Below are 70,031 nucleotides of genomic sequence, written 5' to 3'. Positions count from 1 at the left end.
CCCCACAGTCAGGACAGCAAAGTGAGGATTGGTGCTGCCAGGCAGCTGCTCTGCTGTGTGAGCAGTGTGAGTGTGCTCTCATTTGATGATGCAGGAGGTTCCTCGTTGTGGCAATTCAGCAGCAATCAGAACCTCGTTCAGGTAATGCTACCAGCAGTGCCACTTTGCCAAGTTTCTACAGGGTGAGAGTGGTGCCCGTGGGGCAGCATGATCAGAACATCCCCTCTGGACTTGCAGGCCCCACACTGACCAAGCAAGGAAGAGATTATGTGCACACAAATGGCCACTCTTGCTTCCTCTGGTGGGAACTGCAAGAAGTGAGTGTTCCAGTGGACCAGTGGCTCAGCTGCAGGTCAGTGCTGTGCAGGTGCTTCCAACCAGCAGAAAATTAGCTGTTTTAACCTGTTCTTTTCCTCCAAAGCTCAGCTACCTCTGCCCAGTTTGTGCCACTGCCCAGTGTGACAAAGCAGCTTTGTTTGTGTCACATCCAGATGGCTGAATGACAGTTGATGCTTTTCCCAAGCCAGACTGCTTGGTGGCTTGTATTTCAATATTCCTTTTTTTGTTCATAGATTCATGGATTCATAGAATACCAGGTTGGGAGTGACCTCAAGGCTCATCCAGTCCAACCTTTCAGGTTGAATAAGAATAAGAAAGGAACTGGCCCAGCACCCTGGCAAGATGAGCCTTGGAACTGTCTCATGCAGGGGAACCCAGCACCTTCCTTGGAGTTTATTCCAATGTTTCATAGTACAAATGGTGATTATTTTTCCCTGGCATCCAGCTGGAATCTCCCTGGCAACAATCTGTGCCCATCAGGCCTGGTCTTTGCTGTGGGACTCTGTTCAAATGGAGTCTCCCTCCTCTATGTGTTGTCATGGTTAAGAGGTGTCCCCTGACCCTTCTCCTCTCCAGGCTCAACAAGCCCAGCGTTCTCAGCCTTCCCTCACTGGCAGGGCTGCCAGGCCTCCAGTCACTCCTGTGGCCCTGATCTAGACCCTCTCCAGCCTGTCCCCATCCTTCTTATACAGCAGAGACCAAACCTGTGCACAGTGCTCCAGGTGCAGCCTGCCCAGTGCTGAGCAGAGTGCTGCTGGTGGTGCCCTTATCAATGCACCCCAGCATCCTGGTGGCTTTCTTTGCCCCTACAGCTTACTCTTCACTCATCTTGAGCCTTTTGCCCACCAAGACCCCCAGATCCGTCACCACAGTGCTGTTTTCCAGCCAGGTGGAACATGTTTAGATGGAACTTCTGATGTTCAAGTTTATGCTCTTGTGGTGAAGGCACATAATGCCCAGATACTGGATCTGGTCCCAGCATGTGAACAAGTTCCCCCTCCTTCAGGAGGAAGACAAAAGCCAAGGCATTAGCCAGGTCAGCAGGCACCCAGCGCATGCAGTGCTTGTGCAAACACCAAGCATGGCATAATCCTAGCTTCAGGCTTTCTATAGGCTGAAGCCAGTTGTTTATGAGAGTGCCCACTGGTCAAGCCCAGCCTCGAGGAATCTATAAGTATCACCTCAGTTGGTAAACAAGTTGCCCCCCTCTTTCACTTTGTCTCTGTGCTTGCTCAAGAGAGCAACTCTTGAGCTGCAGCCTTTGCCATTGAGCTTATTGTTGTTAGCTTCTGTCATACCTGCACCATACTGAAAGCCTCTGCATTGTGAGAAGCAATTGTGAGGATCATCTCCAGAGGAAGGACCTTCACTGCACCCGAGGAGCCCAGCGTCACTACAGCCAGTCGTACCGACCGGGAGAGCCCACCGTGCCACCGGAGGACTGGACCAGCCCCCGAGGGTAAGATCTGCCCAGCTGCCGCGGAGAAAGGACTTGATTGAGACCAAGTCCACGTATGCCTAGCCCCACCATAGCGGGAGAGGAGCCGCCGAGTGCTGCTCTGAGCCCTGTGAACCTCAGGGAAGACTGAAGCACTGCTCGTGCCTATACTGCACCGAATCCGGGACCACTCCAAGCGTCCCTCTATTCCTTTAAGCTCAGTAAATGATAAGTCGCCACCTAACACAGCCGCATTCTCTCCTCAAGGCCATTTACATCAGCCCCAAGATTCGCCGTAGCTGGGCCGACCCTGTAGTCTTTGTCTGCTGTCGTTGTCCGATTGGAAACCTCCAAGCTGCCTATCGGCAATTGTCACCCTGCCCTGCCGTGCAAGCCGACTCTGAGAGCTGACTCTGAGGGCTGACCCCAGCTAGGACCAATCCCTATTGTCTGGAGGGAATCGACCAAGTCCTGAAGGGAACCTGCTTCCATGCTAAGCCCAGGTTCCATTATTCCCTCTCCACTGCTGTGGAGAGAGGAGACAGTAACCCAACACCGCCGTCCAACTCGACTCCAGCAGCAGCAGTCAACCGGACCCCCACCCTGCTACAAACAACAGCTACAGAGTATCTTCCATGTGCTTTCCATCCACTAGCACTCAGTTCAAAGTATCTGCGCCTAGCAGAGTAACCTCTGACACATAGAAATACTGGGATAGTGCTGTATATAGCCAGAAGTCACCCGCGTCCCGCAGCGTTGCCCTCTAGTGGCCAGGCGGCGGAACTGCACCCTTCGTTATATAAATAGAGAAACCGTCTGTAGATAGTTCAATTAAGTTCTACTCATAACACTAAGCCACTTATGGAATGTATTTCACGAACATGCACTAGAACATGTATATAAGTTAGTGATTCATCGGTTATCAATAATTTGTATAATTAATAAAATAATGATTTCATAATTCATATTTCATATTCTGTAATAACCTCTTCGTCACAGCTCTCTACCCCTTGTCCTATCTCTGGGCACTATTGAACAAAGCCTGGCCTCATCCTCCTGACACCCACCCTTGAATTATTGATCAGCATTGATGATTTCCCCCCTCAGTCCCCTCCCTTTCTTGACTACATGGCCCCAATTCTCTCAGCTTTTCCTCACCACAGAGATGTTCCAGTCCCCTCAGCACCCTCTCCAGCAAGTCCCTGTTCTTCTTGAACTGGGGAGCCCAGAACTCCAGACTTCAGTGTTCCAGGCTGCCTTTAACAACCTTTGACAACTGTTACTGATGAATTCTGCTGCAGAGAACTCCTGAACCAGAGCATGCTACAGTCAGCCTCTCCCTCTCTGTATTTTCCTTCCATCTTGTCTTTTGAAATTCCTCTGATGTATCAATAAACACCAAATTCTCTTAAAAGCTGCACTTTGAGGCTGCATTCAGCAAAATGTTTGGGCAGAAAACAAAATTGAGATGGAATGTTTTGAAAATTACAAACTATTGGGATTTTTATCTTTATTGTGATATGAATTATTTCATATTTGACATAAAGGGGGGTAAAGGAGACAGTAAAAGTATAACAAGATCAATAAACTGAAATAAACTGATCAATTAATTGATATAATATTGATAAGTTTATATGTAACATGAATGGGGGGGCGGGGAGAGGAGGCAATAAAAGGATAATGAGATCTCTAAACTGAAAAGTATTTTATTGGGGGTTAGGACAGTGCTAACCAGAGACAAATCTATGAGCTGTGCATTTTAAAGACAGCAGATACAATTTTTTAATTTAGTCCTTATTTTATTCACTTCCTGACCTCCATCTTATGAATTTGATGCCCATGGAGCAGCACTGAACCAGAACATCCCCTCCAGTCCTGCAGGCCCCACACTGACACAGCAAGGAAGAAACTGTCTGCAACTATAGTGGCCATTTCTGCTTCTTTCGCTGGAAACTGCTGAGTGACATCTGCCTCGTCTGGCACAAGTGGTCTAGCTGAGGTCTTCTCTGTCTGTCTTCATTTCCTCTTTTTGTAGCTGCCACAGTTAAATCCAAGAGGAGCTGCTTCTAAAATGCTCAGCTAGGAGTGTCCTAAATAAGCAGCTGAATGGACACAAGGCAGAGCAAAAGAACAAAGAGCAAGGAAAGAAGCCAGCAGAAGTTCCATAAAACCAGGAGGCTGTGGTGAGAATTCTCCATGGTGACAGAACTGAAGGCCAAATGCTGATGTTTCTCCAGGAAATAGGAAGAAAACAAAATGCATTCCAGATCCTATGGAGAGCCCCTGTCTGCAGTGGGCACTTTAGTGCACTGCACCTGGCAGAATTTCAAGCAGGATTGGCTATTTACTCTCTAACCATCTGCACCACCTTGCAGTAGGGACAAAACAGCCATACAGGGCTTCCTTAGAGATGGTGGCTGCCCACTGCTACAAGGGAGACCAGGAGGCTGCACTGTAGGCTGTATGGTTGTAACGTAGAGTCATAGAATCACAGAACTCTTTTGGCTGGAAAAGCCCTCTCAGATCACCCAGTCCAACCAGCAACCACCATCATGGCCACTAAACCACCTCCCCAAGTGCCATGGCCACAGGTTTCTGGAACACCTCCAGGGATGGGAACTCCACCATCTCCCTGGGCAGCCTGTGCCAATCCCTGACCACTCTTGCAGCAAAGAAATGTTTCCTAATCTCCAACCTAAACCTCCCCGGCCATTGCATCTCCTTCTATCTCCTGAGACTAGGGAGAAGAGGCCAACCCCCACCTCACTGCAGCCTCCCCTCAGGGAGCTGTACAGAGCAATGAGGTCTTCCCTCAACCTCCTCTTCTCCACACTAAACACTCCCAGGTTCCTCAGCTGCTCCTCACCAGCTCTGTTCTCCAGACCCTTCCCCAGCTCTGTTCTCCAGACCCTTCCCCAGCTCTGTTGCCCTTCTGTGGACCTGCTCCAGCCCCTCAATGTCCTTCTTGGAGTGAGGGGAACAAAACTGAAGCTAGAATATAAGCTGTGGCCTCACCAGTGCCTGGTAGAGGTGCATTATCGCTTCCCTACCCCTGCTGGCCACACCATTGCTGATCACACATCACCAGGGTGCGTGATGGAAGATTTGAAATTCAGGTTCACCATCTTAGTGCAGGTCATCTTGGTAAACCCACAGCCTTCCCATAATATAATGTTCTATTTAAAGACTCCAGACTTACTCTTTTGAAAGGTGTGAGAAGAAAACTCACAGCAGAGGGGCACTAATGATGGCCCAAAAGGGCAAAAAGACAGTCCATAATGCTCTGAAACCCTCGGGTCTGTTTTAAGAGGCTCAGACTCAAAGGTCATTTAGTGGAATTTAAATCTTACCTTGTCCTAGTTCAGAGCAGGACAGATTGCTCTGCTGCTCCCAAAGGGGCAGCAGAATAACACTCACACAACTGGATTGGGTAGTGGTGGAAAGGTGAAATGGAAAAGCAATTCTTATACAACAAAAACTATTACGCATAGCAAAGTCCCTTTACACTAGACCAAAACCCCAGCACTTCCCTTTTCTCCACCTGGGGTTCACCCAAAGCCCCAGGGATCTTCCTTCCCACCACCCACCCTCCCATTGCTAGTCTGGTTTCAGGCTGCCCAGGCCTGAACTGCTCCCCCTGACACACACACTCCTTTTTACCCTGGCACCTTTTTACCCTTGCACCTTTTTTCCCTTGGCCTAAACAGGCCAAGATTGCTCAGGGAAAGAAAAAGTGGCCAAAGAGGCCTGGGATACTCCTCCATCATTACATCATTTCCAGATAAGAGAGCATCTCTCCACCACAGGAGCAGAGAGGGAAGAAAGAGGGAAAATAACTTTGCAGCCAGATTTATAAGGGTGCAGGATTTATGGGTAGCAATCCACTATTTCCTGTGCCCACCCCCTGGGCTGGACACTCTGTACACTGGAGGTCTCAACTCTGTGACTTCTTTTTTGGAGGCACCCAGCCTAAACAACCACAGGGGTTATGAACAGCAGTTCCAATACAAGAAAATATTGGCTCTGTCTGTCTTCACTTCAGATCAAACCCCATCAGATACCACACCTGTCCTTCTGGGCTGGTGGGTGAGTGGACTTCAGAGTACTCTCAGCAAAAGCTCAGTCTGACACTGTGTGCAGTAGCTTAGCCTGAAGAAGGAAGGATAAAGAGAAGGAAGTTCTTGAGCACAGATGGCATTTCTTATGTGATGACAGCATTCCTACTTCCCAAGCTGATACACAACCTCTCCTTGTTCCAAAGCACACAGACCTACATTGGCACCAGTTGAGCCTTCTGTTTATGGTGAATTGAGCTCTTTTCCCAGGCCCAGAAGACAAGAGAAGGAAAAAATGCAAAGTGATTCCAAGGAGTAATGTGTGCAGGAAGGGCAATGGGAGATTGGTTTATCTTTGTAGGGGTGGTGATAATGGATCAGGATCACAGAATCACAGAAACATTTGGGTTGGAAAAGACCTAACCCTCTACTGGCACAACTTGAGCCCATTTCCTCTCCTTCTGTGTCCTGAGACTAGAAGAAGAGACCAACAGCCTTCAGAGATAAACTCTATATGCGCCTCAGCAGCGAGTTGCAGAAGCCAACAGGAAGTGAAACTACTCCTGCAGCCTGCAGGTGCTCCACGACTGTTGGCTTTGTTTAAATCCTGGCACGTGCTGCGGGGTGCCAGGAACTGTGGGTTATAAACCTTGCAGCTGAGCGTACTGTGCTGCAGTGACTGGCAGTGAGTGATGTAGGAGATTTGATTTTAATAAGCAACTGTTAAAGGTCTGTTGTCCTCGAGAATTCAGAGCTCCCACCCACTGTGGGCACAGCCAGCATGGCGCCGATGTGCTTCTCTTTTTGCTTTACGGTTTAAGTTTCTGTTTGTTGTTTCTGGGTTTTTGCTCATACTGTTTAAATTGTTCCTGCTGGTGAGATATCTGTTCCACAACCAAATATTTTGAACCAGTAAATATGTTTTATTCATATTTTCCACAGCATTTTTTTATTACTAAAGTTATTAATATTTTTGTTAATCATTTCACTATATTAAATATTAATAACAACCACACATTAATCACAGTCCCATGGCCTTGAACACTTTCAGGTTCTTCAGATGATCATGAACCTGATCTTCACTCACCATGGACAGTTCCTTTTTCCAGTCCCTGCCATTATCTTCCATTGTTCTGGGAGTGTGGCTGGAGCCCTTGCCAGTGAAGACTGAGGTAAGGGAAGTCACTGAGAACCTCAGCCTTCTCCATGTCACTTGTCACCAGCTCACCTGTTTCCTTTCTGAGTGATAAGAGTGGATGATCTGAGCACCAGGAAAACTTCCACTGAGTACTAAAAAGATCATTTGAAAAAGTTGAGTCCTGCCCAGAGAGTAAACCCCAGGGCTTTGCTGAAGGATATTTGCCTTGGTGACATCCACGCTGAAAGAGACTATTCCACTGCATCAGCAAAGTGCCACCAGGCCATCAAGGAATGAGGGCTGCTGTACCATCCCTTCTGCCAGCTTGTCCTGCAGGATAGAAATAGGCACTGCTATGGGAAAGTCCAGAGGTGCCTGCTGGAGTGAAAGATGTGGTTTGGGGGTGACCAAGGCAGGGGAGGCCTCCATGGGTGAAGGTCAGTAATGTCCCAGGAGGCATTAGCTGCATCTTCTTACATGAGCACCTGAGGTGCAGATGATGTAAATCTCCAGAGATTCAACAGCAGCTGAGCCTGTGCACTGCAGCTTCTCAGAAAACAGCTATTAGGCCAAACACACAGCAGAGCCCCTGAGGTGGATTAGTCAACCAGAGGGACACCTCCTCATCTGCTTCATCTAACATCTCACACTTTCAACGCAGGCAGTAGACCTGTACTCAGAAAAGGATTTCAGAGCACCACAGAACATGGAATCACAGAACAGAGCACCACAGAATTGTCTTGGGTGGAAAAGACCTTTAAGACCATTGAGTTGCTGTCTCTGTTCAGCAGCAAGCTGCATGGTAACACTGTTCCTAAGAAAGTAATTTTCTGTCTCACTCATATGAAGATTTTATCAAAAAAAAACCAACAAAAACCTGCAGTCAGTACTGAGTAGCCCTAACAAGCAGCCAAAGAGCAGCTCTGATGTTTGTCTTTTTTCTGTCCATGGTCTGTAAAACTATACCTGGTTTGGAAGGCTGGTCAGAATTTTGGTGCCTTCTGAAACAAGTCCTTCTGTGCTGTAGTGAGCTTCACATTCTCTGAAGGAATGGACAGCTGCAGAGAGCATGGAGCTAACAGTAAGAGTCCAGCAGGTGTCCCAGAGCCTACTGAACCAAGCAGCAGAGGGCCATGTTCACTGCATGCAGTAGGCAGTCGACTCAGGCCCTACAAGAAAGCCATGGCACAGCAGATCCCCTGCGGGACACCAGTGCCATGCAGTGACTGCCGGCACAGCTCTGGGTTTTAATGCATGCACTGCAGGGTATCTTTTCCCTTTTCTTCATCTCATAGTTGTGGGACTTTTCTGAAAGTCCCTGCTAGTACAACTGAGCTACAGCTTGGGGTCATCTGTGGTGAAGAGGTTATTAATTATGAATTATGACAATGGATTATAAAAAATAAAAATGTTGTCATTGCCATCATTAAACAACGATTGATAACTATTTTATATACAGATTATAGTGCACTATTGTGAAATAAATCCCATCACTGGTTTAGGATGTACAATTTGGACCCAATTAGAATATTTACAGAATTAATGTTAATTAACTGACTGAAGGGTGCAATTCTCCTGCTTGTCCAGCAGATGGCGATTCGACAAGACGCTTGCGGCTGCTCAACTCTTATCCAGAGAGCGTTTGCGTGCACCAGACAGCTCGAGCAGAGACTTCAGCTAGAAGGTGCCACGCGGCTAGGCGCGGGTGCTTCGAGCTGCAAGCTGGCGAGAGCAAAGCACGGAAGGACACACTGTGTCTTTGGTTTGTAGCAAAGCAAGTTGCTAGGTTAGGGCACGCTAGCTGCTTGCCTGCTCAGCTTGCACTGGGGCTGGCTCCCGGGCTGGTCTGTTCAGGGGAGGGGGGAGCTCCAGATGGTGACAGTGGCTTTCCTCCTCCCTCCTGCGGCTGCGGGGAAGGGGGCAAAACGTTGGGTTGGGCCAATGGGTAGTCTCATAAACAACCAGCTTTAGCCTACAGAAAGTGTGAGGCTAGAATGATGTGCTTACTAGGTGGAGTATGAGCATCCCATGTGATGGGGGCATGGTAGAAGGCAGGCTGGGGTTGGTTTTGCTGTCTGTCTGGTGAACTGGGCCTTTGTGCACCTCTGCTCTGGGCTCAGTGCCCACTCTGGAAAGGAGGGTGGAAGGGGGGATGAGGCCAAACATGTTGGAACAAATTTTCAGTATTTGGGGCATAGTTCTGGGCATATGGTGCCCTCACCACATCATCTCAAAACTTTTTTGTCTTAAGACTTCAGTCAGAAAAAATGTCAGTACTTGACCCCAGCGCGTGGCTGAGGAGAGAGGCAGCTTGAGAAGCGCAGCTCTGGGAGTTTGGCTTTTGGCTTTGATTCCCTTGCTTTTCAGGCGGTAAGGGGCTGGTGGCTTGGGACTTTCCAAAGAGAGGAGGAGGAGCAGCGGGCTCGGATTGCCTACCTGCCGGAGGGCAGTGACGTAGCTGGGGGAGGGGTTGCCGCGGAGACCGCGCGCAAACCAAACAGACCCCAGCGCGTGGCTGAGGAGAGAGGAGGCAGCTTGAGAAGCGCAGCTCGGCTGCTCACTGACAGGGAAAAAAAAAAAAAAAAAAAAGCCATGTGGAGAGGGTGGTTACTGCAAGATGGTCACCACTAGAGCAAAGGCTAACAGAAGGACAGTGGGCACCCAAACAGAGACCACACACAAGCATGCAGATGTTCAGGCAGGTGGCTGCAGTGAGTGCTGGAACCTGGCACTCGACATGGAGGCTGGAGGGAGCAGCTCCTGTTTCAGGTGTGAGCAGGTCAGTGATCTGATGAGCATGGTGGTCAAACTAAAAGAAGAGGTGGAAAGGCTAAGAGCTAGAAGAGATGGCGAGCAGAAAATTGACAATTCCCATAATGTAATCTCTTCTAAACCAGAACAGGGGGTAACACTTAGGGGAACAGGGAGTTTGATACCTTCCCAGAAGCAAGATTCTCAACCTCCCTGTAGTAACCCCCATGAGCAGGGCCAATGGGAACAGGTCTCTGCCCGACGGAAGAAATGCAAACGAAGGAAGTCTGCTACTTTGAGCAGCACGCTGCCTCCAGTGCAGTTACAGAACAGGTATGAGGCTCTGCAGGAGGAACAGGTCATTGGTAAGGTCGAGGACCCAAGAAGGTCAGAAGCTGCACCAATGACAGGTTGCCTCAGGCCAGCCATCAAAACTTACCCAGAAAAGAAACCTCGCAGGGTCATCGACATAGGAGACTCCCTACTGAGGGGAACAGAGGGCCCAATATGCAGACCAGACCCATTTTATAGAGCGGTCAGCTGCCTCCCTGGTGCCCAAGTAAAAGATGTTGTAGATAGAATTCCCAACCTCGTGAGTCCTTCGGACTACTACCCACTGCTGGTCTTTCAGGTGGGCAGTGACGATGTAACAATGAGAGGCTCACAATCTATTAAAAAAGACTTCAGAACCTTAGGGCAAATGCTAAAGGGATCAGGGGCTCAAGTCGTGTTCTCTGCCATCCCTCTAACGTCAGCAATGGATGAGGACACACTGAGGAAGGGCCGACAGATCAATTCATGGCTCAGGGGCTGGTGCCATCGACAGGGCTTTGGGTTCCACAATCATGGATTGGTTTTCAAGGCACCTGAGCTGAAAACAACTCATGGGACACACTTGTCCCAGAGTGGGATAAGAATCCTGGGGCAGGAATTGGCAGGGCTCATTGATAGGGCTTTAAACTAGATTTGAAGGGGGAAGGGGTTAATAGTCTCCTGCTGGCTGGTGACAAACAGAGGGGCAGCTCACCAGCAGTAGAGAGAAGAAGAGCTGGTAAGGGCTCTCAACTTGCTACCCTGAGGCAAGCCACGAATGATCCACCAGGACATTCTGTGGAAACCGAGGGGATTTGGCACAAGAGGAGGACAGGGCCAGCCCAGCTGAAGTGCTTCTATGCAAATGCGCGCAGCTTGGGCAACAAACAGGATGAGTTAAGTGCCACTGTGCTGCTGGGATGCCACGACATAGTGGCTGTTACTGAAACTTGGTGGGATGAATCCCATGACTGGGATGTAGGCATAGATGGGTATAAACTCTTTAGGAAGGATAGGCAGGGAAGGAGAGGAGGAGGTGTTGCCCTCTATGTCAATAGCCAGTTGGAATCAGTGGAGCTCCAACTGGGGAGGGATGATAAGCTAGTTGAGAGTGTATGGGTCAAAATTAAAGGCAGGACAGGGGAAGAAGATATTACTGTGGGGGTCTCCTACAGGCCACCTGACCAGCAGATCCAAGCAGATGAGGCCCTCCATAGGCAAATAGAAGCAGCTTCCAGGTCACAAGCCCTGGTCCTCATGGGTGATTTCAACCACCCGGATATCTGCTGGAGGGACAACACAGCAAGGCACCAGCAATCCAGGATGTTCCTGGACTGCATAGAAGACAACTTCCTCCTCCAAATGGTGGAGGAACCAACAAGAAATGGTGCTATGCTGGACCTTGTTCTCACCAACAGGGAAGGGCTGGTAAGCAATGTGAGGCTCATAGACGGCCTTGGCTGCAGTGACCATGAAGCAGTTGAATTTAACATCCTCAGGGCAATCAGGAGGAAGTATTCCAAGCTCACGACCCTAGACTTTAGGCATGCAGATTTTGATCGCTTCAGGGATCTGCTAGCCAAAGTGTCGTGGGACAAAGCCCTGGAGGGAAGAGGGACCCAGGACAGCTGGTCAGTATTCAAGGACCACCTCCTCTGTGTCCAGGAGCTCTGTGTACCAACAAAGAGAAAAGCAGGTAAGAATGCTAGGAGGCCTGCCTGGATGGGCAAGGAGCTACTGGACACACTATTACTTAAAAGGAAACTCTACAGGAAGTGGAGGGAAGGACAGGTAGAACAGGGGGAATACAAGGAAGCTGCCCGAGCAGCAAGAGTCCTGGTTAGGAAAGCCAAAGCAGAGTTTGAGTTGAATCTAGCCAGGGAGATTAAAGGGAATACTAAGAACTTTTACAGGTATATTAATGGGAAGAAGAAGACTAGGGAAGGTGTGGGCCCCCTCAGAAAGGAAAATGGTGACATGGTCACATGTGATGAGGAAAAGGCTGAGGTACTTAATAACTTCTTTACCTCAGTCTTCACTGCAAGGGCCTCTAGCCACACTCCTGATGTTATGGAAGTCAAAGCCAGGGACGGGGAGGAAGAACTGCCCATTGTAAGTGCAGATCAGGTTCGTGATCATCTGAAGAACCTGAAAGTGTTCAAGTCCATGGGACCCGACGGGTTACACCCACGGGTACTGAGAGAACTGGCAGATGAGGTTGCTAAACCCCTCTCTATTATATTTCAAAAGTCCTGGCAGTCTGGTGAAGTCCCCACAGACTGGAAAAGGGGAAACATTGCCCCCATCTTCAAAAAGGGCAAGAAGGAGGAACCAGGGAACTACAGGCCAGTCAGTCTCACCTCTGTGCCTGGAAAGATCATGGTGCAGATCCTCCTGGAGTCACTACTCGCTCAAAAGAATAGTGAAGAGGTGATTGGGAACAGTCAGCATGGCTTTGCCAAGGGCAAATCCTGCCTGACCAACCTGGTGGCCTTCTATGAGCAGGTGACAAAATTAATAGATGAGGGGCGAGCAACTGATGTCGTTTACCTGGACCTGAGCAAAGCCTTCGACACTGTCCCACACCACATCCTGGTCTCCAAACTGGTGACACATGGGTTTGATTGGTGGACCACTAGATGGATAAGGAACTGGCTTGATGGCCGCACCCAAAGAGTGGCTGTCAATGGCTCCATGTCCCAGTGGAGGCCAGTGACAAGTGGAGTCCCTCAGGGATCAGTCCTGGGACCTGTCTTATTCAACATCTTTGTGGGGGACATGGACAGTGGCATTGAGTGCACCCTCAGCAAGTTTGCTGATGACACCAAGCTGTGTGGTGCAGCAGACAGCTGGAGGGAAGGGAGGCCATCCAGAGGGAGCTGGACAGGCTGGAGAGGTGGGCACAGGCCAACCTCATGAAGTTCAATAAGAGCAAGTGCAGGGTCCTGCATCTGGGTCGAGGCAATCCCAGGCACAAATACAGGCTGGGCAGTGACTGGCTGGAGAGTAGCCCTGAGGAGAGAGACTTGGGGGTGCTGGTGGACAAAAAGCTCAACATGAGCTCTCAGTGTGCACTTGCAGCCCGCAAAGCCAATCAGATCCTGGGCTGCATCAGGAGAAGTGTGGCTAGCAGGTCGAGGGAGGTGATCCTCCCCCTCTACTCAGCCCTGGTGAGACCCCACCTGGAGTACTGTGTCCAGTTCTGGAGCCCCTATTACAAGAGGGATGTGGAGGTACTGGAACGTGTCCAGAGAAGGGCCACGAGGATGATCAGAGGGCTGGAGCACCTCTCCTATGAGGACAGACTGAAGGAGTTGGGGCTGTACAGTCTGCAGAAGAGAAGGCTCCGAGGAGACCTAATTGTCGCCTTCCAGTATCTGAAGGGGGCCTACAGGAAGGCTGGGGAAGGACTTCTCAGGATATCAGGTAGTGATAGGACTAGGGGGAATGGAATGAAGCTGGAGGTGGGGAGATTCAGGCTGGATGTGAGGAGGAGGTTCTTCACCATGAGAGTGGTGAAACCCTGGAATGGGTTGTCCAGGGAGGTGGTCGAGGCCCCGTCCCTGGGGGTGTTTAAGAGCAGGCTGGATGAGGCTCTGTCCAGCCTGATCTAGTGTGGGGTGTCCCTGCCCATGGCAGGGGGGCTGGAACTAGATGATCCTCGTGGTCCCTTCCAACCCTGAATGAAACTATGAAACTATGAAAATCTTTAAAGTTAAAGCACTAGTTTGGAAGAAGAAGAGAAAATGAGCTTAGGTGTCCTTTTCAAGGATGTCCTGAATAAAGAGTGTCCATAAAACATTGGTGATATTAAACTGAGATATTTATGAAGCCTGCACATGTCTGCAGTGAGAAGGGAAAGCTGCTACAGCTTGGAGCAGCCAGGATCACTTTCTCTATTTTCTGACATTTTGTTTTCCTCATCTTTAGAACTCCCTTTCTGTCTCCTTGCCTTTGATGTCTGGTTTACCTTGCCAAATTCTGTCACAATTCCTTTATCTGTTCTTTTTCTCCATGGCTACAAAAAACAATAAAGGTAATTGCGAAGTGAGGAGGAGCTGTAGAACAATGAAGAGGTTGCTCAACAATGACCTCATTTTCCAAATGAGGCTCTACTGGGGTCTATCAGAGCCAGCTGCTAACGTCAAAGTCAGTAGATTTCCTTATTTTCCCTCTCTTAGTATTTCTCTGCACACAGTTTTGCCCTTCAGTGGCAGGTACGACTGCCCTGACAAACACAAAAGTCTGACAAAGGGCCAAGACTTGCCAGAGCTGACGAGACCCCAGTCCACCCCTCCTAAACAATTTCATTGGCTGTTCATACTGTCCATGCAATCCAAGACGACATTTACAGTTCGTGAGTAAAGTTCATAGTCCATACCGGCTATGCTCAGATGTAGATGATTCAAAAGTCCAAGAAAATCAGAAAATGAGAAAAATGGAAAACAGTTCATTTCTTCACCGACAAAGCAAAGAAAAGGGAAACAGAGATTCTCAGGGTCTCTTAGTTGACTCAGGGCTCTCAGGGATCTTAGGGTTTGTTCACCGTAGATTCCCTCGTTGACTCTTCCTTTGGACGCGATGTAGCTGTACAACAGTTTGAAATTAACCTCTTTCAGCCAAAGTTAAATTTCTTTTGGTATACACTGAATTTCACCACTTTCTTGCATTACCCAATAAGTGTGACCAGGACCTTCAGCTGAAACCAACCCTCGGACAGGTCTAGCCTCTCCTGAGGGAGAAAACACCCAGACAGTTTTACCTAACAGATTCTTTTCTCTAACAACAGGAACTCTATCACCTTCTACTTTCTGTAGCAGATCTGAATGTGCAGGTCCAGCTCGGTTCACTGAACTTCTACTATTTACCAGCCAGGTTGCTTGTGCTAAATGTTTTTCCCAGTTTTTCAAAGATCCACCCCCCATGGCTTTAAGAGTGGTCTTCAACAAACCGTTGTAGCGTTCAATCTTCCCTGAAGCTGGTGCATAGTAGGGAATGTGGAATATCCACTCAATGCCGTGCTCTTTTGCCCAGTTCTTTACAAGGTTGTTCTTGAAATGAGTTCCGTTGTCTGGCTCAATCCTCTCTGGAGTTCCGTGTCTCCACAGGATCTGTCTCTCCAGACCGAGAATGGTGCTGCATGCAGTTGCATGTGGAACTGGGTAAGTTTCCAACCATCCAGTGTTTGCCTCTACCACAGTAAGCACATATTTACCAGAACGAGAACGTGGTAGAGTGATGCAGTCAATCTGCCAAGCTTCACCATACTTGTACTTGGACCATCTATCACCATACCACAAGGGCTTAAGTCGTTTTGCCTGCTTAATAGCAGCACAAATGTCACAGTCATGGATAACTTGTGTGATAGCATCCATGGAAATGTCTATGGATCTGTCACGAGCCCATTGGTATGTTGCATCTCTGCTCTGATATCCTGACGAATCATGAGCCCACCGAGCTAAGAATATCTCACCTCAGTGTTTCCAGTCAAGATCAAGATTAGAGTCCATGTCTACTTGAGAAACTCTTGCAGCTAGATCTGCCTGATGGTTGTGTTGCTGTTCCTCAGTAGCTTTGCTCTTAGGAATGTGAGCATCAATGTGTCTCACCTTCACTGGAATTCTCTCGACTCAATCAGCAATGTCCTGCCATAGGTTGGCTGCCCAAATGGGTTTTCCTTTCCTCTGCCAACCACTTTTCTTCCAGTTCTTTAGCCAACCCCAGAGAGCATTGGCTACCATCCATGAGTCGGTGTAGAGATAAAGCTTTGGCCATCTCTCACGTTCAGCTACGTCAAGAGCCAGCTGGACAGCTTTTACCTCTGCAAACTGACTGGATTCTCCTTCTCCATCCTTCGCCTCTGCAACTCGGCGTGTTGGACTCCACACTGCAGACTTCCACCTTCGCTTGTTTCCAACAAGATGACAGGAACCGTCTGTGAACAAAGCATATTTCTTTTCATCATCAGAAAGGTCATTGTAAGGAGGAGCTTCCTCAGCACGAGTTACTTTCTCCTCTGGAGGTTTAGTACAGTTGGTACCTTCAGGCCAACTTGAGATCACCTCCACTAGACCAGGCCTCTCAAGATTTCCCATTCGAGCTCTCTGTGTTATCAGAGCCATCTACTTGGACGAGGTTGAGTCTATGGCATGATGTGGTGTGGAGCCTTTGCCTTTGAACATCCAATTCAAAACTGGTAATCTGGGAGCTAAGAGGAGTTTGATTCAGTTCCAATTAGTTCAGAAGATGCTTTTACTCCTTCATAGGCAGCTAAAATTTCTTTCTCTGTTGGAGTACAATTAGCCTCTGAACCTCTGTAACCTCGACTCCAGAAACCAAGAGGTCGTCCACGTGTCTCTCCTGGAGCTTTTTGCCACAAGCACCAGGTTGGACCATTGTCACTTGCAGCCGTACACAAAATGTTCTTAATGTCTGGACCATCTCGGACAGGTCCCAGACCCATTGCTTGGATCACCTCTTGCTTTACCTGGTCAAAGGCTGCTTGTTGTTCAGGTCCCCAGTGGAAATTGTTTCTCTTTCAAGTCACATCATACAGAGGTTTCACAATCTGACTGTATCCAGGAATGTGCAGTCTCCAAAATCCCACTATCCCCAAGAAACTTAGGGTCTCTTGCTTGTTTGTGGGATTTGCCATGGTGGAGACTCTATTTATCACATCCACTGGAATGTGTCGGCGTCCATCCTGCCACCGCACTCCCAGAAACTGAATCTCTGTGGTAGGTCCTTTCACCTTGCCTCATTTGATGGCAAAACCTGCATTCAGAAGAATGTCAATGATTTTGTTACCTTTCTCGAAGACTTCCTCAGCAGTTTTAATCCAGACGATGATAGAAGATCAGACTGATGCTATCATACACTAACTGGCGTCTCTGGACCCAGAAGCTCTCGCCCTGCTTTTATGTTGTTTAGAGGACCCAGAACTCCATCTAATTAGGAACTAACCACAGCAGACCCTCAGTGTAGGGTTTAAGTGGAGGTCCCTATGGAGTCATTTGGAGCTGGTGCCCATACAGCAAGCAGCCTGGCAGTTGGATCCTCTCCCCTTACTGGAACCTTGTCTAAGGAGCCTTCACCCCCTTTGGTGAGTGTCTGTATCCTGGATACTCTAAGTGGGAGGTTGTCCCTTCAGGAGGGAGTGAGCGAGTGCCCTTGTTGGTTCTCTCTGAAACAAGCCTAAGAAACTGTCCAGGCAGGTGATTCAGTCCCCATCTTTGGATATATTTAAAAGTTATCTAGATGTGGTGCTCAAGGATATGATGCTGTGTAAGTCTATGATTCCAAATTGACATCCAAACCTGTGACTTAGCCTGGAAAAGAGCAGGCTGAGAGGGATCTGATCAATGGTTACAAATATCTGAGGGGTGAGTGTCAAGAAGGGGCCAGGCTCTGTTCAGTGGTGTCCTGGGATAGGACAAGGAGCTAGGGACACAAACTGGAACACAGGAAGTTCCACCTCAGCACGAGGAGAAACCTCTGTGGTGAGGGTGCTGGAGCCTGGAGCAGGCTGCCCAGAGAGGTTGTGGAGTCTCCTTCTCTGGAGACTTTCAAGAACCACCTGGATGTGTTCCTGTGTGACGTGCCCTGGGTGACCCTGCTCTGGCAGGGGGTTGGACTGGGTGATCTCCAGAGGTCCCTTCCAACCCCTAACATTCTGTGGTTTTATGATTTAACTGTTGGAAGGAGTGCCAAGTAATTACAATAAATTCTAACTTTTGAGGTGTCTGTTGCTGTCGGGGGGGGGGGGGGGGGGGGGGGGCTCCATGACACCTTTATGAATCTTTATCATTTAAAAAGGTTGTGGTTGAAGTTAGAAAGCTGTTGTATTTGCAGGTACTGCTTAACTGAAATAACAATGTCAGCACTAGTGTGGGTGAAAGCCTGATGTGGGCATTGAAACCTAGACAGAAAAAACAAAGCAAGATTTGTACAGAAGTTGTTATTTTAGAGAACATTATCAGTATTTGGAACAGACTTTTTTCTGTTTGATATATATACCACCATGCTAACTACAGCTGCATGCAGTGAGCAGCAGCCTAAATTGGAGGCAAGGGGTCAGTACAGGTTTTTGTTTCAAACCATCAGGGTCTGCAGCCCTCTGCAGTGCAGGTAACCCAGAAGCTTGTTCAGGCTGGGAACTGCCACCTATCACAAGTGGTGCAGCGCTGTGGGGGAATGGGATCCTGACCTGATTGCAAGGTCTGAAGCAGAGACTTCAGTTAAATTAAGAGCTGCAGCTGATGACAGCCATCACAGGAATGCTTCCTGGTGCTGCACTGCAGCAGCAGCAGCTGCTCGGGAGGCTCTGCCAGGCAGTTTGCCATTCCTACCAAATGCCAGCATGGTGCTTTCCCTATCTGAAGTCAGAGAGGCACAAGCGCAGTGTGGCAGCAGTGAATTGAAACTGTCCACAGGTAAACTGCACAGCACTTAGACAGTGCCCTGGCGACAGAACACTCCTCAGGAACAAAGAGGCCAGGCTAGGCTGCTTCCCCTTTACTCCATCACACAGCACATAGGCAGAGCAAGCTGCAGGGAAATGAGTGCCTCAAACTGTGTCACTGGCATCCATGGTACTTGTGCTATCCACCCTGCTGGGCCTGTGTCCTTGCTGGAGGTGCCAGGGCAGGAGCAAGAGGTGGGTAGCAGGAATGCAGTCAGGAAGGTGGGGCAGAGTCAGAAATGGGGCCAGGAGGAAGGAGTGCTTCTTGCAAATCACACTGTGCTGGGCTGCATTAACATCCAACTCTTGCAGACATCAGAGGATCAGAAAACTGTTTGGGATGGAAAAGCCCTCTGAGATCACCCAGTCCAACCAGCAAACCAACACTACCATGGCCACCAAACCATGGTCCCAAGTGCTATGGCCACACATTTCTTAACACCTCCCTGGGCAGCCTGTTCCAATCCCTGACCACTCCTGCAGCAAAGACATTTTGCCTAATCTCCACCTAAACCTAATATTTCCTAATATTCAACCTAATCTTCAACCTCTGTGTCTTTTAAACACCCCAGGGGATGGGGATTCAACCACCTCCCTGGGCTACCTGTTCAAGTGTTTAATAACCCTTTCAGGGAAGAAGTTTCTACTAATACTCATTCTAAACCTCCCCTGGTGGAGTTGGAGGCCATTTCCTCTCACCCTTTGACTTACTCCTAGGGAGAAGAGACCAACCCCCACATCACTCCAATCTCTTTTCAGGGAGCTGTAGAGAGCAATGAGGTCTTCTCTCAGCCTCCTCTTCTCCACACTAAACACCCCTAGGTCCCTCAGCTGCTCCTCCCCGGCTCTGTTGCCCTTCTCTGGACCTGCTCCAGCTTCTCAATGTCCTTCTTGGACTCAAAGTGTGGCATCAGCAGTGCCCAGTCCAGGGGGACAATCACTGCTCTGCTCCTGCTGGCCACACCATTGCTGATCCAGGCCAGGATGTTTGTGGCCTTCTTGGCCACCTTCTTAGCTGCTGTCACTCAGCATCCCCAGGTCTTTCTCTGCTGGGCAGTTTCCAGCCACTCTGCCCCAAGTCCGAAGTGTTCATGGGGTTGTTGTGAGCCAAGTGGAGGACCCAGCACCTGGCTGTGTTTAATGTCATACAACTGTCCTTAGCTCATCAATCCAGTCTGGCCAGCTCCCTCTGTAGAGCATTCCTGCCCTCAAGCACATATCAATATGCACTTCCCAGTTTCTGCAGCCCTTCCTTGGGCAGGGCTGGCCTGTCTGGAGGAGACAAGGTTCCCAGCAATGGAGGGCTGTGTCCTGCAGGATGTAATGCACACAGGGGTATCCTGCAGTTGCAGCAGCCCAGCCCTGGGGCTCTGGGGCGCACCTGGCCTGTCCTTTCCTCTTGAAGGGTCTGGGAGCAGTGCAGAAGCATTCCAGCTGCTACAGCAGCAGCCTGAGGCTTGCCTGTCGCTGGGTGAGGTGGGGACTGCCTTTGACATGTTCCTGCTGTCATCCCTCCCCAGTGCTCCTGGCCTGGCCTGCTTCTCCATGTGAATGCACCCCTCAGGTCCTGTTGTTCCTGGTGTCACTTGCCCCTCTTTCAGCTACACAGTGTGAGTCACAGAACGGCAGTATGCACTGGGATGGAAGGGACCCTCAAAGAGCATTTCGACCAACACCCCTATAGTCAGCAGGGACACCTCCAACTAGAGCAAATTCTTCTGGGCCACATCAAGCCTGACTTTGAATGTCTCCAGGGATGGGGCCTCAACCACTTCCCTGAGAAACCTGTTCCAGTGTCTCCCCAGCCTCACTGTGCAGAGCTTCCTCCTCATGCCCAACCTAAATCTGCCTTGCCCCAGTTTCAAACCATTGCCTCTTGTCCTATCCCCACAGCCCCTTCTGAACAGTCCCTCTCCAGCCTGCCTGCATCTCCCCTGCAAATATGAAATGCAGCTCTAAGGTTCCCCCAAAGCTTTCTTTTCTCCAGGCTGAACATCCCTAGCTTCCTCAGCCTGTCCCCACAGGGGAAGTTCTTCAGCCTCTGACCATCTTTGTGGCCTCCTCTGGACCCTTTCCATCAGGTCCAGGTGTTTCTTATGCCAGGGTCCCGTATCTGGACACAGCCCTGCAGGTGAGGTCTCCCCAGAGCAGAGCAGAGGGGTAAGATCCTCTCTCTCCATCTCTGGCCACACTGCTTTGGATGCAGCCCAGGCTGCCCTTGGCCCTCTGTGCTGCCAGTGCCCATTGCTGGCTCCTGTCCGGCTTCTTACCCCCCAGCACCCCCAAGTCCTTCCCTGCAGGGCTGCTCTCGATCTCACAGTATCACAGTATTGCCAAGGTTGGAAGAGACCTCGAGGATCATCGAGTGCAACCTGTAATCTCATCACCCCCAGCCTGATTGGTAGTGAGGATTGCCAAGACCCAGGTGCAGGACCTTGCACCTAGCCTTGCTGAACTTCATAAAATTCTCCTGAGGCTGCTTCTCCAACCTAAGTCCCTTCGTTCAAAGGCTGCTCTAAACACGGCACTTGCTTCCGAGTGTCCTTTCTCACTTGGAAACAAAGCGACTGAAGCTGAGGGCAGCGCTTCCAGCGAAGGACGCTGTTGTAGGAACATCACGTTTGGCTCTGCAGCATTGGTCCCTTGTTCATCTTCTCCCGAGGCCATTAACCCTTTACCCTACGCTGCACTCCACACGCCTCTCATCTTCACAGCCGCAGGGCTGCGGCTCCCGGGGCGGCCGGCGGTAGGTGGCCGCCCGCAGGTTCCAGCCCCGCCGGCCCCCAGGGGGCCGCGGATCGCCGGCGCACGGCGTAGCCCTGCCGCCCACCCACGCCGCCGGGTGGGACCGCGGCCGGCTCCGCCGCCCCCACGCCTCCGCCGTCATGGCGCGGGAGCAGGCGGAAGCAGGGGGAGCAGGCGGGAGCAGGGGGGGCGGGCGGGAGCAGGCGGGGCGAGTGGGGGGGGCGGGAGCAGGGGGGCGGGTGGGGGGGACGGGAGCAGGCGGGGCGGGTGGGGGGGGCGGGAGCAGGGGGGGCGGGCGGGGGGGGCGGGAGCGGGCGGAGAGGGTGGGAGCAGGGGGGGGCGGGCGGGAGCAGGCGGGGCGAGTGGGGGGGGGGGGAGCAGGGGGGTCGGGTGGGGGGACGGGAGCAGGCGGGGCGGGCGGGGGGGCGGGGAGCGGGCGGAGAGGGTGGGAGCAGGGGGGGCGGGCGGGAGCAGGCGGGGCGGGCGGGGGGGGCGGGAGCAGGCGGGGCGGGCGGGGGGGCGGGAGCAGGCGGGGCGGGCGGGGGGGCGGGAGCAGGCGGGGCGGGCGGGGGGGCGGGAGCAGGCGGGGCGGGCGGGCTCTTGCTGCCCTTCCCCTGCCCGCCCTGTCTGCCGCTGCCGTCCCTGCCGCGCCCGGGGCAGCAGGATCGCCAGGCCGGGTAAGAGCGGCCGGCGCTCAGCTGGGGAGCTGGGGGGCGTTAGCGCTGCCCGCGGGCAGGGTGGCGTTGGGGGGCAGCGCCGGCTGGAGGGGCTGCAGCCGTGAGCCCCTCCTGGGGTCGGAGCCGCCTCCGCTCCCGGCCCGGTCCTGTGCCTGTCTGGGGCGAGCGGGGCGGCTGCGGCAGGGGCTGGGTGCTGGGCCGTGGGCTAGGGGAGCAGTCGGCTGTGTCACCACCACCCTCATCTCCCGCCGCCCCTCGCCGGGGCACCCCCGACCCCATGGCTGTGGGGTGGGCGCTGGCCCTGATGCCTTAAAGAGAAACTCGGGGCCTGCAGCCGGTGTTCTACAGGAGTTGATGTCGAGCCGCAGGGTCGGATCCTCGCCTTCTGCACAGTAAACGCCCTCCGTGCACCTGCCGAGCCGGGGCGAGCAGGGCCCTTGAGCAGCACGGAGGGAGGTGACAGCCGAGCCCTGGCCCCGCGTTTGCTCTCCTCTCCCGCTGAATCACTTGCTGCTGTTTCAGAAGTGGGCACGTCGGAAACTGTAGAAGGAAATGGAAGGTTTCACTCTGCTTCGGATGAAATGCAAGGCACTGAGTCTTAACATCCAATCTCAATCTGCCCAGCTCTCATTTCAAACCGCTGCCCCTGGTCCTGTCCCTGCAGGATTTTGGAAATAGTCTCTCTCCATCCTTTTTCTCTTCCTGCTTCATTGTCAGGCCCCTGTACGCTCCTGGAAAAGGTAATTCCCTTACTTCAGGCTTTTCCCAAGAACAAAGATGTTCTGTTAGGCTTCTGAAAGCTGTGTGCTTCCTTCAGCTGCAGATGTTCATGAGGATGAATCAAACCATGCCAGGCATATTTTTGAGCCACAGATGCTGAGTGCTGGAGATGCATTAAGGCCTAACAGTATTTCAGGCTTCAGTAATTTATTTGCCACACTGGACAGCTGCAAATGCCACCACTTCAAATTACATCTTTGTCTGACAGAGTTATTCCTAGGGAGAATGGAGAGAACACTGACCTCTAGCACCATCTAATAATGATTTATTTTTTCCTTTACAAGAATTACTTCTGGCTGTTAGGTAATGCAAGTTTCTTTTGGTGTGGTTCAGTGTGACTGATGTGGCAAGACTGGGGCAACTGGGCAGAGTGGAGCAGAAAATTACCATCAGACATCTTTTCTGTTGGCGTTGCTGTGTTCGAGCAAAGATAGCACTGGCAGCCCAGAGCCAGCTGAGTGCTGAGCTGCATCCAGAGCAGGGAGGGCAGCAGCACAGGGTGGGGATTCTGACCCTCTGCTCTGCTGAGACTCCACATACAGCACTGCCTCCAGCTCTGGGGCCCCCAGCACAAGAAGGACCTGGAGCTGTTGGAGAGGGTCTAGAGGAGGCCATGAAAATTATCAGAGTGCTGGAGAATCAGAGGCTGAGAGCGTTGGGATTGTTCAGCTTGGACAAAAGAAGGCTCCAGGGAGACCTTAGAGCAGCCTTCCAGTCCCTTAAGGGGCTCCAGGAGAGCTGGGGAGGGACTTCTGACAAGGGTTGGGAGTGCCAGGACAAGGGACAATGGCTTTGAGCTGTGAGAAGGGAGATTGAGTCTGAAGATGAAGAGGAAATTCTTGAGAGTGAGGCTGGGGAGACTCTGGCACAGGCTGCCCAGGGAGGCTCTGGCTGCCCCCTTCCTGGAGGTGTGCAAGGCCAGGCTGGATGAGGCCTGGAGCAAGTTGGGCTGGTGGGAGGTGTCCCTGCCCATGGCAGGGGGTTGGAACTGAGTGATCCTTAAGGTCCCTTCCAACCCAAACTGTTCTATGAATCTATAAAACCTTGCTTGCTTTTCTGTACCCCATACAGATTTAAATTTGATGTCTACGTGAACCAGATGATAAGGGAAATTCTCAAATCTTTAGTAGTTCCTTTAGGAAAACAGGAAGGATTTAGTTTACTGAGATTTTGTTTGCATGTTTGTTTTGGCTCAGAGTTGCTTTTGTATTATGGAAGACCCCAGCTGCCTTTGTGAACCAGGACTCCAGCACATTAGGAGCCATAAAAGCACAAAGTGACATGACTCACTTGTGTTACTAAGTTGTAGAATCATGCAGTCAACCTAGTGCATCCCAACCTGAAGGGACCTTCAAAGGTCATCCAGTCCAACCACCCCACAGTCAGCAGGGACATCTCCCAGCAGATCAAGCTGCTCAGAGCCCTGTCAGATCTGGCTTCGAATGGTCCAGGGGTCAGGCCTTCATCACCTCTGTGGTGGTTTAATGTATAACTGGGAGTTAAGAGCTCAGATGGGGACAAGGCTGAGAATCTCTCCCCTGCCTCCCCCCCTCCCAGCACAGAGGGGAAAAAACAAAGGAAAGGAGCAAATCCACCAAACAATAATTGGGAGTCAGCCTGGAAGTAGAGAGGTAAAGAGTTCTCTTTAAACAATATATATATATAACAATAACAGGAAAGGTTCACAAGGGCAAGGAACAAGGATGGATGGGAGGGGGACAAAGAGGAAGAATACAAAACCAGTTTTTCTCTGAAGAGGTGCGGAGGCAGCAGGGAGAAGGATCAGGCCCAACCACGTGGCAGAGGAGCAGGAGGGCAGCCGCAGTAGGTCTCATCCAGGAGAGGCAGGAGCCAAAAGGAGAACTAATGACCCCAATGCCTTCCCTTTTATACCCTAGCTGGGCAGGGAGGGGGGAGTGGAACAGACTCAGTTTCCCAGGGGGAAAACGCCCAGCAGGGAGGGCAAAGCACCTGCAAGCCCTCCCCCGCTTTGTTTTCAGCAAGGGTGTTAAGCCATCACAATCCACCCCTCTGTTCCACTTCCACTCTCCTGTTACAGTCCCCTCACGTGGTATTCGAATCCTGAATGCAAGTCCCTTGTTGTCCTGGCTCGCTCTCTCCCAGGGCAGTCTCTCTCTCAGGTGGTGGTCAATGTACGTGGTGCTTGAACTGGGCAGGAATATGGAGAAGAATCAGGAATCAGTCTGTCTTTGAAAGGGAAAGGAAAAAAATTAGGAACAGTTCATTGCTGTAGGGACATCAGGAACAGTCCATCGCTGTAGGGAAGCAGGAACAGGTGCAGGTGAGATGACCCAGGAGCTCTCTGGGTTGATGTGCGGTGTGTATATTGAGTCCTGGACACTAGGCTGGTATTAAGCTAGGAGGGAAAATCTTAGATCAATTTATAACTATTCACACAGTGACTATAATACATTGGTGTGTATTGCCCCCTCTGAGTTCATCCCCTCTTAGCCAAAGTCACGTTCCACTGTGGGATGCACTGAATGTCCCCAGTTTCTAACGACCCAGTACGTGTGACCCGGCCCCTGAGCAGAGACCACCCCTCGGGTTGGTTTGCCCTCACCAGCAGCAGGGAAAACCCACACTGACTTCCCCAGCAGGTTCTTCTCAGCAATCACAGGAACTCCATCTCCATCCACTGTTTGCAGCAGGTCAGACTGGGCAGGACCAGCTCGGTTCACAGATCCTCTGCTGTTCACTAACCAAGTGGCTTGAGCTAGGTGCTTTTCCCAGTTCCTGAAGGTTCCACCCCCCATGGCTTTTAGGGTGGTCTTTAGCAAGCCATTGTAGCGCTTGACCTTCCCTGCAGCTGGTGCATGGTATGGGATGTGGTAAATCCACTCAATCCCATGTTCCTTTGCCCAGTCCCTTAGGAGATGGTTCCTGAAGTGGGTTCCATTGTCTGATTCAATCCTCTCGGGGGTGCCGTGTCTCCACAGGATATGTCTCTCTAGGCCCAGGATGGTGTTGCGAGCAGTGGCATGAGGAACTGGATAGGTCTCCAGCCACCCTGTACTTGCCTCCACCATGGTCAGTACGTACTGCTTGCCACTGTGAGACCGAGGAAAGGTGATGTAGTCGATCTGCCAGGCCTCTCCATATTTATATTTCGACCATCTCCCCCCATACCACAGAGGTTTCATGCGCTTGGCCTGCTTGATGGCAGCACAGATGTCACACTCATGGATGACCTGTGAGATGGCCTCCATAGAGATGTCCACGGATCTGTCCCGAGCCCACCGGTATGTGGCATCTCTCCCTTGGTGGCCAGAAGTGTCATGGGCCCAGCGAGCTAAGAACAGCTCGCCCTTGTGTTCCCAGTCCAAGTCTATTTGGGAGATCTTAGCAGCCAGATCTGCTTGGTGGTTGTGCTTGTGCTCCTCTGTGGCTCTGCTCTTGGGGATGTGTGCATCGACGTGTCGCACCTTTATTGGCAGCCTGTCCAGGTGGGCAGCGATGTCTTGCCACAGGTCAGCAGCCCAAACAGGCTTCCCTTTTCTCTGCCATCCATTCCTCCTCCATTCCTTCAGCAACCCCCACAAGGCATTGGCTACCATCCAGGAGTCAGTGTAGAGGTACAGCACTGGCCAGTTCTCTCGTTCTGCTATATCCAGGGCCAGCTGGACAGCTTTTACCTCTGCGTACTGACTGGATTCACCTTCTCCATCACTTGCTTCTGCCACTTGCCTTGTCGGGCTCCAGACAGCTGCCTTCCATCTCTGCTTGCTTCCTACAAGCTGGCAGGACCCATCTGTAAATAGAGCATAGCCCTTCTCGTTGTCAGGGAGATCGTTATATGGGGAAGCCTCCTCAGCACGGGTCACTGTCTGCTCTGGTGGCATTCCCAAGTCAGCACCCTCTGGCCAGTTGGTGATTACTTCCACTATGCCAGGGCGTTCGAAGTTCCCCATCCGAGCTCGCTGAGTCATCAGGACCATCCACTTACTCCAGGTGGCATCTGTGCCATGATGTGGGGGTGAGCCTCTCCCTTTGAACATCCAGGTCAGGACTGGAAGCCTTGGAGCTAGAAATAGAGGTGACTCAGTCCCAATGACCTCACAGGCAGCCCAGACACCCTCATAGGCAGCTAGGATTTCCTTCTCTGTTGCGGTGTAGTTGGCCGTGGAGCCTTTGTACCCCTTCCTCCAGAAACCATGGGGCCTGCCCCTGGTTTCACCAGGAGCCTTCTGCCACAAGCTCCACGTAGGACCATTCTCACTGGCCGCAGTGTACAGCACATTCTTGATCTCTGGTCCAGTTGGAACAGGTCCCAGTGCCATAGCCTGGACCACCTCTCGTTTGATCTGGTCAAATGCCACCTGCTGCTTGGGTCCCCACAGAAAATAATTTTTCTTCCTTGTTACATGGAAGAGAGGCTTCACAATTTGACTGGACCTGGGAATGTGCATTTTCCAGAAGCCCACAAGCCCCCAAAAGGACTGTGTCTCTTGTTCGTGGGCTGCACCATAGTGGCTACCCTGTTCACCACCTCCTGAGGGATGTGGCGACGGCCATCCTGCCATCGAACACCCAGGAACTGGATCTCCCTGGCAGGCCCTTTTACCTTGCTTATCTTGCTGGCAAAGCCAGCCTCCAGCAGGATATCACTTATCCTCTTACCCTTCTGGTAAACTTCCTCTGCTGTCTCACCCCATACGATGATGTCACCGATGAACTGCAGATGCTCAGGGGCTCCACCTTTCTCCAAGGCAGTCTGGATCACCTCATGGCAGATAGTTGAGCTATGGACCCAGCCCTGAGGCAACCGATTCCATTGGTACTGTACTCCCCTCCAGGTGAAAGCAAACTGTGGCCTGCATTCTTCTGCAATGAGAATGGAGAAAAAGGCATTAGTAATGTCACTTGTGGCATACCGCTTGGCTGCCTTCGATTCCAGCTCGTACTGGAGCTCCAGCATGTCCAGCACCGCAGCGCTGATCAGAGGAGTCACTTCATTCAGGCCACGGTAGTCCACAGTCAGTCTCCATTCCCCATTTGCCTTCCGTACTGGCCATATCGGGCTGTTGAAGGGGGAGTGAGCCTTGCTTATCACCTTCTGGCTCTCCAGTCATCGAATCAGTTGATGTATGGAGTGCAGAGAGTCTCTGTTGGTCCTGTATTGCCTGCGATGTACTATGCGAGAGGCAATAGGTAACTTCAAATCCTGCACCTTATGGCTGCCCACTACAGAGGGGTCATCCGACAGCTCAGGCATGGTGGACAGCTGTTCTTTGCCTGCAGTCTCCACAGCTGCCACCCCAAACGCCCACTTGTGCCCCCTGGGGTCCTTGAAGCATCCCTCCCGCAGAAAGTCAATGCCAAGAATGCAAGGTGCATTTGTACCAGTCACTATGTCGTGCTTTCCCCATTCATTCCTGGCCAGGCTTATCTCAGCCTGCAGTACAGTCAAGTCTTGTGAGCCTCCTGTGACTCCTTAAATGCTTATGGGCTCAGCCCCTTTGTACCCCAATGGTATCAGGGTGCATTGGACCCCTGTGTCCACCAGAGCTCGGTACTTCAGGGCTTCTGAAGTGCCAGGCCATTTCACGTACACATCCCAGTATACTCTGTTATCCCTGGCCTCCACCTGGCTGGAGGTAGGGCACCTCTAATGCTGGCGGCAATGTCCACACTTGTCACATGGTCCTGTGTTACTAGGGGAAGGGTCTCTTGAGTGGGATGGACCACTCCGGGCAACTGGGGCAGCCCTTCTCCTAGATGAGTTATCCCCGTGGTGCCCACCTTGCAGTTCCCGCACCCTGTTCCAGAGGGCAGAGGTAGGTTGGCCATGCCAGGTGTCCATGTCCTCTTCATGGTCACAAAGGAACCTCCACAGAGGCCCCCTTGACATTCCCTGATTGGTTTGGGGTGATCTCCTAGGGGAAGGTCGCCTGTTCCTGATTGCTGAAACCTGGACCCATGCTGAAGGAGAAGGGGAAAAGGAGGCATCGCTCCCCTTTTTCAGTTCAGACATGGAGGTCTTGATCTCTTTGACAATGTCTTTAGCCATAGTTTCTATGGCTGAGATCAGGGGTTTCTGATTTACGCTGTCCTCATATTCCCTTAAATCATTGGCAAACTCACAGACAGTTTTAGGACTTCCATCCTGTCCAGTCAAGAGTATCCCTCCTAACGTGTGAGCATATTTCTGAGGAGCACCCTGGGTGAGTTTCTTTACGAAGGGCCGTCTCATGGGCACCTCATCTGGGTCTGAAGGGAGCTGGCCATCCCCATAAATGATTTCCATCACGGCCCTCTCTCTCAGATACTGAATGCCCTGTTCCATAGTTGTCCATCTAACTGGGGCCCAGGGCAGGTCATCCCTTGAGTGGTACCAGCTCTTGATGGCATTGAGGATCTAGGCCCAGAGAGTGTGTATTCCATCAAGTTTGGCTAACTCTTTGTCCAGACCAGCATCACGAGTCAGGGAGCCTAAAAGCTTCGCCTCCCTCTTGTCCAGGTCCACTGTGTCCACCCCCTTGTCCCAGCATCTCAGGGCCCAGCTTAGTACTGCCTCACCCTCATTCCATGTGTAATGCAGACGAGTTTGCCTTAGTTCCTTTCTGGGTAGAGATGTGACAGTTATTTCCTGGTCTGACTCATCTTGACCCACTGCAGGGGGTTCTGTGAGGTGCTGGAGCCTGCTGAGGTTCCTTCCTCACCATCTGTGCTTGGCAATGATTTTTGACTTCTTTTCCTGCGCGTGGTGACCAGTGCTAGAGAGACTGCATTGGCAGGAGCATCAGGGGTCAACTGTGGAACTGCTGGTGGTGGGGCAAACCCTTGTGCCTGGGGCTCAGGCTGAGATCTGGCACACTCATTATAACCCAACCCCTCCCTCTTTGTGTTTACAGCATGCTCACAATGCCCACAGCAGACACGCCCCCAGTCATTAAAGAGTATAAAGGAGTGTGTAATCACCCTCCAAACAGCTCTTAATGGGTTAGCTCTTCCCCCACCCAACATGCTCACAGCAAATGCCCCTATAAGGATTACATTTAAGCATATGTAGCATATTGCAATGTAAAGCAATTTTCCATTACAGACATTTTTATCTACACCATTGGTTCATAGCCTGCTTCAGGAAAATTTCCTATGTTAGAAAAGTTATCACTGACAGTGAAATTCAAAGCATTCAAGAGATACATGCCCAACTTCATTGGTAAAGTTTTTATCCAGTTGAGCAGCATCTCTATCATTAACCACACCACATGGTACATTATTAATTTGTAGATGTGGGTCCAAAAGATCCAGCCAAACATCCATGCAAAGGCTTGGACCATCAGATTCTTCAAAATTGCCATCTCTACTTCCAGTCCCTTCCTTTCAGAAAAAGTAGTGCCTTCCCAATACAAGATTAATTTCCAAGCCCCACGTTGGGCGCCAAAAATTGTGCTGGTTTAAGCCTTAACTGGGAGTTAAGAGCTCAGATGGGGGCAAGGCTGAGAATCTCTCTCCCCCCCCCCCCCCCCTTCCCAGCAGAGAGGGAAAAAAACCCAATAATTTGGAGTCAGCCTGGAAGTAGAGAGGTAAAGAGTTCTCTTTAAACAATATATATATATAACAATAACAGGAAAGGTTCACAAGGGCAAGGAACAAGGATGGATGGGAGGGGGACAAAGAGGAAGAATACAAAACCAGTTTTTCTCTGAAGAGGCGCGGAGGCAGCAGGGAGAAGGATCAGGCCCAACCACGTGGCAGAGGAGCAGGAGGGCAGCCGCAGTAGATCTCATCCAGGAGAGGCAGGAGCCAAAAGGAGAACTAATGACCCCAATGCCTTCCCTTTTATACCCTAGCTGGGCAGGGAGGGGGGAGTGGAACAGACTCAGTTTCCCAGGGGGAAAACGCCCAGCAGGGAGGGCAAAGCACCTGCAAGCCCTCCCCCGCTTTGTTTTCAGCAAGGGTGTTAAGCCACCACAACCTCTCTGGCTAACCTGTTTCAGTGTTCCACCTCCCTCACTGTACAGTCTCCCCCTGCTATAGTTTCAAGCCACAGTCCTTTGTCCTGTCATTTCCAGCCCTTGTCAAACATCCCTCCCCAGCTTTCCTGTAGCCCCTTCAGGTACTAGAAGACTGCTCTAAGGTCTCCCTGGAGCAGAGGTGCTCCAGCCTTCTGATCATCTTCATGGCCTCCCCTGAACTTGCTCCAGCTGGTCCAGGTCCTTCCTGTGTTGAGGGCTCCAGAGGTGGATACAGCACTCCAGGTGAGGTTTCAGCGGCACAGAGCAGAGGAGCAGAATCTCCTCTCTCAACCTGCTGGCTGCACTGCTTTGGATGCAGCCCAGGCTGCTTCTCATGTCCTCTGCAGAGCTGCTCTCAATTTCATCATACCCCATCCTGGACTGGTGTCAAGGATTGTCCCAGCATAGGTGCAGGACCTTGCAGGTTGCTTTGTTGAACCTTCTAAGGTTCACCTGGGCCTGCTTCTGCTTGTCTAGGTCCCTCTGGCACATCGACCACACAGCTTGGTGTCACCTGCAGACTGTCTCAGGGTGCCCTGCATGTCCCTGTGTCATTGATGAAGATACTGAACAGCACTGGTTGCAGACTCCTGAGGGACACCAGTTGTCACCCAGCTGCCCTCTGCATGTGGCCATCCAGGCAATTCCTTATCCACTGAACAGTCCACCTATCAAATCCATATGTCTCCAGCTTAGAGAGAAGGATCTTGCGGGGGACCACATCAAAGGCCTTACAGAAGTCCAGATAGGTGACATCCATGGCCCTTCCCTTGTCCAGTGATGTAGAAAGCCTCTGGTTAGGTCAGGAGCAACATGGCCTTGCTGAAACCATGCTGGCTGGTTCAAATCCCCATGTGTTCCAGGGTAGCTTCCAGAAGCATCTGTTCCATGATCTTCCCAGGCACAGAGGTGGAGCTGGCAGGTCAGCAGTCACCAGCTGTCACACAGATGGGAGAATCCCTGAGGTGCTGTGACAGAGCCCTCCCCCGCCACACTCAGCCTGCTCCTCCTGCTTATTACCCAGGAGCTTTTTTTTTTTTTTTTTTTTTTTTTCCCCCAGATGAATTCCACCTGTTGCCAAGGTGCTGCAAAAATCAGCAGCAGCTGCTGTCCAAAGATGGTTGTGCGGTATAGGTGTCTTTGGCAGGTGCCAGAAGCAGCCCACAAGTGCGCCTTGTCTAATCTCATTCTTTGGGTATAAAACCTATTGAGAGAGACAGGCACACTGTTTCATTGCAGCAGTCTCACTGCTCATGGCTGCTGCTGGAAGAAATGTGTTTGTGTTGAAAATTGTGACTGGCCACAATACTTTTTCCAGCAGTTGGTCATTTTTGCCTGTGCTTTCACTCTGCCTGCAGGACTTGATGCCCTTTTTTGGCAATAGATTGCAAAGGAAGTCACAGCTAGGAGCTGTTTTGGAGAAGCTTTGTTTCTGTAACAGGAAAGCCCCAGGCCTGGGTATTTCAAGGCATAAAATCCTTATTCAGATCAGATTTACATTTTCAAGTATTTCTATGAAATGCAGCAGCTGCATTTTGCTTTTGGAAAGTTAAGGATCTGTGTCTGGGTCATGCTAAAAGGTTGCTTGAACAGTACAAATATTGCTGAAGGGTTCTGGTCCTAGTCTCTGTGGGCTACATTGATAGAAGGAAAAGTGTTAGAGTGCCTGAATGTGAACATGCAGACTAGAGCAGGTGCTTGTTAACTGCAGTTGCCTGCAGCCTGCAAGGTATTTAGGTGGGTGCTGCTGAGATCCAAGATGTGCTGTGTGCTGTCACATCACATCCTTTTGTCCTGATAGACCATTCAGTGACACTTAGCAGCTGCTCTTTTATTGAGTTTCCACTCTCTTGTCTGTGTTTGGCAGTGATAAGACTGGAATTAGGCAAAGGGAAAGTGATTTTTTCTCTGACAAACTCCTTTCTAGAAGACAAGCTGGTGCTAGCGTTCCTTTTCTGCTTGGGTATGGAGCGCCAGTATGTTTTCAGGGGCATGTGAGTAACTCAGCTAACAAGCAAAGGGGGTGTGGGGTTGAAGTAGGAGTTGGTTTGGTTCAGATGCCCCTGTTGTGTGAGAGCTGGAATGAGGAAAAAGTTCACACCTCCTGTCTAAAAAAGTTAAACAAATGCAAAAGTTTTCTTCTCTTGGTGCTGTTCCGTTTGTTTTTTCTTGACTTTGAGAGTTTGTGGTGAAGACTGGGAGGTGACCAAAGCTGATGACCGAACACTTACCTCTCCCTCTCTCTGTTCTGCAGTCTAGTGACTTACCCTGTCCACAGCCTCTGTGGTTAACGTGCTCTGGCACAGCATTGCTGGTGGAAGAATTTGTGTGGAGTGAACCAGCTGTGAATTTACACTGCTGGCCTTCAGAGCTACTGTGAATCTACACTGTGATATGTGTGGGTACCAAGAATTGTACTGAGGGATCTGTGTGTGCAGAGGAAAAGCTGAATAGAACCTGTAGGCTTCTCAGTCAGTCACCTGAGCATCCTTCCATGATGTGTTGTGTTGGGCTGTCCAGCTCTGTAGCCAGCAGCTTGAGAAGCTCCATGTCTGATAGTTGTACAATCTGTACATCTGTAACTCCCTTAAAGACACTGAAGGTTAACTTAGAAGTGTTGAAGACAAAAGAAGTTGGTCACTGCTTTTGTCAAGACCAGGAGGAAATACCTTGTGTGTGCCTCCTGACTGCAGTGCTGTTGCTGAGAATGGTCATAGGCAGCTGTTTGAATGCAAATGTGAAGGGAGAAGCAGCAGCCCTGAAGCAGTTTCAGTTCTGCAGCGTTTGTGCACAGGTGCTTAGAATGGAATGGAATGGAATGGAATGGAATGGAATGGAATGGAATGGAATAGACCAGGTTGGAAGAGACCTTCAAGATCATCGCATCCAACCCATCAACCAATCCAAGAGCACCTAATCAACTAAACCATGCAACCAAGCACCGCATCAAGTCTCCTCCTGAACACCTCCAATGATGGTGACTCCACCACCTCCCGGGGCAGCCCATTCCAATGGGCAATCACTCTCTCTGTGTAGAACTTCTTCCTAACATCCAACCTAAACCTCCCCTGGCGCAGCCTGAGACTGTGTCCTCTGGTTCTGGTGCTGGCTGCCTGGGAGAAGAGACCAACCTCTGCCTGTCTACAACCTCCCTTCAGGTAGTTGTAGAGAGCAATAAGGTCACCCCTGAGTCTCCTCCTCTCCAGGCTAAGCAGCCCCAGCTCCCTCAGCCTCTCCTCACAGGGCTGTGCTCCAAGCCCCTCCCCAGCTTTGTTGCCCTTCTCTGGACACCTTCCAGCAACTTAACCTCCTTCCTAAACTGAGGGGCCCAGAACTGGACACAGGACTCAAGGTGTGGTCTAACCAATGCAGTGTACAGGGGCAGAATGACCTCCCTGCTCCTGCTGGCCACACTGTTCCTGATGCAGGCCAGGATGCCATTGGCCCTCTTGGCTGCCTGGGCACACGGCAGGCTCATGTTCAGCCTACCATCGACCAGTACCCCCAGGTCCCTCTCTACCTAACTTTGCTCTTTTGCTGTCTCTTCTCCCCTGCAGCTGCATATCAATGTGTAACTTTTAACATTTCATCTGATATTTAACTAAAAAGTACTTTTACCCAGCATTGGTGCTGTGGGACTCCACACTTCAGTCAGCGACTCAGAATGACCCAAATCTGCCTGTGGTACAGACAAGGACAGGAAGCACTGCTGTAGGGAGGTGCAGCAGGTACCTAGAAGAGTGCAGATCCACTCCCTGTTGCTTCATCAGCAGCCAGCTTGCCCATTCCTAGGGGATTCTTGGCAGCCTAAAGCCTCCAAGCAAGGTTTAGAAGCCTGGTGGAGCAGCCACTTCAGAGCCCCGCAGGGCTTGGCAGCTGTTTGTCTGGCACAGGCAGCAGGGATGAGCCTGACCTCTGCAGCTGGAGCCCTGATGAAGTCCTGGTGGGATGTGTCATGGATCTGAGCAGAGTTGGCAGCTCAACTGCAGGTCACTTCCTATCACAGAGATGTGAAGCAGTTAGGCTACAAAGGAAGCATGGTGCTGCTGTGCTGTGTGACCCTGGCACTGCCAAAGGGCAAAGAATGTGGCAACAAGGACATTTTTAAAAAAGTTCCTGAGGACTTGAGTTTGCAAACTACAGCACAGCTGCTATCACACTTTGATAGCAACTGGCCTTTCCACTTCCTTCTTTTCTCTTTGAATATTTAAATCTGCTTTTTCTCCCTCAAACTGGCTTTTAGCAGTGTTTCTTAAGCAGAAGCTGAGAGGTGAGGAGGAGAGGACTGGGACATTGAGGGGCTGGAGCCTGTCCAGAGCAGGGCAGCCAGGCTGGAGAAGGGCCTGGAGCCCCTGGGCTAGAGGAGGGCTGAGGGAGCTGGGGGGGTTGAGGCTGGAGAAGAGGAGGCTGAGGGAGACCTCCTTGCTCTCTGCAGCTCCCTGCAGGGAGGTTGGAGTGAGGAGGGGACAGCCTCTGCTCCTTGGTGGCAAGGGACAGGAGCAGAGGCAATGGCTCCAAGCTGCCCCAGGGGAGGCTGAGGCTGGATGTGAGGAACTATTTCTGCCCTGGAAGGGCTCTCAGACATTGGCAGAGGCTGCCCAGGGCAGTGCTGGAGTCCCCATCCCTGGGGGTGTTCCAGCAGCATGGAGCTGGTGCTTAGGGACCTGGTTTGGTGCTGAGCCTGCAGTGCTGGGGGGAGGGCTGGGCTGGGGGAGCTGGGAGGGCTCTGCCAACTGAACGCATTCTGTTTTCTGTGCTTCTGTGACATTGCTTGAAGGCACATGGTTTGGGCCAGGCCTTGTTGGAACTGTGGGAAACTGGTGACGGTAAGATGTTGAAGCTGTGAAGGTGTTGTGCAGGAGGTTGGAAAGGAGATGTTAAACCTAAGTACAGCCCGGAGGAAGTTGTGGGGCTCTGCTGGCTGCAGATCTGCTGGACTGTTCTGCACTCTGACTGCAGAGCAGGTGAGTGGCCAGGGGTGCTTGGTGCCTGTGTCCTGCTAACTTAGATTTAGAGTACCTCTGAGCTTGTGTTGAAACTTGATCTGTTGGGGTGTAAAGCAGACCCCCTGAGAGGTAGATACCACACAATATATTTGTGTGCTTTCAGGGCAGACGTGCTTGTGAGTGTATGTGTGGTTGGACGTGGACATTTGTTGGATAGGCTTTGATAGTTCTGGGTGAAAAAACCCCACTCCTAAAACTATATTTGTGTGAGTTCATGTTGAGAGAGACAGCAGCTGAAACAGGATAAAGAGGCAATTCAGATAATTCAGATGAAAGCTGTGCCAGGGGAGGTCCAGATCAGATATTAGGAACAATCTCTTCCCAGCAAGGGCTCTCGGGCACTGTCCCAGGCACCCAGGGAGGTGCTGCAGGGATGTGTGGATATGGTGCTGAGGGACATGGTTCCATGGCAGTGGCTTAGCAGCAGTGGTGGATTGTGAGATGAGGATCTCAGAGGTTTCTTCCAGCCTCAGCAGTTCTGTGGTTCTACAGCAGAACTGAAGCTGGCACAGGTGAGAGCTGCTCAGGTAGAGCTGGGTGCCTCCCTCACTGATATCTTGTGGCCTCTGCTGGGGTTTTTGCTGGGGGTGGGTGGTACATGGATGGCAATAACCCTTGTAAGTTTGGGCAGGGGGCTGTAATTCATCAGGGGTTTGGGCACTGACAGGTGAAAGGTGCAGCTGTCTTCTGATCTGACCCAAAGGAAGGTGCAAGCTTCTTCTGCTCTACCGTGAGGGAAATAAGTAACAGGCTGGGCAAAGGACAAAGCTCCTGTGATGTTGCAGATCTTAACCTGTGTTTATTAACATGACTCTCACTAGTAAGGGTTGTAGGAGATTCCAGAAGTGTGTCCTGCTCTTACTTAGTACTTTTTTCAAGGAAGCATTCCCTGAAATTCCCTCTGAGGTGCTGTGTTTGTGAGGAGGCCACACTGCAGTGCATGGAGCTTGTTTTAATCTTTTCCTGGCTGTTCATTACGGTGATGAAGACTGTAAAGCAACGACCAAGCCCTAACTCTGCTTTCTGGGGAGGGGGTTTAGGTTCCTGGGCAGGTGGAGACTGTCTGCCCTGTTGCCATTGTGGAGGCCCGTGCCAGTGAACCTCCTCAGCCATGTCGTATGGTGCGAGCCCTGAGGATGCCAACCAGCTGGCCCAGCGCATCACTTCCAACATCCAGAAGATCGCCCAGAGCTGTGAGTCTCATTGTGCATGTCTCATACTACACTTGGTAATGGTGCTGTCCCCCAGCTGAGCTGAGCTGCTCACTTTCATTCATGGGAATTCACTCTTTGACTTTTTTTTGCTCATTTGCCAGGTTTCTGGCACCGCACAGAGCAGCTCCACTCCTCTGTGGGGGTTAGGTGGGAGCTGTCCTGGGAAGGTAATGATCACTGCATTCACTGAACAAGTAGTCATTATGAAGGTGCTGCTAATAAGCCAGCTTTGTTCTGGCCTCTTCTGTGGCACCTTAAGAGGGCAGGCTGAGATGTTTGCTGACCAAGGATTGCATCAATATTTGCTGGAGCTCAAGTTGTTTAGCAGGGCCAGAAGCTGTGGCCTTGCAGCTTGCCCTTGGAAGTTCATTAGATGTGTAGGGAAGGTGGTGCCAGTTGAATGTGCTTGTGCTTGGATTCGTGCCACCTCGCAGCTGGGGTGGCATGTGAGTGCTAAGATAGGCTGCTGAGCTTTTCAGTCTTTTTCCCTTTCCCCCTGTTTTTCGTAAGTGTGTGTGTCTATATGTGTGAACATGAGGAAAGCCTTCTTCACTGTGAGGCTGCTGAGCCGTGGAGCAGGCTGCCCAGAGAGGCTGGGGAATCTCCTTCTCTGGAGACTTTCAAAACCCATTTGGATATATTCTTGTGTGACTTGCCATGGGTGACCTTGCTCTGGCAGGGGGTTGGACTGGATGACCTCCAGAGGTCCCTTCCAACCCCTAGTGTTCTGTGATTGTGTGTGATGCAGAAAGCAAATCCAGCCTGAGCTCACACATCACACCAAGCATTCTGCTTTTCGGAAGGGAGCTAGCCAGGAGCAGCGTGTGGCTGGGCTTTGGGCTGTGTTTTTCTGTTGTGCAGGACGTAGTCTGCATGCACAAATGGCTGCTTGGACATGAAAACTGCACATCAGTTCTGACCTAGGGCAGATTTCATACAGCTTTGGTCTCTGTTGTTTAAGACAAATTTTAGGAGGTGATATTTGTGCCACAGATTAGTGGCACCAGTTGGACTTTTTTACTGGTTTTCAGCTTCACTTTGTATTTTCTCTGAGAAAAAAAATCTTTTATATCTCAACAGACAGGAAGAAAAGTGTTGATTTCCCTCCCCCCCCCCCATTAACTCTGTCCATCAGAGTTGTATTTCCTCAATCTGAAGTTAACAGAGTGGCTCTGTAAAGCTGTTATGCTTTTATTTCCTAAAATCTGCCTGAATTCCCTCAGTCTCATGGCAGCTGACTTTGACTTGGTCCCACAGAAGCAACTGCAAGCTGCCACAGACACTGAGGAACCAAGGAGTAAACCCCAAAACAGTCTCTGTTGTCAGGTGAAAACATAAAGTGAAATCAGTGGCTGAAGCTGGAGTGCTGTGAAGCAGTCATTGAACAGAATTAACCATCTGATGCTAGTTGTGGCCAGTCCTTAGTCTGATCCTCCTCTTCCAGCTCCTCTTCTGCTTCTGCTGTGTCCTGTGTCCCCCTCCCCTTGTGACAAACAAGGAATAGAAGAGAATAGACCAGGTTGTAAGAGACCCTTCAAGATCATTGTGTCCAACCTATCACCCAACACCACCTAATCAACTAACCCATGGCACCAAGCACCCTATCAAGTCTCCTCCTGAAGCCCCCCAGTGATGGTGACTCCACCACCTCCCTGAGCAGCCCATTCCAATGGGCAATCACTCTCTCTGTGTAGAACCTCTTCCTAACATCCAATCTAAACTTACCCTGGTGCAGCTTGACACTGTGTCCTCTTGTTCTGATGCTGGTTGCCTGGGAGAAGAGACCAACCCCCACCTGGCTACAACCTCCCTTCAGGTAGTTGTAGAGAGCAAGAAGGTCTCCCCTGAGCCTCCTCTTCTCCAGGCTAAGCAACCCCAGGGCATGCTAAAGGCCAGGCTTAGACAGCAGGAGACATGCTGCAGGGGCTACCTGCAGCCCTGCTCTCCTTCCCTTGTTGGAGTTTGGATGGCTCATGTCTGAGCAGTAGTAAGGGCCTTCTGCCCTGCCAAGATCCAGGTCCAGGTCTCTCTTAGTCCTGGGTGTTTCATGGCTTCAGAAAGAGCTTTGCCTTCAGAACCTGCTGTGAAACACTTTTCTAGGACTGGTAGGTATCCAAGTGGGTTCCACCCCTCTCCAGTCAGTCTGCCTGAGCTGTAGCACTCAGTGGGTCTTGTAGTCTGCTCTGCTTCTGGTCTGGATCCTGTGGGTTTGCTGAACATGTTCCCTGACCTGAGCCTTCTGTTTTCTGGCTGCTTTGTTCTGTTGGGTATTACCTGCCCAGCTTTCTGTTGGGTATTACCTGCCCAGCTTTCTGTTGGAAGATGTGAGCTGCAAGAGCTTCCAAGCCAAAAGGGGAAAACCTGCAAGCTTTGGGAGCTCTAGAGTTGGTCAGCTGCTGAGCAGCTGTCTTAGACTGCACTTTATGGCTTTGGTTAGGGAGGGAGGGGGAGACTAACCCTAAATCTGTTTATGCCTTCTAAGCACTTGAATTCATTTGGTTCTTTTGTCCAGAAATGCTTGGAATTTGTAAGGGGTGTCACCAGACCTGAAATTTTCTTGGTTAATCCAGAGCTGTGTAAACATTCTGGTTTTCAGAGTGAGATTACTGGAGGAAGAGAGGTTTGTTTCAGATCAGCAAACATTGCAGGAGTTTGCTCAAAAGGAATTCACACTTCTGCTGACATGCAAGCAGAGTGTGCTGCTGCAGAGATCAAGAGACAGAGAGTAACTGCAGGCAGCTGCCTCTCCCCGGAGGCGGAAGCTGGCCCTTTAACTTGTGGGAGGAGGCCAGAAGAACTTCCTGCAGTCAGCAGCACTGTGCTGCCGAGCTTGCATCACACACCCTAGCAGGGGGGAAGCAGCAGTCTGCGCGGTCAGGTTCCTTCAAGGGCCGGCTGTGACACACTCTCCAAATACGTTGGATATGTTTGTGATATGCCAAACGTACAGGATAAAACAGATCCGTGGAATACCTTATGTTTCATCATGCATTGGGGTGCTGGAGTGGGTCCAGAGGAGCACAGTGAGGCTGGTGAAGGGCTGTGAAGACAAGTTCCATGAGGGAGCTGGGGTTGTTCAGTCTGGAGGAGGCTGAGGGGAGACCTCATTGCTCTCTACAGCTCCCAGAAGGGAGGTTGTAGTGAGGTGGGGATTGGTCTCTTCTCACGTACAAGAAGTGACAGGAGAAGAGGACACAGCCTCAAGCTGTGCCAGGGGAGGTTCAGGTTGGGTATCAGGAGCAATCCCTTCCCAGCAAGGGCTCTCAGGCACTGTCCCAGGCTGCCCAGGGAGGTGCTGCAGTCCCCATCCCTGAAGGGGTTTCAGAGCTGCATGGATGTGGTGCTGAGGGCTGTGGGGCAGTGGCAGTGGCTCACAGCAGGGCTGGGGCTGTGAGCTCTGGGGGAGAGGTTGGACTGGAGGATCTCAGAGGTCTCTTCCAGCCTCAGCAGGTCTGTGGTTGTGTGATACTGCTGCTGTAGTAACACTTGTGAGCCTTACCTCCCTTCTTCCCCTGCTCATCTGGCCCACTGGTACTGACTGAGAAGCGAAGTTCAACACTGTGCTGGTGTAGCACACCAGTGATTAAATCATCTGTAAGATGGTGTTCTGATTCGTTTGGGGTGTTCTGTGGTGATGGAGAGGACCTCTGTTCGTATCAGGTAACAGCTGGGTTAGCTTAGCACCCCTTTAACTCCAAAGAAAGGATTCTGTTGACCTGTTGATCCACTCATGAGATTGATTCTAATGTTGCAGATGTGTTGAGAGTTGCAAAGTGCTTCTGTGTGCTTGAACCCCTGTCTGCAGTGGGATGTTTGAGTTGCTTTGGTGGAGAGCCCTTGTGATGACAGGCTAAGGGATGGTGGCTTTGCACTGGAAGAGGGGAGATTGAGACTGGAGATGTGGAAGAAATTCTTGACAGTGAGGGAGACCCTGGAACAGGTTGCCCAGGGAGCTTCTGGATGCCTCCTCCCTTGCCAGGCTGGATGAGGCCTGAGCAACCTGGGCTGGTGGGAGGTGTCCCTGCCCATGGCAGGGGGTTGGAACTGGAAGACCTGAGGATCTTGGGATTCTATGATGTGAGAGGACATTCAAGGCCTTGAAGATACAACTGACCTAGCATCATCCCCTGCTGCCTGCACCTTGAGCTCCCTTGGAAGTGTAAGGCAGGAGAATACCTGGCTGTGTTAGGGATACCAAACCCCAGAGCTCTCTGGGCACAGACTCTGCTTTCAGTTATTCTTCTCACACAGACCCTGCTCTGGTTTGCATTTCCAGCATGTTTGCAGATCTCAGTGATTGTAACATCACTCAGCAACATCTAGGGAATGGAGTCTTGCTTCCCTCAGCCTGAAGCTCAGGTTTTATCAGCTGAGATTCAGGGAACTAGCCTGGGGAGGGTTTTTCTGTCTCTTGTCAAAACTGTTCCACTGACCAGCTGGGACTGCAAAACTTAGGGCTACTCTTGAAATCCCATTTTCAGTGGCAGGCCTCAGGCAGGAGAGAGTTTGGCTCTCAGCCCCACTCCTGATGTTCTTTAGAGAGTCAAAGAATCCCAGAGCCCATCCAGTTGGCAGAGGCCTCCCAGCTCCCCCAGCCCAGCCCTCCCCCCAGCACTGCAGGCTCAGCACCAAACCAGCTCCCTAAGCACCAGCTCCATGCTGCTGGAACACCCCCAGGGATGGGGACTCCAGCACTGCCCTGGGCAGCCTCTGCCAATGTCTGAGAGCCCTTCCAGGGCAGAAATAGTTCCTCACATCCAGCCTCAGCCTCCCCTGGGGCAGCTTGGAGCCATTGCCTCTGCTCCTGTCCCTTGCCACCAAGGAGCAGAGGCTGTCCCCTCCTCACTCCAACCTCCCTGCAGGGAGCTGCAGAGAGCAAGGAGGTCTCCCTCAGCCTCCTCTCCTCCAGCCTCAACACCCCCAGCTCCCTCAGCCCTCCTCTAGCCCAGGGGCTCCAGGCCCTTCTCCAGCCTGGCTGCCCTGCTCTGGACAGGCTCCAGCCCCTCAGTGTCCTTCCTGCAGGGAGGGCCCAGAGCTGAGCACAGCACCTGAGCTGTGGCCTCCCCAGTGCTGAGCACAGGGGGATGGTCACTTCCTGGCCCTGCTGCCCACCCTGCTTCTGACCTGAGCCAGGCTGCCATTGTTGCTCACTTGGAGCAGTGCTGTAGGACCTGGGGAGCTGAACCCTGTCTCTTTGCATGGGCTGCAGTGCTGTGTCCTGGACTTCAGCGAGCTCAGCACTGCCTGCAAAGCTGTGCCTCGCTGGTTTGGCTTTGCAGCTGTGTTACCTGTGTGGCAAGCAGAGCTGCAAACAGCTAGGAAAGCTTTAGGCTGCAATAATACTACCAGGGAAGTGGATCATGAGCTTTGGCAACTCTTTGGCTCAGGCAGCTGCTAAATTTCTGTCTTAACAGAATTTAGGATTAAGGTTTGAAAGTCAGTCTGTCTGCAATCTGCAGTTCTCATTCCAGGCCTAGCTTGTACCTATTATAAAATCTAGATGGCTTTTGAAATATGAATTTAAAGGTGCCTGAATATGAAGAACAGGGACAGAATGTTCCCTCAGCCACTTTGGTGGTGAGGGAGGGGTGGCTGACCCCCCATCAGGCTGTGCAGCCAGCCAGACCTGGACAGGCTGGAGACTCAGGGGAAGGGGAAACCTGTGAATTTCAACCAGGGCAAGCACAGACTCCTGCAGCTGGGAAGGAATAATCCCTGCACCAGTACAGGTGAGGGGTGACCTGCTGTGGAGCAGCTCTGGGGAGAGGCACCTGGGAGGCTTACCATGAGCCAGCTATCTGCCCTTGCAGCCAAGAAGGCCATTGGCATTCTGGGATTCGTGAAGAAGAGTGTGGTCAGCAGGTCGAGGGAGGGACAAGGAACTAGTAGAAAGAGTCCAGAGAGATCCATAAAGATGCTGAGGGGCCTGGAACATCAGTCTGATGAGGGGAGGCTGAGAGAGCTGTGGTTGATGAGCTTGAAAGAGGCTGAGAGGGGATCTCATTAATGCTTAGAAATGTCTAAAGGGAGCCAGGTTCTTCTCAGTGGTGTCCAGTGACAGGACAAAGGACACTGGGAACAATCCAGAGCCCAGGAATTACCACCTAAATATAAGAAAAAAAATTCTTTGCTTTGAGGGGGTAGAGCCCTGGAGCAAGCTGCCCAGAGAGGTTGTAGAGTCTCCTTCTTGGGAGTCATTCAAACCCTACCTGGATGTGTTCTTGGGGGATTTACTTTGGGTGACCTTACTCTGACAGGGGGCTTGGACTGGATGCTCTGCAGAGGTGCCTTCCAACCCCTGCTGCTCTGTGATTGTCTGAATGTGGAGAGCAGAGTGTGAGGAATGCTGCCAGCTCCAAGCTGTCTGGGCTTTGCAGGTGGAGAACCTGTTATCAAGGTGTCTGAATTGGTGTTTACTGCAGGAGCACGAGTTCCAGAACTGGGTTTCATAGGCTGCACTCTCATTTATGTGGCAGCTTAATGGCAGCTGTTAGTAACTTGGGAGACATCTCAGTGCCTCCCTTCAGTATTTCCTTGGAATGTTTCTTTGTGACAAAACAAGCCCTGCCTGCTCACAGAGCTGTGTTTCTGCCAGACATCTTCGTTTACCATCCTAGGGCCGTGCCTTGCAGAGCACTGAGCCCACACTGGGAGGTTATTCTTTTCCCTTCTTCTCTTGAAGAGCAAATTGTACAAGAGGGGATCTGATCTTTCAGCAGATGGAGAGATGAAAGCAGAATAAGTAAAACAAGCAAAAAGCCCAATTTAAAAAGCTTTGAAATATGTTCACAGCATCATTCAGGTTGGAAGCCACCTGTGGCTAGAGGGAGTCTGTATGGCTTTGAGAGCTGCTTTCTCACGTGGACTCTGCTTTCTGCTGACTTCCTTTCCTGTTTGGAACTGTACCACAAACTCCAGCTCATACAGAGCATGTTACCAGCAGGTCAGCTTCAGCTGCTGAGATCCCTGTGTCTGGGATACTTCTCCTGCCACAGCAAGTTTGTCTAGTTTCTATTGCATCCCATGAAAATAATCAGGGGGTTGGAGCAGCAATGTTATGAGGACAGCCTGAGGGAGCTGGGGGTGTTCAGCCTGGAGAAGAGAAGGCTCTGGGGAAACCTGGTACCTTCCAGTACCTGAAGGAGCTACAAGCAGGCTGCAGAGGGACTGCTCCCAAAGCCCTGCAGGGACAGCACCAGGGCCAATGGTTCAAAATGAGATTGGATGTGAGGAACAAGTTCTGCACCAGGAGGCTGCTGGAACACTGCAGCAGGTTGCCCATGGAAGTGGCTGAGGCTCAAACAGGCTCTGAGCAACCTGATCTAGTGGAGGATGTCCTTGCTGGGTGCAGGACTGGATGACCTTTGGAGTTCTCTTCCAATCCAAAACATTCCAGGATTCTGTGATTATTACTACTGTTGTCAGGAAGGTTTCTTTGATTTAGGATGAAGCTTTGGTGGTTGTTTAGGGCTTTTAAGCACCTGTTGGGGCCCTCCAGGGACCTTGGGAGGTCCCTTCCAACTGGATGCATTCTGTGACTATGATTTCATGCTCTGCTCTCTCAAGCAGCAGCTGTGTTTCAGGGATTGTCCATCAGATTTGTTTGTGAATTCACATAGTTTGGGTAATTTTCTGTGTTTTGTCTTCTTAAAACATTTTGGTTCTGTGAGAAATGACATGAAACTGTGTGGGTGGCGTTGCACAGGAGCTGCAGAGATTTATCTCTGCTGGAGGCACAGCCTCCCTGGGCAACCTGTGCCAGAGTCTCCCCACCCTCACGTTCAAGAATTTCTTCTTCCTTTCCAGTCTCAGTCTCCCCTCTCCCAGCTCAAAGCCATTGTCCCTTGTCCTGTCACTTCCAGCCCTTGTCAAAAGTCCTTCCCCAGCTCTCCTGCAGCCCCTTCAGGAAGGCTGCTCTAAGGTCTCACTGGAGCCTTCTTTTCTCCAGGCTGAACAGCCCCAACTCCCCCAGCCTGTCCCCATAGGGGAGGTTTTCCAGCCCTCTGATTGTCTTTGTGGCCTCCTCTGGACCCTTTCCAACAGCTTCAGGTCCTTGTGCTGCAGGTGGGGTTTCAACAGAGCAGAGCAGAGGGGCAGAATCCCCTCCCTGTGCTGCTGCTCAACAGAGGGGCAGAATCCCCTCCCTGTGCTGCTGCTCTCCCTGCTCTGGCTGCAGCTCAGCACTCAGCTGGCTCTGGGCTGCCAGGGACCAGTGCTGGCTCCTGGGGAGATTGTCACCAACTGACACCCCCAAGGCCTTCTCCTCAAGATACTTCCTTCAAATCTCCTGTATAACTGCTGTGCACTCTATTTAGGGCTCAGAATAAACCCAGGTCAGTTGTTGGTTAATGGTGACCCCAGAGTGACAGTTTGTGTCCTCCAAACCGCGATGTGTTTCGTGTCTTTGCCATGGTAGCTCCTGAGCTGGCTTCCTGTGTTCATGAGCTGAGCTCTCCAAACCCCAGGCTTTCTTCCTGTGGGGCCTTTGGGCTGCTGTCCTGGATTTGATTGCCCTGGTGAAGTGTCCTGGTTAGAGCAGGATTGGCAAGGTGGGCAGCACTGTGGTACTGGGGGTTACTTACTTTTAGAGGGTGTGAACTACAGTAGTAGCTTCAGAGAGGCACTTAACCTCATACAGAGCACTGCAGTCTGTTGAACCGATTCCAGCTCCTTTGGATTGCTGTGAGGAAGAGTTTTTGTGGAAGAGTGATGCAGGAATGTTCTCTGCAGTGGCTGTCCATAGAGTCAAGTGCCCTCAGCTGAAAGGCAGAAGGAAGACACATGTGGATGATCTGAGGCAGTCTTGTGCCCAGGCAAAAGCAGCTTGAGCTGGTGCCTTTTCCACAGATGATTCCCTTGCAAGGAGCTGCTCTGCAGTGGCTGAAGCTGGTTAGGTTCCACACAACTCCCTGGCAGTGCAGTGCTGCTCGCTGACTCATTTGCTCAGCTGGGAGCAGCAGCAGATTCCTTCACACAACTGGTGGCAGCGAAGGTGAGGTCTTGGGTGCAGCATTCCTGGCTGCTGACTGTGATGATGTTGCACTCATTGTTTGCTGTCTGAAGGCATGGCTCTCAGCCTTCACGTGGAGCAGGCTTTGCATCTGTGCCCAGAGGAGTGCTTTGCTCATGCTGTTTGTTCTGCTTGGGCTGAGGAGCTGCAAAGGTACCTGAGAATCAGTGGCTTTAAATGGCCGTTTTTAGGGTTGAGTCCTGTGAACCTCAGGCTGTGGCTAACCCCTCTGTGTCCCTTCTGAAGTAAAGCAGAGAGGTATGGGAGGTTCTCAGCACTGCAATTCATATTCAGGAGCAGCTGAAGCTGCTGGTTGGAGCAGAGCTCTGCTCCTTCTTCCTGTCAAAGGTCCAAGGCCTTGCTGTTCTGCAGGGCAGGTCTCATCAGACTCGCTCTGCCTGCTTGTCTGGTTCCTGCCCTCTGCAAGGCAGCCCTTGATGTTTGCTGTTGCTGGTGGCTTTTTCTGCTGTGGAAACAGCAGACTGCAGCTTTATCAAACTGGGCAGTGGAGTAGGACTGACTGGAACTGAAGCACTGAAGGGAACTGCAGCTGTGTGGCTGTAATGCAGGCTTGTGTGATCCAAGTAAGGCTCTTGGCAGCAACGGGGTAAGAAACAGCACTCACTGCATGTTTTGGGCATTTCCCCCCAAAATTCATGCTTCTGTGTTCAGGCCTTCTTAGGACTCTGTGGGTTATGTGTTGATGCAGTGTAAAGCTGGTCATGGTCATTGGGGGTTTACTGTTTGGTTTCCCAGTGTTCATTAGAATAGAGGTTGAGATGGAAGGGCAGGGTGCACAGGAAAAGCTGCTCTCCTGTGCCTGGAGTAACTGGCAGGTGCTCAGAGGACCTTCCTCCACCTCCCTTGTCTCATGCTGGAGATGAATGTGGTGCTTGGGCACTTCTCCGTGCTGCCAGGAAGGGTGGCTGCTCTGCAGTCTCTCTTCATTTCCCTCCTCTTAGTTCAGACATCAGCATCATACTCAATGCTTGGGAGATTTTTCTTCTGCAATGATGCTGTGCTGCATGCAACCTGTCAAGTCATGGCTAAGTCTCAGCTGAAGAGAACTTTGTTTGCTCCAGTGTTCTTAGAGGCAAGAACAGGAAGGACATGGACCTGATGGAGTGGGTCCAGAGGAGGCCCCGAAGGCGACTCTGTGTCCTGTGGTTCTGTTTCATATTTCAGTCTTCATTGTATCACTTCACTTATTTAAAGTTTGACACTTCCTGTGTGATCTTAAATTCCTTATGATCAAGGAGCAGAAGCAGCAGCTGTGTCAGCATGGATTTACCTGTGCTGGTGGAACATCTTTGCAGAGCTGGCTGAAAACCAAGGAAAGATGAGGAGGAAGGAGATGAGACTGTCTTCTGTCAGAGGCAGCCAAAAGCCAGATGTTAAGCAAGGGTAGTGTGTGATCCAGTGTGGGAAACAGGGATTTATTTAGGGAGCAAACAGTATGGATTGCAGGTCTGGCAGGGACAGTTCTCAGCTGCTCCTCCCTGTAAAAATGGACAGTGTACCTCTCAGTACCCCTGGCCCTGCTGTGGAGAAAGGAGGCCTTTTACACAGACACTGACTGGTTTTTATTGTGCTTCTGGGGTTCCTTCACTTGAGAACTTGCACTGCCTAGGAATGGGCCTACTGTTTGCCTTAGCAGAAGTAAACAGGAGCTGACTCTTCAATGATTTTTCTCTGTAGGAATTCAGGTTAGGCCTTAATGGTGTCTCTGGCTCACCACTAACCATAGCTGAGCTGTTGCTGGACATAGGACTGCTGGAGAATGGCCTCACAGCTCTCCTCAGCTGTGCCTTGTGACAGCTGGATCAGGAACAGCATGAGGGGAGTGAAACCTTCTTGCTGATAACAGTGCTGGGGTAGTGCTTCTTCCTAGGACAAGACTCATTTCAGGTGGGAAAAGTCAGCTTCCTTTCTTTGTGTGCGAGACAGCAGTGCTGGGGAAGCAGTGCTGCCTGCTCGCTGCACTGCCCAGTGCCCAAGGGTGACTTGCCTTTGTGGTGGCTCATGGCCAGCCCCCAGCTCCAAGGTGCTGCTCCTGCAGCGTGGGCCCTGAAGGAGCTGAGCCTCATGATAGGCAAACATCCACCCTGCTGCTCAGTGCAGAGGCAGCTGCAGGAGCTCGTGCGCCTCTGTTGGAGGCTGCCACCATGCCCTGGTGACTCTGAGGAACGCCCACCTGCACATGGCGTCCTTCTGCAGCTCCTGAGCAAAGTCCAGCAGCTAGCTCTGTGTACCCAAGATACCTGAGCTCAGGTGTCAGACTCGGCACTGCAATGGATGAAACCAGTCAGGTTCTCTTACGGCATTAGGGAAGCCTAGAATGATAGAGAGACCTCTGGCAGTCACATTGCTGCCGTCTTGGAGTTCCTTAGCTGGAGGAAGTGGGGAGGGGAAAGCCATAAACCTAGGAACCCATCAAACTGTGCCCTGATCTTTGGTCCCTGACTGTTCCCAGAATGTTTACAATGCAGAGCTAGGACTTTGTGAGTTGGGCCTAAGCTCTTGGCTCCCCAGGACACTTGAGCATTCCCGGTGGATCACAAGGCACCAGAGTAGCTGCTGGGGGCCTTGGTGCCACCTGGAACCCCTGCAGAGGGGTGAAGGAGGCAGTGCCTTATGAATAGCAGCAGCAGCAATGCTGAGGGCTTGGAGGGCTCTTATGAAAAGGAATCCCAGGTTTCCAGGAGTTTTGCTTTCCCTTTTCAGTGCCAAGCTCCACTTCCTGGCTTGTTTCCCAGATCACAGAACCACAGAACTGTTGAGGTTGGAAGAGACCTTAGAGATCTCCAAGTCCAAGCACTCCCCCAGAGCTCACAGCCCCACCCCTGCTGCTGAACCACTGCCACTTACCCACGTCCTCCAGCACCACATCCAACCTGACCCCCCCCAGCACAGCTTGAGGCTGTTTCCTCTTGTCCTGTCTCATATTGCATGCAAGAAGACCCCAACCCCCACCTCTTTTGAAGTAGCTGCAGAGAGCAAGGAGGTCTCCCTCCATTAAGCCTCCATTTCTAAAGACTGAACACCCTAAACTCCCTCAGCTGCTCCTCCCCAGCCCTGTTCTCCCGACCCTTCCCCAGCTTTGTTGCTCTTCTCTGGACCTGCTCCAGTACCTCAATGTCCTGCTTGGAGTGAGGGGCCCAAAGCTGAAGCCAGTATTCAAGGTGTGGCCTCACCAGTGCTGAGTAGAGGGGGCAGTGGAAGGAGCCGGCAGAGGTTCTACAGTCCAACCTTCAGGAGGAGAGGCTGAGGCTGCCCTACTTTATATAAGAAGTTCTGAAGCCAAGCCTTGCTCCTCTGAGATCCTCATGTGCATGCGTAAGGGCAAGAGACTGCTGTGATCCAGGCAGTGTCTGAAAGCCTTTTTATCAATAAAGCTGCCTTGAGTCCAGGAGTCTGGGCATTGCAGGCCCCAGGTGGGTTTGTGACTCTGGATAATCACAGAATGGGCTGGGTTGGGACCTACAGAGGTCATCCAGTCCAACCCCCTGCAGCCAGCAGGGACATCCTCCACTAGATCAGGTTGCCCAGAGCCCTCTCCAGCCTCACCTTGGATATCTCCAGGGATGGAGCCTCAGCCACCTCCCTGGGCAACCTGCTGCAGCATTCCAGCAGCCTCCTGGTGCAGAACTTGTTCCTCACATCCAATCTCAATCTGCTCTGCTCTCATCTCAAACCATTGCCCCTGGTGCTGTCCCTGCAGGCCTTTGGGAACAGTCCCTCTGCAGCCTTCTTGTAGCCCCTTCAGCTGCTGGCAGGCTGCTCTAGGGCCTCCCTGGAGCCTTCACTGATGATGTGTCAGGTATCTGAGTGGACAGCAGCTGCAGTGAGAAGTCTCTGTGAGCACAGGCCGGCCATGAGAACTGCCAGACCCTCCAGAAGTGCCTGGCTCTGCCTGTGCTCTCTGCAGCGTGTTTGTGTTCCTGTGAGGAGCACAGAGGGTGGATTCCTTCAGCTCCCCAGTCTGAAGCTATGGACTCAAGCTGTCAAGGTCAGCTTCTTTGCTCTCTGTTTTGCACTGCTCCTACCAACCTGCTTTGGGCTTTTTTATGAAGACAGCTTGAGGGGGGCTGCTAAAGCCAGTTGGCCAAAATAGGCTCTCACTGGTCAGTGTTTTTTCTGCTTGCTTCCTTGGCTAAGCAATCTTTTACTGTGCAGTGCAGCGTGCCTCAGCTGGACAGGAAATGGAGAAGAGAAATGCCATTTTTTTCCTCAATAGCACCCTTGGTGTGAAAGATTAAAGTGGAAAAATTACAGGAAGCCCAGAAGAAGTGATGGCAGTTCAGTCCTTTAGGGTTTTTGTTTCCTTGAGTGTATTTTTTCCCCCTTGAGGTTTGAAAGCCTGTTAGCACTTTGCTGTCTTGATGCTCACGTACAGACTGCTTAGTGAAATGTGTTTTAATCTCGTGCTGAATAATCGGAAGACCTAGGATGAACTTCCTTCTGTCTGGAATTGTACAGCTGACACAGAATGGTGGGGTTGGAAGGGACCTCTAGAGATCATCCATCCCTGCCAGAGCAGCATCACACAGGGCAGGTCACACAGGAACGACTCCACAGCCTTTCTGGCTTTTACTTTCCCCTCAGTTACCTCCCTGTGCTCAGGTTTAGAAGTAAGGTAGAGAGCTGTTGAGCTTGGAACACAGGTGTTCGAAGTACAACCTTTGCTCAGGAGTGTCTGGGCTGGCTTTCTGCACTGGCAGTTGGAGAAAGCAGCTGCAGGTGGCAGCAGGGCAATGGAACTGGGGGCCACGGAGCCGCTGCCTGTGCTTGGGTTGGGCTTGTTCAGTTCTGCCTGCACAGGGACCTGCGGAGTCACCAAGCTCCTCTGCTCCTGAATCGGGCAGGAGAATGCCTGGGAAGGAATACAGAGTCTAGCTGGGGGCCTGTGGAGTCCCTCAGGGGTCAGTACTGGGACCAGAGCTGTTCAATACATTCATCAGTGACCTGCCTGAGGGCACAGAGGCACTGTCAGCAGGTTTGCTCATGACACCAAACTAGGAGCTGACACCCTTCAGGCTCTGCTGCCATCCAGTGAGACCTGGACAGGCTGGAGAGGTGGGTGGGGAGAAATGGAATGGAATCCCAGCTAGGGCAAAGGAAAGAACAACACCATGGAGCAGGAGAGGTTGGGGCCTGAGCTGTTGGAGAGATGAGCAGAGGAGAGGGACCTGAGGGCCCTGGTGGACAGAAGGATGGCCATGAGCCAGCAATGTGTCCTGGTGGCCAAGAAAGACAAGGGCATCCTGGGGTGCATCACAAGGGCTGTGGTGAGAAGGTCAGAGAGGTTCTCCTGCCCCTCTACTCTGCCCTGCTGAGGCCACAGCTGGAATATTGTGTCCAGTTCTGAGTCAAGAAAGAGCTCAGGGAACTGCTTGAGAGAGTCCATCCCAGAGGCACAGAGCTGCTGCAGGCAGTGGAACATCTGCCTGTGAGGCCAGGCTGAGGCAGCTGGGGCTGGGAGCTGGGAGCAGAGCAGCCTGAGGGCTGCCCTCATGGCTGGGGATAAAGATGTGCAGGGCTGGAGCCAGGCTCTGCTCAGGGATGGCCAAGGACAGCACAAGGGGCACTGGGGGCAAGCTGGAGCAGAGGAGGTTCCAGGGGAACAGGAGGGGAAACTTTGTCCCTGTGAGGGTGCTGGAGCCTGGAGCAGGCTGCCCAGAGAGGTTGTGGAGTCTCCTCTGGAGGCTTTCCAACCCCCCCTGGATGTGTTCTGTGTGCCCTGGGTGCCCTGCTCTGGCAGGGGCTTGGACTGGGAGATCTCTGGAGGTCCCTTCCAGAACTGGACACAATATTCCAGATGTGGCCTCACTAGGGCAGAGTAGAGGGGGAGAAGAACCTCTCTGACCTACCCTGTGACACACAAGCGTGCATGGGGAGTGCCACAGATATGGAGGGAAGAGAGGTCTGCTCCCAGCAGAGGTCAAGCAAAAGTGAGTTATTTTGTGTATGTTTGGGATTTTTCTGTTGTTTTAGAAGATGTGAGGGGATCAAGCTGTGATAAAAGCCACTGATGGTACTGATTTTGCTGAATGTAATTGAAGTCTCTGTCCACTCCTCTTCTTGCCTTCTCCTGTGACAGCAAAACACATTGAACTGAAAATCAGGCTCAGGTGCTGTCACTTGTATGCAAACCTAGGAGATGTGACGAGCAAGAAGGCAGCAGGGGTTTATAGCTGTGTGCCACAGTTTGACATGCAAGGATCTCCACCTTGCAGACCTGACTGTGTGCCCTCAGGAGCCAGCAGTGCTGTTGCTGTCTGTCAGTGATGAGCTGCCTCTGCTTGGGTATGAAGATGCCTTGGCAGGTTTCAAAGGCTCAGGAGTCAAACCTGACTGAACCAGAATGCTGCTTATTAAAATAGTTAATGTTACAATTATTGGTTTTTGAAGGCTTGGTTTATCCTTTTTAGAGTGAAACTATTAAGGGAGCTTTGAATGGACAGCTCCTAACCAGACAGGTGAGCACCTTGCTGGCCTGGGAAGAGGCCCTGGCTTGTCCTTGGCTTGACGCAAACTCTTCACCAGTTCTGGGACTTCTTACGTGGAGTCTTTGTAGCAGGCTGGAAGAGTTTGCAGTATCAGTTTCTGTCAGCTCCCATGGCTTTAGAACTGTCAAGCAAAACCAAATCAAATGAAGCAGGAGTGGTCTGTGCCCTATTCCAATTTCTCTTGCTCTTCACCAACAGCTGCTGAAATACAAAGGCTGCTGCAGCAGCTGGGAACCCCACAGGACACGCCGGAGCTGAGGCTGCAGCTGTGAGTACTTGAGAGGCAAAGGTTGAATTTCACTGCCTTGCAAACAGGCTCCTGGGAGGTGCTGAGGTGGGGTTTGCTGGGCAGAGTGTTTGAACTTGCTGAGAGAGGCAAATGTAAAGAAATGTTTGAAACTAAGATTGTGTAGATATGCTTTTTGAGATGAATCTTGGAGAGGTGTCAGTGAGAATCAGCTGCTTGCCCCTGCACACTGCCTGCAGGGACAGGACCAGGGGCAATGGCTTCAAACTAGAGCAGAGCAGATTGACATTGGATGTGAGGAACAAGTTCTGCACCAGGAGGCTGCTGGAACACTGCCACAGGTTGCCCAGGGAAGTGGTTGAGGTCCCATCCCTGGAGATGTTCAGTGGAAGGCTGGACAGGGCTCTGGGCAACCTGATCTAGTTGGGGATGTCCTTGCTGAATGCAGGGGGCTTGCCCTGGCTGACCTCTGGAGGTCCCTTCCAACCCAAACTATTCTATGATTCTGTGTCAGTGCAGCTACAAAACCTGTGCTAAAGCCAGCAAAGAGGAAGTGTCAGAAGCAGAGATCAGGATCACTGTTTGGAAAGCAAACCTCTGCCCCAGGCAGCTCTTCAGGCCTGTCTGGGTGAGTTCCACCAGGGAATGAACACATTGGGGCTTTTTTGGTAGAGGTGACAGTGGTTAGGGGGAGAGGGTCTTGTTACTGCTGAAATCTGCAGTGAAGGAGACATCCCCAGACCCAGCAGTGCAACAAGGCTCCAAGGCAGGTGCTGTCCCTTAGCTCATTCCCCTGCAGGTGAGCTGTCCTGAGCACAGCACCAGCAGGGGCAGCTGCTCTTCACCTCATTGTATGACCTAATGAACCTGTGGGATGTCATTTTCCATCTTTTTCTATTCACTTGCTTTCCCACCCTGAGCTCAGCATCAGAAGTGCACATGTGCCACACCTTCTAAACCTGGGGTGAGGAAAGTGGCAGCCTTCAGTGTGGTCAGTGCTGTGCTGTGGCCACTTCACAGCAGGAGGAGCTGTGTGCTGGAGCAAATGCAGTGACATCCATGAGGGGTGAGCAAACAGATTGCAGAAAGATAGCCTAAGGTCAGGGGCCATAACATCAGCCAGGTGCAATCCACAGGTGAGTCTACCAGAGACTGTGGATAGGTGAATTTATACAATGAATAGGATGCAGACATCAATTCACACCTGACCAGGATAGAAAATATTGTGAAGGACATATGGCAGTCCCTGCATGGGGGTGATCTGTATGGTGAGTCCCCTGGGTGTTCACAGAATCCAGAGCCCATGCAGTTGGCAGAGCCCTCCCAGCTCCCCCAGCCCAGCCCTCCCCCCAGCACTGCAGGCTCAGCACCAAACCAGGTCCCTAAGCACCAGCTCCATGCTGCTGGAACACCCCCAGGGATGGGGACTCCAGCACTGCCCTGGGCAGCCTCTGCCAATGTCTGAGAGCCCTTCCAGGGCAGAAATAGTTCCTCACATCCAGCCTCAGCCTCCCCTGGGGCATCTTGGAGCCATTGCCTCTGCTCCTGTCCCTTGCCACCAAGGAGCAGAGGCTGTCCCCTTCTCACTCCAACCTCCCTGCAGGGAGCTGCAGAGAGCAAGGAGGTCTCCCTCAGCCTCCTCTCCTCCAGCCTCAACCCCCCCAGCTCCCTCAGCCCTCCTCTAGCCCAGGGGCTCCAGGCCCTTCTCCAGCCTGGCTGCCCTGCTCTGGACAGGCTCCAGCCCCTCAGTGTCCATCCTGCAGGGAGGGCCCAGAGCTGAGCACAGCACTCCAGGGGTGGCCTCCCCAGTGCTGAGCACAGGGGGATGGTCACCTCCTGGCCCTGCTGCCCACCCTGCTTCTGACCCAAGCCAGGAGGCCTTTGGCTTTCCTGGCCCCCTGGGCACTGCTGGCTCCTGGTCAGTGACTGCCAACCAACACCCCCAACGACCTCTGCAAGCTGCAGCTTTCCAGCCACACCTCCCCAGGTCTGGAGCTCCCCATGGGGTTGTTGTGAGCCAGGGGCAGGACCTGGCCCTTGGCCTTGTTGAGCCTTGGCCCATGGCTCTCACCTGCCCAGACCCTGCTGTGAAGCTTCTCTGCCCTCTAGCAGAGGGACACAGCCACCCAGCTGGTGCCATCTGCAGACTCACTGAGGCTGCCTCAATGCCCTCACCCAGGTCATTGATAAGGAGATGAAGGAGGCCAGGCTGTCCCTTTCTGCTCTTGTCTGGATGTTTGGTCTTCCCTTTGACGTTGGTATGGATCTGGATTGGTTTCAGTGTTGGTGTTGATTGCCGGCTAATAGCTTCCCAGATCAAACTTTTCTACATGCACTGAAGAGGAGGAGGATGCAAAGGCAGGTAAAGAATTTGAGTTGCTTCAGGAAGAAAGTGTGAAGATTGCTAAAGGAGTGTGTGATAATATCAGAAGCAAAGAGTTAAACCCAAACCAAGATCCAATCAACCCCCCCCCAAAAAAAAACCCAACAACCACCACCAACAAACTCCACAGACATACAGAAATGCAACCAAAAATCCTCAGCTGAAGGGAAGGCTTTGTGTTATTTTCTCCTTTTTTAAGCACTGCTAAAGCTGCCAGTGAATGGTGATGGTTTCAGGTACACCAGCAGCTGCTGGGTCATAAAGAAAATAGGTCTCTTTGGATGTGCTTAGCAGGAACTGACCTCTTGTGGGCTGGGCACTGCAGTTCTGTTAGGCCACCACTGGGTGTTCTTCCAACACAGCAGGAACTTGGTCCTTCCCTCAGTTACCCTGCACTCAGGAGGACTCTGTGTGTCCAGCTGTGGGCAGCCTCAGAAGGGCTACAAAAAGCATGTGCAGATCCCCACAGTAACTGGAAACTTACTGCTGCACATAAGGAAAACAGGAAAAACCAGAAGAACAGGAAAATAAAGATGAGTAATGATGCTGTGCCACTGGGGAACAGACCTCCTGCAGCACCTGCCTGGAGCCCATGGTGTCACAGCTTTGCAGTCGAGACTTAACTGCAAAGCGAAACAGCAAGCTGCCTGCTCTCCACTCCAGCACCACTTTGCACCACAGGTGTCATAAGAAACAGAAAATCATCACATGCTGGTATCCAGCCACAAGGAAACCTCTGCTCTTCCCTCTCTCACCACCCTTCTGCTCCTGAAGCATCAAGTGGGTTCCACCAGACCTAGCCAAAAGCAAAGGCAGCCACCTGCAGTGAGTCACTTCGTGCAAAGCTGCTCCCACACCACAGACAGTCCTTGAAACATCCCCAACCAGTGAGGAGCCACAGGGGCTTGATCTTTCAACTCCACTAGCAAATCATGGCCTTACCTCCCTCCCTCTGACTTCTGACCCCTTACTTCCCCAGAGTGATCTGTTTGTCATCATTTCTAAGGACTTTTCATGCACAAACTGAGCCCACGCCTCTGACACCAGACACATTTGCAGCTCTGTGTGCATGGCGTGTGGCTGAGCCACTCAGGAAGGCTCTTGGGGCTGAAGCTCGTTGCAGAGAATAGCCCAGGTTGGAAGGGACCTCAGACATCATCTACTCCAAACCCTCCTGCCATGGGCAGGGACACCTCTCAGCTAGACTCAGCTGCTCAAGGCCTCATCCAACCTGGCATTGAACATCTCCCCAACCACTGGGCAAAAGAGGATGAAGATGGCTTCATGCATTTGAGAGAAGCATTGTGTGCTCCTGAGCCAGTGAGCTTTAAACAGGACCTCCCTGCTCTCTAATGAAACTTTGCATTTGTTTTTCCAGGCAGCAGAAGCAGCAGTACACCAACCAGCTTGCCAAAGAAACTGACAAATATGTCAAAGAGTTTGGATCTCTGCCTGCAACCAGTGAACAGGTATGAAACCACAGGGCATGGCTCATGGGAGGGATTTGCATGGCTTCAGGCCTGCCCCCCTGCTCCACACCAGGCTCCCAGAGAGCCTTAGCTCTGCAGGGACTCTTGCAACCTCAAAGTATTTTGTTGCAGCCCAGACTCGTTCCAAAGACAATGTTAGGTATCAGCAGTAAGGCAGTTTGAAGTGCCAGGACCCAAAGCAAGGCACCCTGCCTCTGGGTTTGGGTAGCTGTACACCTTATGATACCCTGCAGTGATGCTGAGTCTGACCCTGCAGGCTGTGTTGCAGGACTGATTCCAGCAGGAAGGAATTGTGTTGAAAGTGAGATTTTGTTATGCTCAACAGATCTCTTGTATATCAGACAGTCAGCAGATGTGCTAGGGCTTGTCCCCAGGCTTTTCCTTTCTTAAGAGCAGTGGGCAGGATCTGTTACCAAAGCAACTTGTGCAGTCTTCAGACTGCTTCTTTCCCAGGTCTGTGTAAATCAATCCCATCAGGAGGTAATGTGTTAGAATAGAATACAAAATAGAATAGAATAAATCAGGTTGGAAGAGACCTTCAAGATCATCATGTCCAACCTGTCATCCAACCCCACCCAACTAAATAAACCATGCAACCAAGCACCCCATCAAGTCTCCTCCTGAACACCTCCAGCAATGGTGACTCCACCACCTCCCCAGGCAGCCCATTCCAATGGGCAATCACTCTCTCTGTGTAGAACCTCCTCCTGACCTCCAGCCTAAACCTCCCCTGGCGCAGCCTGAGACTATGTCCTCTTGTTCTGGTGCTGGCTGCCTGAGAGAAGAGACCAACCTCTGCCTGTCTGCAACCTCCCTTCAGGTAGTTGTAGAGAGCAATAAGGTCACCCCTGAGTCTCCTCCTCTCCAGGCTAATCAACCCAAGCTCCCTCAGCCTCTCCTCACAGGGCTGTGTTCCAAGCCCCTCCCCAGCTTTGTTGCCCTTCTCTGGACACCTTCCAGCAAGTCAACCTCCTTCCTAAACTGAGAGGCCCAGAACTGGACACAGGACTCAAGGTGTGGCCTAACCAATGCAGTGTACAGGGGCAGAATGACCTCCCTGCTCCTGCTGGCCACACTGTTCCTGATGCAGGCCAGGATGCCATTGGCCCTCTTGGCTGCCTGGGCACACTGCAGGCTCATGTTCATCCTACCATCAACCAGCACCCCCAGGTCCCTCTCTGCCTGGCTGCTCTCAGCCACTCTGACCCCAGCCTGTTGCACTGCCTGGGGTTGTTGTCGCCGATGTGCAGAACCTGGCACTTGGATGGATGGATTGTTGTGGTGGGTTGGAACTGCACCCTAGCTCCTTTGGAGGAAAATGCCCCCAGGTGCAATTGGCAGACAGCTCAGCTGGCACTGGAAGCAAGTGAAGCTCTGCTCACAAGCAAACTGCAACCTAGAACTATGAAATGCAATTAATATGTACAGAATATACACTATGTGTACAACAGGTATACAATAAACAACACAGAAACTCCTCAGACCCTCCTGGACAGCTACAGGGGGACCATTCACTTCCTTCCCCCACTGCCCCCCTCCTTCCCTCTACCTCCCACAGCACTCAAAACAGAAATCCCCTGGCAAGACCATAGAAGAGAGAGAGAGAAGTTGCAAGGAGAAGTGACAGGAGAAGAAAATAGAGCAAGAACTGTTCATGCCTCTGCTCTGTATCCCATTAGCAATCCAGTGACTTCTGCATACCTTAGCATTGTTTTCCTTGTACATCCAATGGTCATTTATTTTCAGTCTCTGCAGTCAGGATCTAGGCTAAAGTTCCCCCTTCCCACTGTAACATGTGTGAAGTGGCTGCTGTCACTAGCACACTCCTGGCTGCTGTCCTGTGTTTTCTTGTCCTAGCCTAGCTAAGGAGCATCCCAGAAAGCATGAACCCAGGTTATTGCCACTAAGAACTTGCCTGCTCTGTGGCTGTTTCCCAAGGAGTCCCTAAGAAGCACTGAATCTAAATGGCACACCAGGAGCCACATGTGCTCCTTCTGGCAAGGTGGAAACTTCTCCTGGAGGTGTTGCAGCTTGGTCTCTTTGTGTAGCTGCTAGTTCAGGCAAAGTATGTTTGGGGTTTGTTATGGCTTTGTGTTACGGAACTGAAAAGGTGGCAGTGAGATGTTTTACTGTTCTATTTTGCTGCTTTTATCATGAGCACCTCCATCAAAGCTGCCTGCAGAAACACAGACTGGGGAGGGGCAGGTGGTAGCCTCTCAGGAAGGTGGAAGGAAGGCTTGGTGTCCTGTAGACACCTGGGAAAGATGGTGGAGGATCTCCTCTTGACTCCTCTACATCTTAAAAGAAGCCTGAAAGGTTAGAGCACGCCTTTGTACCAGCTTGTGAGGGAGGCTGTGAATCCCCTTCTGGCTGTGTGTCCCCAAACTTTCTGTCAGTCCGTGTGAAGTGTCCTGCTGCTTCTCTTCTGCCCCCTGCTCCTGTAGCGCCAAAGGAAGATCCAGAAGGACCGCCTGGTGGGGGAGTTCACCTCAGCACTGACCAACTTCCAAAGGCTCCAAAGACAAGCTGCTGAGAAAGAAAAGGACTTCGTGGCCAGAGTGAGAGCCAGCTCCAGGGTGTCTGTAAGTCTCACAGATGTGCTGTCAGACCCTGTTTGCAGCGCCGTTGGCAGTGCTTGGTGCCACACCTCTCCACAGCGCTGCTCCCCAAAAGCTCACAGTGAGCCCTGCAGCAGTGAAGTAGGATTTTATAGGAATGGCTGAATTCAATTTGCAGCACTTGCTTCAACGCCCCAGCCCCTGTTACACTTGCCAGATTACTGTGCAGTCTTAGAGTGGAGAAGTGCTGAGGAGCTTTGGCTGTTGAGCTTGTCCTTTCTGTGCGGAAGCTGTGCCAAGCACCCCTTGCCTTACCTGTTGCTTTCAGCAGGCAGTTACCCAGCCCAACGGTTTTGCTTTGTGTGTGCAGAAAGCAAAATAAGGCTGGGAACATGTTATGGGAACATGTGAAATCATGTTTTGGTCCGACTCTAAACCTGGTAACACTCAGTCTTTGCAGAAATGCTGCCAGTGCTGCTTCCAGACCCCTGATGTTCTCTTTGTGTCTTTAAACACTGCTTCTGTAGGGCGGTGCTCCTGAGGACGGCAGCAAGGCAGGAACACTTGTCTCCTGGGACAGGTAGGCTGAATGTGTTAACAAGGCTTCAGCTAGCTCAGAATGAGAATCAGTGGCCTGCAGGGAAGCCAGCTGCTGATGTAAATGATTGTTACTCATTTTCTGATCCCTTGCCTTTTCCTGGAGGAGGCTGGGCTGGGTGGTGTAGCCAGGCTGTGTTCCACAGGGCAAGTGCAGAGCAGAGGCTTTGGTGGGACAGGTGGGGATTAAAGCTGCAATTCACATCCTCTGTCCCCCTCCCCCCGCCCCCCCCCCCCCATTTAGTTATCTCCTTAAGCTGCCTTAAAACTGCTTTTGGCCTTTCTGAGACCCAAACTTAAGCAAAGTCAAGCTATGAGCAGAGTCAAACTGGTGACTTGTGATAGGGTCCAGTGTTTCCTGGGGTATCTCCTGTTGCTTTCCTGCTCTCAAAGAACTGCTTCTCAGTCTCAGACTCTGTTTTGTTGGCTAACTTGCTCTGCCTCAGACAGATGTAAACTTTGCAGCTTGTAATTTAGAAGGGACTTTGCCCTTGTATTTATGCTTGGAATTTCCAGCCAGCTAGCTCAGTGCTGTGTGCAGCACTGCTGCAGCAGCAGCTTCCTTGAGCAAAGGTGGGGACTGTTGGACTGTTAGACCTTCCCTGGTAGCTTCACAGGCAAGGGTGAAAATGTGCACTGTGGGTAAAGTGTCTGCATGTACTGAGCTGTCTTTCATTCTCAGTCAGTTCTCACCCTGCCTGTTCAGTTCTGGGTGTTTGTTTTGATAGTCAGGCCCAAGTACAAGTGCAGGATGAAGAAATCACAGAGGATGACCTGCGGCTCATCGAGGAGCGGGAGTCTTCCATTAGGCAGCTGGAGGTAAGTGCCAGGATGCCAGGGCAGGATGGGCTTCCCTTCTTCCCAAAGGAATCCATTTGAGAGTGCTGTCAGCATGGACTGCAGGCATTCACCTGGGGAAGTTAGGGTTGGTTTGCTGCCCTTGGTTCTTTCTTTCCAAACCAGAACTACTGCAAATTGCCTTTAGATGTGATATGTGCATTAGAAATGCCCCTTGTGGAGGGCTTGATGCTGCCTTTGACTTCAGAGGCTCAGTTCTGGGATGAGAGAGAGCTCATACACAGAGCATAGCAGTCAGCTAACACAGCCTCTTTGACAGTGGCTGGACATGAAGCCAAATGATTCCTTTCCTCCCAGGTGTTCCCAATCTATTGGTCAGCATCCTCCTTTTGGCAGCAGCCTTTGGAACAGCTCTGAAAACACAGAGACTGTTTCATTCCAACTTTTGTAATCAAGGGCTGGGACAAAAGTTTGAAACACTTGAAACCAAGATGTAAAGCACACTAAAGCATGTTGAGTGTGATGACATATGGACATGAAGAGACCTCTCTGTAGACACATGGAAATTGTTCCAGCCACATCCTACCATGAGGAAAGATGCTGGAATTGGAGTTTGTCAGGAAGTCTTGCTGATAACTGTGGCAAAATCCATTCTGTGTGTAAATTAAACATCACAGAATGGTGGGGGCTGGAAGAGACCCCCAGAGATCGAGTCCAGCTCTCCTGCCAGAGCAGGGCCACCCCGGGCAGGGCACCCAGGAACACATCCAGGTGGGATTTGAAAGTCTCCAGAGCAGGAGACTCCACAACCTCTCTGGGCAGCCTGCTCCAGGCCTCCAGCACCCTCACATCAAAGCAGTTTCTTCTCATGCTGAGATGGAACTTCCTGGGTTCCAGTTGGTGTCCCTAGCTCCTTGTCCTATCCCAGGATACCATGGAGCAGAGCCTGGCCCCTTCCTGACCCTCACCCCTTGATATTGATAGACATTGATCAGATCTCCTCTCAGCCTTCTCTTCTCCAGGCTCAACAGCCCCAGGGCTCTCAGCCTTTCCTCCTCACACAAGATGTTCCAGGCCCTTCAGTATTCTCATAGCCTCCGTTAGACTCTCTCCAGTCTGTCCCTGTCCCTCTTAAAATGGTGAGCCCTGAACTGGACACAATACTCCTGGTGCAGCCTCAGCAGGGCAGAGTAGAGGGGGAGGCCACACTTTTCTTACTACACCCCAGGAAACCATTTGCCCTCTTGGCCACAAGGGCACATTGCTATGCCATGGATAGCTTCCTGGGACTCCCAGTTTCTTCTCCACGGATCTGCTTCCCAGCAGGTCACCCCTCACCTGTGTTACTGCAGGGGCTTGTTCTCCCTAGGTGCATGACTCTACACTTGCCCTTGTTGACCTTCATGAGGTTCCCCTCTGCCCACCTCTCCAGGCTGCCCAGGTCTGGCTGAATGGCAGCACAGCCTGGTGGCTGTCAGCCACTCCTCCCAGTTTGGGATCATCAGCAAACTGGCTGAGGGTCCACTCTACACCCTCATTCAGTTGTTGATGAAGATGTTGAGCAAGCCTGGACCCAGTGCTGACCCCTGAGGAAGGACACTGGTTCCAGGTCTCCAACTGGACTCTGTACCCTTGATCACAGCCCTCATTTTTCAACAATCTTCACCTTACCAACCCTATTTAATTACAGTGACTTGAACTAAAGATGTCAGTCACTGGCTGAGAAGAGATCAGATGTACAGTCCCACATGACATTTGTCACTGCATCCTAGCCAGATGGTGACAGGACAGTGTCATATAGGTGCAAGAGCCTGGCCATGGGAGCTGTGGTGCTTGTGGGACATGTGTGTTCAACAAGGGTGCTGAAATCTTTGAAGGGTTTGGATTGGAAAGGCTCAGAGGTCATCCAGTCCAACCCCCTGCACTCAGCAGGGACATCCTCCACTAGATCAGGTTGCCCAGAGCCCTCTCCAGCCTCACCTTGAATATTTCCAGGGATGGAGCCTCAGCCACCTCCCTGGGCAACCTGTTGCAGTGCTCCAGCAGCCTCCTGGTGCAGAACTTGTTCCTCACATCCAATCTCAATCTGCTCTGCTCTCATCTCAAACCATTGCCCCTGGTCCTGTCCCTGCAGGCCTTTGGGAACAGTCCCTCTGCAGCCTTCTTGTAGCCTCCTTCAGGTACTGGAAGGCTGCTGTAAGCTCTCCCCAGAGCATTTGGACTTGATGATCTTTGAGGTCCTTTCCAACCTTATTGATTCTATGATTCTCTTCTCCAGGCTGAATAACCTCAGCCTCTCCCTCAGCCTGCACATACTTGTATTAAACTGATGAAGTTCTCACTGCCTAGAAAGGGGAAATGTCACCCCCACCTTCAAAAAGGGAGATAAGGGAAACCCAGGGAACCACAGGCCTGTCAGTCTGACCTCTGTGCCTGGCAAGGTAAGGGAGCAGGGAGCTAGGGCACATGGAATACCAGGAGGCAGCTGGTGGTAACCAACACAGCTTCAGCAAGGGCAAACCCTGCCTGGTGAGCTTGGTGGTTTTCTATGGTGGAGCTACAGCATCAGTGGATAAGGGAAGAGCAACTGATGGCATCTGTCTGGACTTCTGTAAAATGTTTGGCACTGTTCCACATGGCATCCTGGTCACCAAACTGGGAAAGCATGGACTGGGGGGGTGGCCACAAGCTGGATGAGGAACTGCTCTCAGAGAGTTGTGCTCAGTGGGTCAATGTCCAAATGAAGAGCAGTGACAAGTGGGTCAGTCCTGGGACCAGTGCTGCTTAACATCTCTGTGGGTGACATGGACAGTGGGATGAAGGCAGCCTCAGCAGGTTTGCAGGTGACACCAACTTCTGTGGCCTGCTTGACACTCTGGAGGGAAGGGATTCATCCAGAGGAACCTGGGCCACCTGGAGCCGACTTCAAGTTCAACAATGCCAAGTGCAAAGTCCTGCAGCTGGGTTGGGGCAATCCCAGGCAGAAATCCAGGCTGGATGAGGAGTGGCTGAGAGCAGCCCTGCAGAGAAGGCCTTGGGGGTGTCTGTTGGTGACAAACTCCCCAGGAGCCAGCACTGGTCCCTGGCAGCCCAGAGCCAGCTGAGTGCTGAGCTGCATCCAGAGCAGGGAGAGCAGCAGCACAGGGAGGGGATTCTGCCTGTCCTCATGAGACCCCAGCTGGAGCACTGCCTCCAGTTCTGGTGTCCCAAACAAAAGAAGGAGATGGAACTGTGGTCCAGAGGAGGCCATGAAGATGATCAGAGGCCTGGAGAACCTCCACTACAGGAGAGCCGGGGAGGGACCTCTGGTGACAGGACGAGGGACAATGGTTTGAAACATGGCAGGGCAGAATGAAACTGGAGATGAGGAAGAAATTCTTTCCAGTGAGGGTGGGGAGACACTGGCACAGATTGTCTAGGGAGGCTGTGGCTGTCCCCTTCCTGGAGGTGTTCGAGGCCAGGCTGGATGAGGCCTTGAGCAAGCTGTGCTGGTAGGAGGTGTCCCTGCCCATGGCAGGGGATTAGAGCTGGATGACCTTTAAGGTCCCTTCCAAACCAACCCATTCTCTGAATTGGGCTAAATGTAAAGCTTTAAGCAAAAAAATGGACTCACAGTAGCAGAAAGCCCCCTGCAGACAAAGGCCTGAAGGCTGTAAGCAGTGGTGGCTGTGTCCATGGGAGGAGCAGCAGCAGCAGTCTCAGAGATGCTGGAATTTGTTGTCTGCTCACAGGATGACTGTTCTCTTGCAGGCAGATATCATGGACATCAATGAAATCTTCAAAGATCTGGGAATGATGATTCATGAGCAGGGTGATGTCATAGGTAAGTCCACATCAGAGCATCTTAGGTTTGTTATTTCTCCTGCTTCTCCACAGAGCAGCAATCCAGAGCTGTCTTTTGCTGGAAGCACTCCTCTGATGGCAAGGGGAATTCTAGAGCCAATCAAGTGCAACCTCAGCATGGGTAGCCTGGCCAAGGCAGCTGAGAATACACAAAGGAAGTGTGTTTAAAATGTAGTTTCAAACCTCCTCTCATTTTCAGAGTCCATCTGGGGAGGTTTAGTGTGGGGCTGCTGATGAAAGGGCACAGCTTCAGCAAAACTTCCTGCTCTGCCCTGCAAGCAGACAGCTTTATCCTTTGAACAAAATGTGACTGGAAAAGGTATTTCCTGAGCCTGCTGCTAGGCCCTGCTCTTGTCTGTGTCCAGCACACATTGTCAGGGCTTCCTCTACCCCCTTAGGCAAGAGCCTGTTCAGATTTTTTTCTGGAAAAAAACAACCAACTTCTGGTTAGGATGAGAGAAAACCACACTGGGTTGTGCCTCTCGGGGGGTGTCTGATTCCTCTGACCTTGTAGGCCTTAGGACTGTTTTATTCTGAGCAGAGGGTTGGGAGTTGGGAGACAATTCATACTGACATTAAAAGAGAGAGAAATTAAATGTAAAATATAGAGCTCCTGAAAGTTGGTGTCCAAGGGTCAGCCCCATGGCTGAGAGGAGCTGGCCCTAGCGTGGCTTCTGCCACTCACGGCCTGGCTGCTTCTGAAGGGAGCTCACACAGAGGTACAGGAAGGGTCCAAGCTCCACAGTGCAAGGTGTAGATGTTTGGGTGTTGGTGAAGACCCCAGCAGGTGGGAAGCAGCTCTGACCTGCTCTCAAAGTATATTTGAGCATCCCAAAGCTTTGGCTGGGTTCTGACTAACCACAATTTGACCTCCTTCCTTTTGAAATGAAGACAGCATAGAAGCCAACGTGGAACATGCCGAGGGGCACGTGCAGCAAGCCAGCCAGCAGCTCTCCAGAGCAGCAAGCTACCAGGTAATGGCCATGCCAGCTCCAGTGGGGTGTGGTTGCCCTCCCTCACGAGCCCTGGCCCCCACTTCCTCCTGCTCTTCATCTTTGGTTGTCAGTTTCCTCAGGGCTTGCAGACTTACCACAGGTTGGTGTTAGGCTGCAGTGGCATTTCTAGGTCAGTGTAAAACAAAAAGCAGTGACTTCTGGATGCTTTGGGTTCCCTGTGAAACCAGCAAGGCAGTTGCAGAGCACCTGGAGTTAAACCAACAGAACCCAAACCCTTCCTTTGTTCAGCTCAGGAAGTAAAAGGTTCCTGATTATGGAGATCAGGACTCTAAAGATCACTGGAGGAGTAGGGAAGTCTTCTGCAGGTGCTGCCACCCAACACCAATTCTTGCTGCCTGAACTCTTCTCAGAGGTATAAATATCCAGCTTCTGATAACTGCTGCCCTGGTGCTAGAAGCAGCTTTCAAAGCTTCTCTTAAAAGCCTTTTAAAAATCTTCAACTGCCACTTCTGTAGAACAGTTTTGAAACTTATTAGAAAGAACCTCATTAATCTTATTAGCAATAAATCTTCTCTCTTAAGTCAGAGTTAGTCCTTTTTAAATCCTCATCATCCTTAGAGACAGGCAGTGACAGAATGTCTGAAGGATTGTCTGCTGATTCCAGAAGCGGGAAGGAGCAAGGAGTGGATGCATCCTTGAACTGAAGAAGCAGACAGAGCACAGCTTTGCTTCTGGAGCTGTGGCCTGGAATCCCAAGAACTGATTGTCAGCACAGGCCTGTGGAACACTGGGGTTCATTTCCTTCCTGGTTTGAAGGAAACCTTCAGATAAAAAGGGGGAGAGCAGCTAGTCTTGGGTGCTCTGCTGTCTCAAGTTACAGACTTGTATGGACAAGTAGGAGTTCTGGGTGTGCTCCTAACTTCCATTGCAGAGGCATCTCCGTATCTGGGGCTGTAGTCAGGTCTTGCTCTTTTCCTTCTTCTATCTGAGAACTTGACAAGCACAACTTGAAAATAACTCTGTGAATAGATGCAAAATCCTCTTTCAGAAGTCTAAACCTATAGTCTGCTGCCCCTCCTGTGCACACAGGAATAGTCTTTAAACAGCCTTTTTGTGGGGGGCAATCAGGGGTCAGGCCCAGTCGGTTAGGGCTCATGAAGGGCAGGTCCTATCTGAGCAACCTCCTCTTCTGCAACGCTCCCCAGGTAGGTGCTGGACTCACCTACATGAGGCAGTTTCAAGGCCCAGCTTGCCAGGGTACTGGGCCAGCTCATTTCAGTTGTATGCTTACCCTGAAAGGTCGGACTGGATGAGCCTTGAGGTCCCTCCCAGCCTGGTATTCTGTTCTGGTGAGCTGCTGGGTGGGTGAGGGGCAGGCTGTGGTGGTGTTTGCCTTTGGCACTGTGTCCCACAGCATCCTCCTGCAGACACTGACTGCTCAGGGCTTGGGTGGGGGAGGCTTTGCTGGGTTAAGAGCTGGCTGGATGGGCACAGAGGGTGGTGGGGAATGGAGTCAAATCCAGCTGGTGGCCACTCACAGAGGCTGTTCCCCAGGGCTCAGTGCTGGGGCCAGTACTCTTCAGTGTCCTGATCCATGATCTGAGTGAGGGGACTGAGGCACCCTCAGTAATTCTGCAGATGATGCCAGACTGGGTGGCAGTGTTGATCTGCTGGAGGGTAGGAGACTCTGCAGAGGGTTGTGGCCAGGCTGGATCCATGTCCTGAGGTCAGCTGTGTGAGGTTCAACAAGGCCAGGTGCTGGGTCCTGCACTTGAGTCACAGCAGCCCCATGGGTGCTCTAGGCTTGGGGCAGAGGGCTGGAAAGTGCCCAGCAGGAAAGGCCCTGGGGGTGCTGGTTGACAGCAGCTGAATATGAGCCAGCAGTGCCCAGGTGGGCAAGAAGAGCACCAGCAGCCTGGCCTGGAGCAGCAATGGTGTGGGCAGCAGGAGCAGGGCAGGGATTGTGCCTCTGAACAGGGCATTGGTGAGGATGCACCTTGAGTCCTGGGTTTGGTTTTGAGGACTTCAAGAAGGACATTGAGGAGCTGGAGCAGGTCCAAAGGACAGCAAAGCTGGGGAAGGGTCTGGAGAACAGAGCTGGGGAGGAGCAGCTGAGGGAGCTGGGAGTATTCAGCCTAAGGAAGACCTGGCTTTCTACAGCTACTTGAAAGGAGGCTGCAAGTTGTCCCTGGGGAGGTTTAGGTTGGACATTACAAGAAACGTCTTCCTTGAAAGGGTTATTAAATGGTGGCCCAGGCTGCCCAGGGAGGTGGCTGAATCCCCATCCCTGGAGGTGTTTCAGAGCCACAGATGTGGTGGTTTAGCACCAGCCTTGGTACAGTCAGAGAATGGTTGGACTGGGTGATCTGAAAGGGTTTCTCCAGCTGAAACAATTCCATTTTGGAATGATTTTTTTTTCCTAGCAGACCATTTCTACCTCCTCTGCTGTGCAGATTCCTTGTCCGTTGTCCTCTGTCTGTGGCCACTTGTTGTCCTGTTGTCTTTCTCTCATCCATTCCTCTGTCACTGCTCTCTGCCCCCAGTCACTGTGAGTCAGGCTGTGCCGCTGAGCTCACCCTACTGAATGACACAGCATGGAAGCACCTGCTGGGTGATGCAGCTCTTCTGTTCGCTTGCACGACTTCCTGTGCCCTGTGAGTCAGAACAGAGCTCACTTAGACTGCAGAAGCAGTGGGACAGCATCAACACCTGAGTGTTCTGCTGCAGTGGTGCAGTCTCCAATCACCTTGGGTATTCCTCTCTTGGCAGCAAAAGTCCCGCAAGAAGATGTGCATCCTGCTGGCCATCCTGGGCGCCGGAGTGCTGCTGGTGGTCCTGATCATCTTGTTATCTGTAAGATAAGTGCCTGCAGGAGGTGGTGGATTGGTCTGTCGGTGATGAAAGGAAATGCCCAGTTTGCTGATTGTGGAACTGAGTGAAACAATGATTCTGTTCTTCACACTTTTTATCTGACATTTTTGTTGGCACCTGAGAAATGAGGTTCTCAGTGCTGCTGTCAGTGTCACTGCCTGCCCTCCTGGGTGCTCTTACCTCAGCCAGGTCACAGACTGTTCTGTGAAGAGGTTTTTATCTTTAAGTGAAGGTTTAGGGGCTAATCAAAACCCTGATCATTCATTTTGGCAGGGTGGGTCATCATCTTCTGGCATGTGGCTAAATGTTGATTCCAAAACAAACTTCTGGAGGGCTGCCTGAGGCCATGGAGTCACATCTCAGAACTGATTTTTAAGTTAGAAATATTCTCATCTCTGACTGCCATCCCCCTCCCCTGCCCAGCCAGTACAGGTGGCTCAAAAATAACATGTGAGTTGTGATCTGTCTTTTCAAGTGAAGCCTTTGAATCAAGCCTTCGGTTTGCCTGAAATCTTGTTGCTGCTTCATGTCTCTGTAGCTGGCATCGAGTGTGGCGATGTCAGAAAGCCTGCTGCCAAGGCAGGGTGGCTGATGGCACAATGGGGATTGTTCTCTTCAGTTCCTGCAGTGAGAGATGATGTGTTCTGTGTGCACCTCTGGGATCTTCCCACCCGAGCGTGCATCAGTGAGCTTGGCTAGGTGAAAGCTGAATTCTTCGGTTTCCTGGGAAGAAATTCCCAGCTCCTAACTGCACTTGAATGTTCTGGAACTGCTGTGACTGGTTTTGCATGCCCATCCCCAGTGCAGTGAGAGATCTTTCACACAGCTGAAGAAAAGAGCTTGCAGTGATCCTCAGCAGTGTTTGAAAGGAGGTGCCCAAGGCATTGCCTTCACAGTGATATCCTTTTGTGCCATTTTGTACCAGTACATTACAAATGTGACAAGGCTTCATCTGTTTGACTTTTGAACTGGCCTTGGTGAGCTAACCTGACCAGCCTACAGGTGGGGAGTCCCTTCTCTGTGTTTCTGAATTCTTGCACACTGGGCTGATAGGGAGTGCACTGCTTACATGGTGAGCATCTGGGAACAAGCTAACTGTAAGCATAAATGGACTTTTTTGACAATTGTAACCATGCAGCCACAATAAAGGCCTTTTAAAGAGTCTATTCTGGCAGTTCCTTTGTTCAGAGCCTATCTTCACCAGCACATCTCTCAGCTCTGCCTTCAGACACCAGGGAAGTTCCTCTGAAAGCTCCAGAGAATGTCAGCTCTGCTGGCTCCTCAGCACAGAGCCTCTGTTCCTGCACTGTGCTTCTCATAGGTAATGAAGATGCTCCTGTGCCTTGCGTTCCTGCCTGTGTGAGCCCAGGCTCAGAGGACAGCCTGCTCTGTGTGGCTGCTGGCACTGGGTGCCTTTGCGACTCTCCTTCAGCACAGTAACAGCCACATGAAGAGTGAGAACCCACGGTGCGGGGAGGAGGCAGCTTCTGCTGCTGTCTTTGGGCTCCAGAGGCAGGGGAGGGGAAGAGCCGTGATGGTTGTTGATGGTTTAGAATTGGTGGAACGATTAATAAAAATATGCATAACTTTGTCATTAAAAAATCCCCTAGGAAACATTAACAGAACCTCTTTGCTGGCTGGAAATGCTCGAGGGTAGAGAGGTTTGTCCTGAGCAGGAACATGTAGTAATCTAAACAATGTTAGCAAAAACCAGCAAGGGCAAACAGTAATTTAATCTGTAAAGGAAGACTTGGGTACCCTGCCGGCTCTGCCCATGCAGGGGCCCTCCAGAACTCACCCAGCAGAGCGGCCAGGGCGACAGAACCTTTAACAGATGCCTGTAAACAAATCAGCTCTGCTGGGTCACTGGC

General features: G+C 51.6%; 1 protein-coding gene across 1 annotated transcript; it reads left to right on the top strand.

The window, feature by feature from the left end:
- Positions 1-21,831: 21,831 nt before the first annotated feature.
- On the top strand, positions 21,832-69,326 carry STX7 (syntaxin 7). The gene is made up of 10 exons (XM_068167923.1): positions 21,832-21,916; positions 36,725-36,877; positions 52,616-52,685; positions 56,426-56,516; positions 58,982-59,119; positions 59,623-59,675; positions 60,421-60,511; positions 64,241-64,313; positions 65,225-65,307; positions 68,059-69,326. The coding sequence occupies exons 2-10, from the start codon at positions 36,796-36,798 to the stop codon at positions 68,149-68,151; spliced, it is 774 nt and encodes a 257-aa protein (XP_068024024.1). The 5' UTR covers positions 21,832-21,916; positions 36,725-36,795; the 3' UTR covers positions 68,152-69,326.
- Positions 69,327-70,031: the final 705 nt, after the last annotated feature.

This window comes from Melanerpes formicivorus, unplaced genomic scaffold, assembly GCF_026170545.1.
Source record: "Melanerpes formicivorus ecotype bairdi unplaced genomic scaffold, bMelFor1.0.p_v2 SCAF_125, whole genome shotgun sequence".
NCBI classification, from domain to species: Eukaryota; Metazoa; Chordata; class Aves; order Piciformes; family Picidae; genus Melanerpes; species Melanerpes formicivorus.
Note: the sequence above shows the minus strand (reverse complement) of the source record. Positions and strands in the feature narration are given on the sequence as shown.

Bases quoted from the DNA above. Each gene is read 5' to 3' on its own strand.
- STX7 (XM_068167923.1), top strand. From the start codon at position 36,796: ATGTCGTATGGTGCGAGCCCTGAGGATGCCAACCAGCTGGCCCAGCGC. The intron at 52,686-56,425 runs GTGAGTACTTGA...TTGTTTTTCCAG, and splicing joins CCGGAGCTGAGGCTGCAGCT to GCAGCAGAAGCAGCAGTACA. The intron at 64,314-65,224 runs GTAAGTCCACAT...TTTGAAATGAAG, and splicing joins TGAGCAGGGTGATGTCATAG to ACAGCATAGAAGCCAACGTG.